The 60,948-nt window shown below is 39.2% G+C and overlaps 2 long non-coding RNA genes across 2 annotated transcripts; both read right to left on the bottom strand.

Moving 5' to 3' along the window:
- Nucleotides 1-2,730: 2,730 nt before the first annotated feature.
- LOC148393123 (uncharacterized) lies at nucleotides 2,731-4,586 on the bottom strand. Its single transcript, XR_015860336.1, has 2 exons — nucleotides 3,675-4,586; nucleotides 2,731-3,569 (listed from the first exon to the last, which is right to left on the bottom strand). It is a non-coding gene; the product is annotated as an uncharacterized LOC148393123 (long non-coding RNA).
- A 979-nt stretch (nucleotides 4,587-5,565) lies between these two features.
- Nucleotides 5,566-34,759, bottom strand: LOC148393122 (uncharacterized). Its single transcript, XR_015860425.1, has 7 exons — nucleotides 34,663-34,759; nucleotides 34,155-34,240; nucleotides 31,992-32,054; nucleotides 20,764-20,872; nucleotides 8,332-8,374; nucleotides 7,777-7,901; nucleotides 5,566-7,685 (listed from the first exon to the last, which is right to left on the bottom strand). It is a non-coding gene; the product is annotated as an uncharacterized LOC148393122 (long non-coding RNA).
- Between the last annotated feature and the right edge of the window lie 26,189 nt (nucleotides 34,760-60,948).

Raw genomic sequence — 60,948 nt, 5'->3', positions numbered from 1 at the left:
TTGAAATATCCTGTATTATCTGCCCACACGTCACTCACTAATTATCATAATTATAACATATATAATTATAATAATTCAAGTTTGAGAGGTGTTGGGGGTGGTGCGGGAAAAAAAATGTAGATTTAATAATGCATGGCAATTTAATTTCCATTAAAGATTATTGTTTATCGGTCTTATCAAAGCTATCGTTATAAAAAACCATCATGTCACCTGTCAGTGTTAATCTTAGATAAAGTTTCACACGCATTTAGGGGACCAGGATACTATTAACACCGCATTTCATCCCAAATGAGTTTTTATTAAAATGAACGGCTAATTAAATTCCACAATGAGGCTCTAGTGAACAATGCAAGACAGTGGCTACTTTGATCCCCCCCAACCCACACCCTCTTGTTTAAAGTAATTACGCTGGCCTGACATGAGTGAGCACACTGTCTGAGACCCATCTAATGAGTTAAGCAAGAAAAATCGCCACAGTTGCCTTTGGTGGCAGCAGCTAATTGCAAGGACACATCAAGCCATGACTAACGCTAAAATGTGGATTTCTTTGAACTCATTTTTATATCACACCACTTAATTTCATGTCAGATCACGCTGCCTAAGGTAAGAAGTGAAAGGCAAAATATTTTAACTTTAAAAAATACTATTAATCCATGGGTTCAATGCTCCCTAATAGTAGATCAAAATAAAAAGCAGCTGCTTACAATACTAATGGACATGAAAAGCTTCTCTTAATGGCTCATCAATTGGCCACTGAATACTTGGGCATTTAATTGAAGTAACCTCCAAAAAATAAAGTAATATAAAAAAAGACATGGGATGGTAAGTGAAAGAGAATGTTCATCTGTATTAAAATGTTGCAATTATGATTTATTAGGGGCTAATCAAAATATGCCATGATTCAGTAATGACATTTCATCTTAAAAAACAATCCATCTATGTCTTATTTGTCCCATTTTACAGACATGCATGGGCAAATACAAAGTCACGATACTGTTATCTCTATCTCGAATGCTAGCACTAACATTTGAAAATATTTCTGAACCTCCAAAGAAGAAAATCAGTGAGACAGGACATAATTATTCCTATGTTTCACTTAACCTTTAACATGCAGTCCCATACAGTGCCCCAGCCGGCGTCTGCATATTGCTCGGAGATTATTATGAGAGCAGATAGACATTTGTCCTTGTTTACGTGCCCTGTTGAAGCATCCTTGGCCATGCTTGCTTACACTCCACATGAATAGCATTCCCTGGACCCCGGAGGCTCCCAACTTCTCCTGAGACCTTTAAGTGTTTGTTGACAGAGTAACAGACTTTGGTTTGTTTAGCTTTCTCCACTGTCTAAAATTTAAAAGGTCACTCACAATTCCTCTGCCAGCGTACCCCCTTGAAAGAGAAAGGGGAAAAAAACACGACCTCAGGAAAATGCCCTCACGAGCAGACCCCGAGAGCTCTGAGTGAAAAAAATAGAATCCCTGCTGCCACAGTTACCAAGTTTACCAACATGTCGCTATGGCTTGAAACTACAAAATTGCTCGAAATATGTGACCCATAACAAACACATACACACTTAGGCAAACAAGGAAGGGGCCAAACTTGGTTTAGCTTTCTGGATAGATTAAAAGAAGGATAATTCCCATAAAATAACAAACCTAAAAATTCAGAAAGCATTCCCTATATGGTCAAATTAGGAAGCTGCTGTCAGTACCACAATGGAGGGTATGGTAATACGACGGACTTAACCTGCACAGGGTGCATAATTCCCCCTTGTTACTGCAATCACGCAGTGTGCACCCATTGATTTGTGGTCCCTATTGTTGCTGTGGTGCTGCTCATTATTATGGGGTGTCTGGTTCAGGCCATCAGAGAGGATCTTGCCACCGAGGTCTCTGTGGAAATCGGCAAGCCCATCTCACTGCTTAGCAACCAAGCCCTGGGGCCTACTTTGCAAAGCTTAATTCCAATGAGAGTGGCGTGCACAGGATTGGCCAGACTCTACAGAGCCTCCAAGCCCTCCCTAATTTCTTATTCTCTCAAACAAACATTCAGCATCTCACTGTCTTCTGCTGTTGTCTCAGGCCTACAATGCTATCTGTTCTCTTGATAGTTTTATCTGAAATGTCCCTTTGCTAAATGGTTATCACTTATGCCAGGGGTGTCAAACTAATTTTTTTCACGGGCCGCATTGTAGTCATAGCTTCTTTCGGGGGGCCATTATGTCAACCCAAATACATGTATGAGCACCTTATATTATATACAGTCAAAGCTACAAAACAAACTGACAAATAACTGGTTTTCAAATCAGACGAGTAAAAACTGGTCAAATACTAAAAATAAAAAAAATAAGATATTAAAAGTGAAGATAATTTGCAATTCTAGTAATGACACGAATTTGATGCACAATTTGTCTTCGCCGGCCACATAAAATGATGTGGCGGGCCGTATCTGGCCCCTGGGCCTTGAGTTTGAAACCCGTGACTTATGTCACAAGTGGTTCTGTAAAGTTTGCTTCATATTAACATTCTAAAATGGGGTTTCACAAACAAGGACACATTTTACTATTGGGTATTGAAACAGTATAGTATCAATGCACAAGCATAAAAATTGTTGCTGTTCAAATGAATGAATATCATGATTTTCAATAAGATTATTTTTACTGCATTGAACTTATTGCATGAGTTGACATGTGTTTTCCAGTTAGTGCACAATTTGTAATGAAAAAAAATGCACTAAGTGTGATGAACATTTTAAAGTCCCAGCTTGGAATAAACTAGCCGTGTTTGTTCTTGAACTGTTGACGCTCTGATGCTCACATATTTTGCATTAAAGTAATACGGTAGGATGGAAGTCTTTGTTGCACTCAACCACACTCTTCTCCACAAGTCCATCAGCAGCTTTTTTTTAAAATAAGCTTTCCATTTAGTAGACCAAGCAATTCAGTGTTCCGTAATGTTCTGGTGTACTGGAGTCACTTGATACGGTAGGATGGAAGTCTTTGTTGCACTCAACCACACTCTTCTTCACATGTCCATCAGCAGCTTTTTCAAAATAAGCTTTACATTTAATAGATCAAGCAAGGCAGTGTTCCATAATGTTCTGGTATATTGGAGTCACTTGTGCTTTTAATGCTATCAGTGTACCAGGTGTCCGCTGTTCCTGCTTGAGGCTTCTGACCATAGTTGAGAGCACAGCAGTGATCCACCTGCTACTCCAAGGCTGAAGGAGGAATACCTGGGATTCAGGGATAACAAACATTTCCCTCCTGTGTGGGATGAGTAGACAGATACAAGTTGTGGTTTTCTTGGTGAAGTCAACTTGTTTATTGTGACCATTAAATTATGAGTCAACTATTACAGAAGTTAGTGGCAAGGGGAAAGAAGCTTTTCTAAGCTCTGCTGGTTTTGATGTGTCTTGTTTGACAGCGCTGATCACAGGTAAGGAACTGGAAAAAGGTGAGCTCCATGGTGAAATGAGTCATGCCCTTTTCACAGTTCTTGCAACATGCAAGCCCCCAAGAGTCTTCAGGAAAGTATTTATGATCCTCTCTGAAGTTGTGACTGTCTGTTACTGTGAGTTTCAGTTTCAATTAAATTATTTCCAGGGTTAGATACGACCTGCATAGTTGTTGTCACACACTTATCTTAAAACACTGTGTACTGCTGTTGCTCATACCTTGTTGGAGATGGAAAAAGAATCTCCAACATAGAGGCAAGCATGGCAGAGGTAGAGAGGTGATGACAGGTAGGTAAGCAGGTGGCAAAAAGGTGCAGCCAATCCAAATTGTAAATTTGAAGCGTTAAGAAATTATATCACTCCTATCTTCTTGGCTAACTGAGACTGACTGAGATTTGCTAGTATGTGGGAGCAGCCATCTTTATCTGGTCAGGTGCTTGATCAGGTGCTTGATCAGGTGCTTGATCAGGTGCTTGAACAGGTGCTTGATCAGGTGCTTGATCAGGTGACTGATCATATGACTGATCAGGTGACCAAAGGCTGTGTCAAACTGATCAGGTGACCAAAGGCTGTGTCAAAATGAAGGTCCATGGCCCAAGGCCAGACAATCTTGATCAAAACTAAAGTTTAAGATGAATTCGCTTTAAACAGTTACATCTTGTTCTTCAGCACAAAAGTAGTAGACTGATGGACGCAGTGTGGTTTCAAGATTGTTGTGTCGAACCACATCAAAAGCTCCCGTGGCAGGCTATTCTTCTCTCGGACGTTGCAGGGAAAAACTTTCTCTGGTGGCCTTTTTGAGGAAGGAGGTGATGGTGACCCATTTCAAATCCTAAGAGAATATAGTTACAGAATAATTTGACGGTTTTGACAGTTGACAAAGGGCAGTGTGAGAGGCAGCCGTGGTAAAGGGTGTTTCCCTAAGCTCTATGTTGATTGCTTCATCCACCAACCTATTTGCTCAGTAAGCAGGTCAATCAGTGGAGATTTCAGGCAAAAGGTAGAGATCACCAGGACAGGGCAGGATCCTTCCACCTCTCAACGGTGGAAACTCCAGTGTAAGAGAGTCAAGACAAAAACATGGCGTGCATAAGTAGAAATTTTACAAGTCATGCCACAGTGAGAAAAACAGAGAAATGGAAACGGACTGGCAACATGGACTCCCACTTTAGGCATAGCATTTAACATCTTCACCCATGGCAGCTCAATTACCTGAATGTAATTGCAATGACTCCACAGCACTGCAGTCTTGCGTGACAGTTTCTAGACCAGGTTCAGTAATTGCAGGTTGATATATTCAACAGCAAAGGGTGCGGGCAGAACAGGTAGGCTATGACTTGCACAGCGGAACAGTGAATTGCTAACGCAATAAAAGGCCACGGTTATTAGTGGAGTTGTTGATGGCAAATTGGTGTAAATGCCAAATAGCCAGGGACAGTATTGCATAGTGGAAAGAGGGAGAAGAGAAGGGATTATTGAACATCGTAATAGCAGGATGTTGCGAGCTACCAAAATACAATTGGTAATCATCTCTAACTTAATACAGCAGTGAAAAATATTGTGTAATGCTGAACAAAAGTATTTATACACCATCATAGGCTTTCCTGCTTAGAATGCATAGCGCTAAGACATTTCATCCTTAGTTCTTAGTTCTAAATCCTCGGTGTGGAGTCCTTGTGGGTGTGTTCTCTGGGGGTGCTCAACAGTTGTGTGCTTCTGTTGTTTCCTAGTGTGGTTAGTTCAATGACTGTCCTGGGAATGAATGAGTTGTTCACTTGTCTTGTGGCAAACCAGCTCATTAGGGCCACTCTTCCGGGTGAACGAGGCGACCTTTGGTCAGGCTGGATATATATGTGGATTTTATAAGCAGACGATAGGTGATGCCTTAAATCTACAGTTTAGAAACAGATTTTATATATATATATATATATATATATATATATATACTCATCAATATCAACTCAGACTGTACATTTCATATCCTCTGTTTTTATTTGGTTTTCTATCCACCTTAAATCCAAACAAACAAAAAATATATTCCCTCTGTTCAGAGGCTTTGCTACCACCTGCTCAGCTCAATTTAAGCAAACTTTCAATGTGAGATGCGGAATTCAATTTGAGACTGATAGAAAGGAATCCGACAATTAGATAGGAAGGTCGTACCCGGCGAGGTCTTGGTTTTACAATGATTGCTGTACGTATGTAGAATTATTTTTAATGTTTTAGATTTATTATTCGGTCAGTGTCAATCCTGTCCAATTTACTTTGATGCTAGTTCAGTTTGTGAGGTGTTTTTTCCGCTGAATATTCAGACTAGACTTTTTAGCAGTTAGCAAACCGGCTTTCTGCAATATCTGAACTGCATTTTTCCTCAAATTCTGTCTTCTTAGCCGTGCCTAAACTTACATCCAGCCTGCCTCACATGCCCTCCCTAAATACAGATTATACAGATTTGTCTGTCAAGGATGCACTACTGTCACAAGACAAGCCAGCAACTTTTGCCTGATTTAACTTTCAAAAACTTCAAACCTTCTGCATCACATTATGGAAGAAGATTGTGAAGGTCAGGACATGATCACATACAGGAGAAGCAGATTCCCCAAACACACCACAGCATACAGATGCCCATGTATTTGATTGTGAAGACCAAGTTTCCTGCCGGACATTTTTTTTTGCTCTTAGAGTGCACACTCTGTCCATCAGTAGAGCTGGATGGGTGAAGGGGGTTGTCCCTTTTGAAATGATAAATAGAATCTTCCTACAAGGAGTGAGTGTCATTGAAGTCTTTGTTTGCCCCCTCGATGGCTCAGAGGTATGTCTGAACTTGAGGGCCGGCACAGAATAGAAATGACCATGTAACCTATTTCGAGGTCACTTAATATATAAATTTTATTACAGGCTCTTGGCCCACACGGTAGAAAACAAACATCACACATATTAAAATAAATTTAAAAAAGTACATTTCAAATGTTAGTTTGCGTGATATACTTTCCTTTCAAAACCAAGGTTGTGTTTTTGTTTGTCTTTACATGTTTTCCAACAACCCCTTTGGCATTTATTGAAGTTTATTTTGTATTGAGGAACTAAGCTTTGTTACTTCGCAGGTATTGTACACTGTCACAATCCTGTTTCGTTGCCGCTCTGCTCGATTTTGTTGATGTAATTATTTGTACTTTCTGTGTACAGTTTTTTGGCTTAGTGTTCAAGTTTTGCCAGTTGTCTTCCTTCCATTGTCCTTGGCCCACCTCATTTTGTTTAGTATCTCACCCTCGTTGGTGTTTCTCATCAGCCTTTTGTCACGTCACTATTTCGTAAATTGTATTTTCCTCAAACTTGTGTGCTCTTTCAGTTTAAGTCAATACAGCAAAAAGTTGTCTTTGTTTGTTTTAGGATTCACTATCAGCAATCTTAAGCATTTTCTAGGAATTTTCTTTACAGAAATGTTTAACTCTATGGATGCAAATAACCAGGCCAGTAGTAAATGCCCTTCCAACGTTTACTGGTGCATATAGCAAAAGCACCTGAGTGGCTTATATTCGAGACCTGGTTCCTCCCTCGGGTGGCATGGTTTGTCCAGACATGCTACAGCAAGTTACCACAGGCAATTTTTTCCTCCATCATCACCTGGATTAAACACTCTCACACACCACACCCTGTCCCCAATGACATGCCACCCCCAATGTCCTGCGACTATCTCCACCACCCCTATCACCCTCTCCCTAGCACAGAGCCATTTCCCCAGATTTGGAAAACTCATCCTGGCAGGACCCCCTGGTTGGTCTCACAGCAGGACTCCCCCCAGCCCGTCAAAGAAGTAATTCACACTCTGGCTCATTTGAGTTATTTACTCTATTACCACCCTGGCTGGCCCATTCCCCATTGCTACCCACTGAGACTGGGGGATCTGGATAGGTACCTCGGCTTTTTAGTAGGCCTGGCAATACCCTCCAACTCCCCTGCTCTTTACTGTCTTTCACCACATTATAATGGCTCTGATGGGCGTTGCCACCTCAATCTGCAGCTGACACAGATTTTGGATGGTCGGGGGCTGAATGAGTGCGGGGATCGGACAGTTTTCTTTGAGCGGAGAGGTGTGGATAGCACACCGATGTGTGTGTATGCATGAGGCTGAATGTGTGTCATTGGTTCTCTCCTGTAAGTCATTATCACACCCAAAGCCTGTGCTTCTCTCAGATGACTTGATAGATTTACATGAGACTGTCTGGGGATCTGTGAAAAAAAGCAGAGTCCAGTGAAGAGATGAGAGAGGAGACCGTGCTATCATCCACTCAAAATAAGGAACGGGATGACAAAGTCACACCTTGATAAAAGATGTCCTTTTTGGGGGAGGAGAGGAACGATGGCACTCCACATACACCACACAATAGGCGCAAGTCTCCATCTCCTCCATTGTAAAGTTGAAATAGTAATTTCATCAAAGATTCTCTTCAGTTCATATGCATGTGTAAAAAAGGAGGATATTCGTAATCACATTTCAGTCACAAATCATATTCCTTCCCATATTTCTGTTCACTGTTATTTGGCCTGTGGTGAGTTTATTTTCATTTGCTTCTCCAATACATTGTTTTCAGGGGCTTTTAGAATTACAGTTTTGAGTTTCAACATTAAATACTGTCATATAATAGAAAGACAACACAATATTGCTGTTCGAATATCAATGTTTATCGATTTGAAAACGTTAACTATTTTGAAAATGTTTAAATATATCACATAGCACTCATCTGACATAGCCTTAAAGTGATTTTTTTTCACCATTGTCGATCATCCTACGTTGTAAATCAAGCTTTGTTGCATGCAGAGGTCAAGAATCAAGAGGGAAACGTAGCTGAAGTAATGAGAGGACGGAGAAACTCACTCATCACCGGACAGCAAAGGTGTTTCGCAGGTGAACCTTTAACCTGGTGGACAAAAAGAAGAATCAGTCATTCAAAGTGTGTGTGTATGTGGGTGTGGGTGTGGTGAATCCCTGCACTTTGGAAGCCATTGGACGAAGGATTTTTACTTTGTGGACCTGAATTTCCCATCTCTCTTTGCTTCTGACAGTGTATGGGCCTGCAGAGAGTGCTTCGAAGGCACACAATTGTTGCACTATATCAACGTGTCAAATTTTTGACATGTGGTCTCAAATGTTTGTAAGCCCTGTATATTTTTGTTTATCGTAAAAAAAATAATAAAAAAAACAAAACTGGGGGCAGCATGCTCACAGTCGTTACATTTAGGGTTCACATTAAATAGTCCCTGCAGTCATGTGGATAAAGATGACAAATAATACATGATTCCTTCCATAACTAAATTACTTTGACACTTACAAATATCAACTGTATTGTTGTTGGGCCCAGTATGGCACTAGTATTCAGAGAGGGTGAAAAATGACAAACGGGAATTTCAACAAAACAAAAGCGATGTCATGTTTGAAACAACAATTGAAGAGCAGTGACCTCGAAAAAAATACAGGTCATATTTACAACCAAGATTATTGGAAGTGTGTGTGTGTGCGTGTGTTGGGGTGCCACAATTGGTGTTTGCCATTTTGACTCTCCATCTCTCCTTGGTCGAAATGCAGCAGCAGGTGTTGATGTTTCCTCTATTCAAAGTGTCGTTCGCACCATTTAAAATGTGAGGACACACTTGGCTATTTTGCATGTGTTGAGATTTCAGTTCTGTGTGCACTATTTGACATTTCATATCGCCTCCCAGCATTCTTTTTGTTAGTTTTTGCATTTTTCGGGATTAATAATGAAGTCAATGCTGTAGAAAGAATGAAAGTATATATATATATTCTTTCATTCTTTATATATTTCACAAACAAACAGCAAAGAAAATGAATAGATGTAGTATTAATGATGAAATGACCCAGCTGGATATATAATATTTAATCAATCAAAATAATATTTGTGAATAAATTCTCTGCAAAGCCAATATATCATTCAAATGTTTTTTTAAACATTTTTTTCATGTAATAGTGATTAACATAATTGATTTGGATCTGAGAAAGGTATTGTGTGTGTATGGCACCTCAAGTGCTTCAAACTGATGTGTCACACACACTTGCATTGCTGTACGTAAATAATAATCATATGCACAGACAAACAGCAGTAGCATGCATTACCATTATAGAATGGATATGACACAAATCACCACACAGACACACACGCACACAGCCATTCACTTAGTGATACTGTAAGCTATTGAGTCAGACAAGTCAAAGCGTTTCAAAGTTAGTATGTGTGTCTGTGACTGTGTGTGTAATAATCCATTGGTTCTGTTCTGTGCTGATTCCAGACGCTAAGCCCTGCCACAATTATTCAAATCCAGGCTTTTAGTTGCAGCACACCTCTCTCCATGGGCCTATGAGCCGGTAATCTTGCCTTTGGCCCTGCATATCAAATGGCCTTAACTCCCATAAGGAATGCATATGAAGAGGAGCCACTAGTGGCTTAATCCGCCCTGTTTAAGTTGCTGAAACGTACACCTGTCACGGCGTCTCGCACCGAAGCTTGTGGCTACTGATAGCTGGGATGTAATTCCAAAGGCATGTAGCTTTTTAGTCATTTCTAAAAGTATTATCACACTGTTTAGAGTGAGAAGTGTGGGGGGTGTTGAAGACCTCCCTCCTGTCCTGACTTCATGTCATCTTTTCTGCGTACTTTTTAATGGTTGCTTTCTGCCAGCCTGAGCTGCAGTCTCTCAACATTCCTCTCACATTCCCTGGCTCGTATTTTTTTATTATTTTATATTATGCATTTATATATTTTTATTTGTATTTATTTATATTATATATTTTTATTTTTTATATTATATTTTTAATTGTGTTGGAGCCTATACCGAAGAAAAAAAATAGTATCGTCTTCAATGGACCTAAAGTGCATGTTTTGGACATATGGGAGAAAAGCCATGCAATTTTGTTGTAGTCATCTGAAGATGAACAATATTCAAGGTTAAAATATGTTTTACCCTGGGAAATGAGGAGGACATATAATATACTCGCCCCCAAAAATGTTTGGATGAAACTATTATTTGTTGTACAATATGATGTATATATTTTTGTCTGTATTTGATAGTGTGTTTCAATCATTTGTATTTCATTTCATCAGTACATGGAGTTATTTCAGGTAATAAACATCTTGGAAATAATTCCAAAGTAGGACAAAAGGATGTGTTATCTCAAGGGGTACTAGACATGATTTAAGTGATGCATCATCTCTTCCAGAAGAAACTCACTATGTATTAGGAGTGAAAATGGACACAGACACACGTCTGCACACTCACAGACAAACATGCATGGTATCTCTGCAAGGGACAGTTATCAGCTTATAGGACAGCTGTACAGCAGCCTCAGGTAAGACAGATACTCCAAACCGCTTACTCAAGAGACTAGCATGCGCTCGACATCTGTCGACACATCCACTTTTTTTGAGCCAACAACAAGCTTTTGTTTTGAGCTGGGATTGTGATGCTTTGACTAGGGTTTCTCTACTCTCACAAGCACTGAATGAGCATGTGGTGCCCAAAGTAAGAAGAGACCTCACACAAGCCGAGTGCAATGACATGATCACATACACACTCCCGTTAAAGCTCCCAGAGCTCTTCCGTTGGCATCTGTGAGGCCCCAACAGCCACATGCTTGCCGCCAGGCTGTCTGAACCTGGACTTTCACCCAAAGAGGGACACTGCCAGCGGGCAAATGTTCTACCAATGGCCCAGGACTGAAATAAGGACTGTAGAGGTTTAGTCCCACTAGTGGGTCTGCTTGTGTGTGTACTGCAACTGACTCTATTGGCATAGATGTTTTTGCCATCTGGTTATTTGGTCAGTCTTTTACCACACATAACATTACAGTTAAGTCTGTCAAATGTATTTACAGGCCTGTAAATATACAGCAAGTTGATTGGTTTGTCTAGTGAATCTCTGTCTTTGCCTATAAGGCCGATTCACGTCATACACACACTTGGATGGGTGCACACACACACGCAGTAAAGGAGAAATATTTGAAGTATTTTTCCAACACTAAAAGTATCATGAAATGCAATCTTTTTAAATACAACTGTTGTTTCAGCTCCGGCTAGATTGCAGGTGCAAGTGTGATAGTGTAGAGAGGACGTAGACTGCATATAAAAACACAGATGCAAGCAGACGGAGTCTTTGACACTCCACATTACCACACATTCTGTTCATTATGTCCATGTTCTTACGTAAGTCATGAAACTGTAATGTACTAGTCGTGCTGCTATGAGATCTATGGCCACCCAATGTTCCTTGCCACCTGCTTGGGCAATGCTGGACAAACCAAGAGAAAAACAGCCTTATCTCATCAGGACTCCAAAAACAAACTGGAGAAGAATTTATTTCAGGTGATTGTAGCTTGTAGCAGGACTACCTTATTGCTATTTTTCTCATTCTGAACTTTTTTTTTACACATCCTTATAACAGTATGCACTGTGGGTGGAGCAACCCTACAATGTGGATGGTCTCTCAAATCTGGCCCTGCGTGCAAAATATGCACATTACCCTACCATTTCTTCATTTTCTATATTTCAGAGGCTGTTCTGTCCGGTCCAGCAGCCAGTGAATTTGGGACATCATATTGCATGTTTTGATTCAGACCAGGACTCATGCTGACAGTGCAAGGCACTCTCACCTACCGACATCTGACTTGCTGAGAACTATACTTTCCTATCTGGCCTGAAGTGAACCGTAAATAAAAACAAGACAATTAATTCCTTATTGATTACAAACCTCTTACAGTGTAAGCTTTCGTGACACTAGAATGGCAACATTGGTTGTTTTTTGTAGCAGTGGTTAGTGACAGACTGCACGGTGCAATGTATGGTTGCACTTTTGCATAATGACTGAACGTCCAAGTGTCTGGATAGTCTCTCTTTCCAAGTATAAATGTCTTTATGATTAGGGTGGGAATGCACGCTGATCGGAGGATAATAAGCTAACCAACGGATCTCGCATACTGTATAAAATGAAACGTCTCCCGTTCCGTTCGAAGAAAAGCCAAGGCCATATTGATTTTTAGCTATATCATATCCCTAAATCTTCTCATTTTCCTTGCTCCAAAGCCATGAATTATTTTCCAGGTCCAGAAACACTGGAGTCTGGAATCGTGTCTGTCTGTCATGTATATCTGTCTGTCTTTCGCTCTCAACCAATCTATCTATCTATCTATCTATCTATCTATCTATCTATCTATCTATCTATCTATCTATCTATCTATCTATCTATCTATCTATCTATCTATCTATCTATCTATCTATCTATCTATCTATCTATCTATCTATCTACCTACCTACCTACCTACCTACCTACCTACCTACCTACCTACCTACCCACCCACCCATAAACCCACCCACCCACCCGTCCCATCCATCCATCCATCCATCCATCCATCCACCCATCCATCCATCCATCCATCCATCCATCCATCCATCCATCCATCCATCCATCCATCCATCCATCCATCCACCCATGCATCTATCCGTCTATGAATATGCTTGTTCTCACACCAACGAGCGAGCCAGTCGGATTTGTGTTTTATTAAACCTCCCCCACAGCCGTCACAACACACAGTTGCGCGCACACACACATGCCACACTTCTCTGTCCATACTATTATCCATTTTTCACGTACAATTGCTCTGTTATGGTAATTGGTGAAGACTCGCCATGGGCTGATTACTCACAGCTGACTTCAGAAGCTTCTCCCTCCGCTCTCCTGCAGTTCCCCTGCTGGCTCTTAATGCACTATTAACCCATTCCTGCTTATTAATTCCTTCCCATTCATTGCAAGTCGTCCACTCCATGATATCTGTCATCATTCCATGCCTATTAGCGCCATGGACAACAGATATTCCGAGTATACTGCCATCCACCCACCTCCTTCTTTTAACAATCCTGCTTTATGAAGTGCAACTGTAATGTTTGGGTTGTGGTGAAAAGAATTGTTGTAAACTGCACAACCTGTTGGTTCAATTTTCTGGACAACAGATTCATTTTTACAAATATATAAAACCACTATTTTTAACATTTGATAGATCAACTGCATGCGAATTTCGTGCCCTTATAGTTGTCTCTGAGCACTTTCCTGTGCTTGAAATCTTAGAGGAGTATGCTTGGATTGAAAACAGAAATATTGCTCACCTCGAATCTTGGCAGTCAGCTTTGGAACTGACGCTTATGTCAAGGCCTGCGGTTTTGGACCGTCCCAAGACATATGGAGGAACAGCGAATTACACAAAGCCCCTCAGCTCTCTGGGCTCAGCCACACATCGGCTTGGGTTTCCTTAAAACCACATAAAAGTACAGCGGTAGCTCTAAGTGTGGTCTTTTTGATGGAACTTTTACTGATATTTCTTCAGGCTGCTTATACAAGAGTCCACAGGTGTCAATCAATCAAGAGCAGTGTTTATTCTATATTTTTCATTTAAATGCTATGTGTCCAAAGCACACTTGACCATGAATGGCCTAGGAGTTCCAAAGAAAGGAAAATCAATGTTTTAAAGACAGCTGTTTCAGCAAATGATGTCAGTAAAAGAAAAAAATAATAGCTGTGGTCCAATGTCTAATTGTGTGTTAAACCAAGAAAAGATTTTGAGCTATGTCTCAAATAATACTGCTGTTTGACCTCATGAAATTGAACTATAGCTTGTTTTTTGAAACCTTATCATGTAGCTTTTAATTCAAGTAAGGGAAGTTACTGAAAAATATAAAAATGCAGTTTGTTTAATCAACTCTAGGAAAAGTCTTTTTTTTTTTCACTAAATTGAGTTACTTTTCCTGTACAATGCAATTTTTGTTTTTACGAACTAACTGTACAGAAGTCGTGAGATTTCCCTTCACTGCTGTACAGAGGGGCCGTTTTCTATTACAAAATGTCACTTTTTTCACTTGTCTTATGTCAAGGCAAAAAGAAATGGAAAAAGTAACAAGTTCTTCCACATGACAGGGCCGCCGTGAAAAAAAGGACATTCGCCAAGGACACGGTACAATCAGTCCCATTTTTTTGTTCGTAGAGCAAAAGGTCACTCGTGGACTGTATTTACCGACCCGCACTCTCCCAAAATGGCTGCCTCTCTAATGAATTTGCAGTTGTTTGCTCGCCATTGTATCTGTGTGAAATGTCGACTTGTGACTGGCGCTTTCTGTGCACACTGGCGCCAAATATCCTCTGCTTAATGGTGATTGAAATAGGGATGCTGCCTGTCTTGGAAACCACTTAATGTCAACATGTCAGAGGTATCAGGGGGGAACTAAGTCCAAAACTACTGGACTGTCAAATCATAAACGCCGTGGGGAACAGATTTCTCAGGGATCTGCAGGCGATGAAAAGAATCAGCAGAGGTTTTGACAGGGATTTCATTTGGCATGGCTCATGTCTCCAAATTAATCCCGTGACAAAATTATGGTTTTCCTTTATCCCCCATAGTCCCATTTCGTGGGCGTCAATGTTGCAGATCTCAGGGAGGGACCGGTGATCAAAATTAACGAGCAAGGGAAAAGGGTAGGGATGAATTCGCTTTTATTTGATTTAATGTTGAAACAAGTTTGCCACATTGGTTGTATTGTTTTTATGCAGAAGACAACATTTAACATATTCTCACAAACGACTATTTATTGTTTTGTGACTATGCTGCAAATAAAACAAAGAACCTATTTTCCGCTTCGTAGAGTTCCTCAAAATTCATTATTTACTATCTGAACACAAAAACTGAAAAAAATCACAACTCGAGTTTCCTTCCAGTGCACACTTTTTCCAAAGTGGCAACTTTGCCTCAGTTTTGATAAACTTGTATAGTTAATTATTTGATGCATTTGTGATTTGAATTAAAATATTATGAAAAAAGACATTTATAATTTCAAGCATAAATCTTTTGGTGCACTAAAGTTCTGTTTGTTGCTATTCACTCTCAGACAGTCGCTTCCCAAGAATAAAGTCGACAACTCTCACGGGGGAAGGCAAGGGGGGGAAAAACATGATGGTGAAAGAGTGACAAATAGAACAGAGAATAAGACACGGGCTGTGATGCATACTAACGACATCATTATACGCCCCTCCCAAACATGTTTACTTCGCAGAGAGTTTCCCCTCGTCACCCAAACAGCACCCCATCCAACCTCTGCCATCCCTCCATGTGCACAGATCTTTTTCTTTCCACTGCGCCTTCTTCAGTTGAAATGCAAAATGTGGCTAATTTTAGTGTATTTACACAAAATCCCGAGCTTGGCAGGCAGAATTTCATGCTGTTCCGACTGCATTGTTGTGCGTGTGTGAGTGTGCGAGCATCATTTTGCATGTGTGTGTGTGTTTGTGTACGCATGTTTTGCTTGGGTGTTTGTCTGGTGCTCCCCTCAGAGTAGAAGCTCTTTTTCCCTGGCATTGAACTTGACCCTGTGCAACCCTTCTATAATGAGTGGATTGAAAACATCTCACTTTGGAATGCTGTGTGGGGAACAGGGAGACCATAGTTGCCCTCACTCCCTGAGCATGGACAGTATGTGTGTGCGTGTGTGTGTGTGTATGCGCGCATCTTGTTGGGGGATGAGGGAGGGAGGGGGGGACAATGTATTTGGAAAGGATAAAGAATTTGTCTGCTATACTCTGCCTCAAAATGCAGAGCACATGCTAATATCAATGCATGCTGATGCACGCAAAAAGATGAGATCAACATTGTTTGATCTGACATAATAATCTCAAACAAAACAAAGAAAATGTAGTGATACTTGAATATTGATCTGCAAAAAAAAAAAAAAATTCTTGCAAAATATTTAAAGTCGCCAGTGGTTGAAATGATAAACCTCGGGACGGAACTGGTTATTTAGTTGATATATAGATAGAGAGATTATTCCAGCATTCTTGCATTACAGATTGAATAAAAAAAAATGCCAGTCAGAAAAAAAAAAAAAACTCTAAACCATTGTATGTCATTTATTCAAGGTCAGTTTGCAAGGGCTGCAGATTAAAAGCAAAGAAGCCCTGGCTTGTCTCTCCGAATCCTCTTGGTCCAGGGGATCCCAAGACCATCGCAAAACAAAGCAACCGAAAGGATCCTGGATCGTTTTTGTTTCTTTTGCTAATACCCATTGTTAACATCACACCAAAAATGTTCATATAAAATAGCATATTTATTTTTCTGTTACCCCAGCTACCCAGTGCCTTTAGTTTGCCTTTTGTGTGGAAGTTTTTTTCTTCCTTGCTTGGTTCCTCTTGCTTGGGTTTACCTGCTTTTCTTGCCGGCACTCCACCACGACAAACACCCATCACAACAGAATGATCAAAGCAAATAGTGTGGGCCTTTGCTTGCCTTCACCATCAAGCCTGCCAAGCAAGCCACTCATCAGATCTCTTGTTATTTCCTCTCTCATGTACTTGTCCTCCTTGTGCTAGTTTTTCTGTCCACCCAGCCACTCGACACTTGACTTTATTTGATCTTCTTTTTCATTTATTTATTTGACTTTATTCCGATCTTCTAGATTAATTATGCTTCTTAGACACCTCTCGTTCCTCTTTTTTTGCTGCAATTTTCCTTTCACTTATGTCTTTCCGTTCTTTTACTTTACTGACCATTTATATGGGATCATCACGTTGTGACCAACAGAGATGTCCAAGTGAATGTCATTGTCATTTTCTTGCCTTTTTTGTTTCTGATGACCGTGAATTATGATGTCAAGCTGATCACACTTACTATGCAGCCCCAGTTCCAACTCTGTGGCATCCCAAGGTCTCAGTTCTGGCTTTGCGGAGGCTAAAGTTCCCATTTTTAGCTCCGTAGTAGCTCTAGACATCTGTTCTGGCTCTGCAGCTCAATCGCCATTTTTTGTATGTGGCTTCTCACTGACCTAATACCAGCTCACTAAATGCTCAAGGTCAAGATCCACAGCTGGGCATGGGTTCATTTCAGAAAGGGTATTTGGATCTACCACACCAGTCACATACTCTCATTTTGACAAGGTGGCCAAAACTGTTGCATCAGTCATCTCTCCAACTTCCAGTGGCACAATGAGCAACTTTTGACCGGTCAGCCTTCAGAACTAACTGGACTTTATTTCCATGAGTCTACATATCGCCCTTTGTTTGATCACTTTGTTTGTTTTGGACGTGTTGTGAGTACAATACCTTGGCCTCTCCAAAATATGATCCAAATAGGTAAATAGGTTTGAAATTCCTGATGAAAATCCTGAATCGTTTGAGCTCAGTCAGCAATAAATATGACACTTTGGATCATAAATTTGTGAAGCACTTTATAGGTATATTAGATCATGTCTATTAGATTATACGATATCATTTTTATATTGGTGTTAAATCTAAACATTGGGATAATGACTTATTTTGACTCCTTATCCTTTTCTTATTTGAATTGTATGATAAAACATTAAAACAACAATAATTGGGTGTGTGAGTGTGTGTGGGGGCAAACATGTCCGGTGGACCTAGCAGAGTATGACGTTGAGCAGTGTTTGATCTTAATCCTGATCGAGCTGTCACCATTCATCACACAAACGCACACACACACACACAAACTCATTTCAGAGGGAGGGGCTAGTGACAGCACTCTGAGGGGAGGGCTCATGAATAATAAAGAGAAATACACACTGGTCCAGGTAGGTGAGGTACACACAGACACACACACACACACACACTTGCCATATAAGTTCGCCCCAGCGCTTCCCCTCACCCTCCTCTTCCTGCAGCCTCCATGTTTATGCATGGCGCCCTGTTTCATATGTATCGAGCGCATCATTCCCTCTGTTGTCACAGGAACTGATGACACAGACTGCATTAAGAATGATGGCCTTCTTTCAGTTTACTGTGCTGTTGGTGCACATATACACACAAAAACATTGCTGCTTATGGAAACAACACAGAGATAGTCTCTTTCACTCGCACACATACGGACGAGGTGTGTAATGTTAGACACGTTTCCCTTTGGGACCTAAATAAGATGCCTGACACAGAAGATGTGAGAAAAAAAATAAAACAGATACAGTGACCAACCGACTCAATGGGACTTGAGCATGCACGAATTGTGAATGTACACAGGCAGGCAAAATTGTTGATATCCTTTATTTAAAAAAAACAGGCAATGCATATGAAAATTATTCATAAATTTAATCTTAAATCTGGTCCTGTGGTGTCCTTGACCGATACCCTATATAACAATAAATAAATAAATAACAGTTGTCTTTTTTTTTTTATACCCATGTGATGTGGAAGTATGTTTGTTTCTTGTTTATGAGTTACAAAAAGTGGAGTGTACAAAGACTCAACCTTTCAAATTAGTTTTGTTTCTGTATTCAAAACCTGAAGCAATTTCGCATAAATGCACCAATCATTCATGAATGTGTAGCCAGTATAATCTAGACTGTAGAATGTTTTGTTTGATTTCATTATTTTCATATTTTGCATACACAGATGACTTCAATAATGGTACACTCGACACAGAATCTTGTTTGTCGGAAATATGCCCCTAAAATAATCTGATTGCAGCAGATATAAATTAAACAAAAGAAAATGTAGTCATAAGACTACAACACATGGCATTTTAAATCATCAACTTAATGCTTGCACAGATTTTGATGTGATTTAAGCCTGGGCCTCATCTTTTTTTTTTTTTATATTTTCTTGTAAAAGTAAACATTGATGAAAGGTGCCCATGACTTCATTTGCATATAAATAAATGCAATGTCTCACATCATGTTGGGGTGGGCATAGCACACGAGGTAAATTGTTCAGATCTCGCTCTGTCCATTGTGTCTTTTGGCAGTTGAAAAAAGTAACGAGTCTTTTTTGATGAAGTAGAAAGTACATGTACCTGTTTTCAAATAGTACTAGGAAGTAAAATTATTACAAAAAATAAGTGGCACTTGAAAGCTGTACATAGAGTACAGTAACAATAGTGTTTTTATATTCCTTTAAGTGCCACCACTAGCTAAAATAATACGTACAGTGTATAAAAAATATATAGCATCCCATAAAAGATGAACTAATTGAGTGGACAGTTAAAAAAAATCATCATTCAATATTTGGGACTGTCACAGAACCTTCACAACTTGGATGAGTGACATTAATTGATTGCAAGGAAGTTTTATTTCATTTCTTCCAAGAATCATAAGCAAAGGTCTGAAGTTTGATCTCACTTTTATTTTTTTTATTCGTCTTATAAGCACATTTTACACGCATCTTTCCTTAGATGGGCATTTGAATCCATAACTTGTGCTGAAAATTAATGTGCCGACATTATTTGATAGCAATACTTGAAGGGTAAGCCACCATAATTAGAACACATTTTTATACTTTGTAGTCTTGTTGAAAGAAAGCGATTAACTTGTGTTCTATGTAAGCACATTTTTCTTTTGTCTCTTCTGTCTTTTTTCTGTCTCTATGTAAGTGATTTTTTTTTCGACCAAATCTTTTACCACGTCAGCCACTCCCCTTCTTTTCTCTGCAAGCCCACAACACAGCACTAATTCTGTGTTTATCAACTCTTTATTATGGCCCCTCGCATCATCATTTACAATGCAAGCATCTGCTCATTGCCGAGCCCAAGCATGGGGCAAATTGCTTTTATAGGAAAAAAAAACAGCTAGTGAGAGAACACACATGGACACCCTCAGAAGCAACTGTGCACAAATCAAGACACCAAGCTCTGTACGATTTACGGTGGTCGTTAACTCTCCTGGCACAAAAACACAGAAGCGTACAAACACTTCACTAGTTCAAATAGAATCAAATGATTATCTGGCCACCATCAACATACTCACAGTGTGTTCCAAACCCAAGAGGGAGATTTTCTAATGTGATCTATTTTAGTTTTGCGGCAACTGGATGCCGCCACGTACTAAAGAAACTGTTTCTTTGCTTGGCTCAAGCCAACTTAGCGACCATTGAAATGTGACATCAGTGGGAAAATTGGCAAGACATCCAGTCGATATATATATATACACACGCATACACACAGCGGTCGCGTCATGTCAGGAGGCAAATTAGTAATGTCACCTTGTATTATACGTGCACAGACACAACACAGTAAAGGCTGTACAGTAAGTTATCTCTCTTTCAGTGACATTTCAGACACCATCCTGTGTTTCATCATGTAACATAGAAGCAGACTCCAGTTTAATGTTCGGAATATAGTGCCCGAATAAACCTGTGTCAGATTTACTGTGCATCAATAAAGTATTTTCACCTCTCGTGATATATACCACTGGCTTTACTTAGGACTATCCTGCATCATATTCATAAAAAGCAATCTTTGAATGGTGTGTATTTTCATATTGGGGCTCACCTTTACACCAGGAGGCTCTGTTTTGTGGATATTACTTTTGGGACTCTGTAGTCTGTAGTCTGTAGTAAGAACCAGATCTTCCTGGCTCCAGCTCATTTTCTGTGTGTCTCTAAAAATGTCAGGAAAGGAAATGGCAAAGGAATGTAAATACATAATTAAATGGTCTTTGAAATTTTAGCAATACAGGTAGTCATTAAATTACAAACACTATGGTGTTCTGAGAGGTTGTTGGCAAGTGTAATTCTAAGTGGAGACATATTAAATTTTGTTTTGAAATTCTTTTTTTATTGAATAATAAATAAATTAAATAGGAAATTAAATTACATACACTAACCTGTGTCCACATATATGTCTTATCATATATATTTACCTATATATAATTGCTTAGCATTTCTTGGCTCATACTGACTGATTGATTTTATGGATTTAATGAACTTAAAGTGAATGTTTGCGTTTGTGGCCCTTGGTGGTAAAATGTTCTACTCCTCTGATCTTGATAGTTTTCCACGCACTGGTAGGGCAGACTTTATTACTGTACTCCCTTGGGCCGTGCGTGCATAGATGTACTTTGTAGAAGTCATTTGTATGGCAAAATAGAATTTTATAAAGACTTGTGGGATTATGACAGTTTGCACATTGCACACTAAATGACACTGTTAAACAACTTAAATCATCATATTTGATGTAATATATTCATTGCTGTCCTATTTCATTATACACATTTCTGTTTCCGCTGGTTGACTTCCATATTTGTTGTGGGCTGTCCATGTACTTACTTTAGAGAGACTAGACGTACATCACGTCAACAGCTACGCACCTATCATACATTGAATTATATTTAGATAACTTATATATGTACTTTGAAAACAAACCATCACAATCCTGTCATTCCTTTGAAGCAGTTTTTGACCTAGATGCAATGGAATTTTGTCACAGGAGGTAATCAGAAATTTGGCTCTCTTGCATGCCAGTGGAAAAGGGAATATATTCATCCAGGCATTAGCATTAGAAAGGAAGAAATGGTAGAAGTGAGAGGAGAGATTGTTTGGCTGCCATCTTAACTCAGTGTGCCTAGCCAAGCCCGGCCTGGAGAAAATATAAACCCTTGAGAATAAGGCTCATTTTGACTGGTGGCCAGTTAGGGGATAAGCTATGGAGGTGTGCATGTATGCATGAATATTTATACACGTGTGACTGAGCATGCATGCTATTTTACCGGCCAATCGTTTGATGCCTTGCCAGTCTGAGACAGTGTATCTATATATCTTTGTATAAATGTACACGTATTTGTATCCAAATCTGCATCCAAAGCCTCCCCTCTCTCCTACTTTTCCATTTGTATAACTGTCATTAGCCAAACAGCTCGCGGCAAGACACTACTTTTACTCAGCACACATGTGAGGGGTGACTTTGTCCTCGTAAGTGAGAGAGGGTCTGATACATGGACCAGACAGAAATCCTCTTAGCAAAAAGAGAAGAAAAAAGTGGAATTTGAATGGCTGCTTATATCAGCCATTGTGATTCTGCTTCACAAGCCTTTTGTCTGAATACTAATATAAATAAATGAGCCACGGTAAGAAAAGAGCAAGAAAGGGAAGGCCGTCGGTGGTTCAGCATGATCATGGCTGCATCTTGGATTTCAATGAGGAAAGACATAAGAAAAATAACTCAATACATTGTAAAATGTATTATTTTTCCTTCTGCGACGTCAGTGTAAGAGATGTGAGATTGTTAGAGATTTGAAATATTTATTTAAACATACAAGTAGCCATGACGTACAGTATGTGGCCAGAAGCTGAAGGAGTGATCGTAATTTTAAGATGATGCCGTTTCCATAAGATGTGGATTCCATAGAGATCCAGTCTGAAAATATGTCCCCCTATGATTGAGAAATTGAATTGCATAGTGAATCCGTAAATCAGTCGGCAGTGACGCGTCCACGGCATCCCTGAACATATGTTTGAAATTAAAGCGTCTACTGCAATTCTTAAATAAATAATCATACTCGTATTTCTATTAGTTGATGTGTTCCCAATCTTTTGGCACCTGATAACATACAATTACAGATTTTGTTTTTCTTTGTCTTAGTCTTGCAAAAACACTGGCTCCATTCATACTGAAGATAAAACACCAGATGCTGAAGAATAAGGGTGGGCATACCAAGAGTGCAGTTATTTCCCACTGTTATGGAAATGGAAGCCAACTTGCTATCATGTTAATCCAATGTAGAAAAAAAAAATTACACAAAGTAAACAATTCATCAAAACAATGATTGTAATTTGAAAATACCTCAAAAAGGGATAATTCAAGAATATTGAACACACACATGACAAAGCGCAAACAATAGCTGTGAGCTCTTAAGTGATGCTACTTAATACTGTCCACTGCATTGACCGAAAAACATCATACAATATTTCTTCAGGAGAAATCTCTGCTTATCCTTAAGTGCAATTGCCACATAAACAGCCCAATCACAAGCACAGCCAACATAAGTGTAGCTGGAGGGGCTGCGTCGGCGAACACACAGACAGAGATCATAAAGTCGTGTAATCATACCATATTCATATTACAGGCACATACACTGATCCACCATGATCAGCCACATGCCGCAGACAGGGCGGGAGGATCAATGAGCTTAATAGGGAGTGACAGAAAACAATACCAGATGGCCAATCAGCATTCAAAGAGGTTGAAATGTTACCGTGGGAACCCTGCAGGACACTGCTGTCTTCATTTGTGCTGTATTGTATATTAGCTCATACTAGCTGGCCCATTAAAAAACCATTGCACAACACCTAAAACATATGCCTTCAAGTGAACAACAGATCATTTGAATAATGTTATCTAGCTTTGCCATTTCTCTCCAAAATAGGCCAATTTGTGGTCAGGAGCCCCTGAGCTGCAGTGTTGTTTGTGTTGGCAATATTGGGGCTCTCTTAGTGGCACATAAATGATGCAGTCAGTATCAGTGAAACAATTAGCAATGTATGCAAGAGAAATGCAATAATGAAAAAAAAATCCAGATCCAAAATTATAGCCTTCAAGATAATAATAATAATAATCATAATAATAATAATTAATAATAATAAATAACTGTATGAAGTGTATGTATTTTATTTAAATTGCAATGTTAGTTTACCCTGTAAAATTACATCTTGTACAATAAATGTGATGTGGCTCTATTAATTTTAAACAGTTTTCAAGGGTTTTTTTTGCTTTTATAGATTTATAATATATGCTTTGAAAGCCTCATTCGGTCTAATTTGGATTTAGATTTCATATTTACATATGTTTCTTTATATACTGTCTGCAAGAGATTTGTAAAGTATTTCTAAGGAAGTCCTTCAAGTGTCAGAATTATTGGCCTATCGTATTCAAAAATTCAGATTGCCTGAACTTTTGCCTTTTGTAAATGCAAACAGCCCCTTGACGCTGAGCTACACGGTGATGTTCTTCTCATTCTGCGTGGCAAAGCCCCTTCACTGTTCTTAACTCCGTGTAATGCATCCTCTCACAGCTTATAGCTAAAGTAGGCGAAGTAAATGTGCCAAGCGATATGGCTGTGAGGCAGGTAGGACTTTATTTGCCATATAAATGCCACCGGATGAGCCAAATATTTCTCAAATTTTTCCACATTCATAAAATAACCCCCCTCAACCTCAAGACCATTTCTTAGCTATCACTTTGGCTTCCTACAGTTTGTCTTTGGTGCGCAGATGCTATTATGCACTGGCACTGAAGATGACTAGACAGATTCAGATCTGACAAAGAAATCATTTACATTATAGGTAAGGATGCTTTTGGCCTATAACGACTTCATAGGCACTATAAAATGAGAGACATTCTTTTCCAAGCCGGGTACGTTTGCGGTCTTGCAATAGCTCTCGCTTTTTCTTTCCAGCCTCCTCATGTCAGCAAGGTTCACATCATCCTCGTTAAGCGTTTGTCTGCAGTCTAACTCACAGATGATTATTCATTTAGCTGCTTTAGACAGCTCCTGTCAGCCACAAGGACTCACACTCATCTACCAAGGGACAAATCAACTCAAGTTTATTTTTTCCATCCACCTTCTCCACCTCCTCAGTTCTTTCACCACTTCTTGTCTCTCCTGGGCTATTACACTGAGTGTTATGTTTACTATAACCTGCATGCTTGTTAATTATAAATCACTGTGTGCTCTAACATTCTATTAATTGGTACGTTCTCCCTCGGTCTATGCTGAAGTGTGGGCGAATAAATTCAGGTATGGCTTCATTAAGTGGCACTCTCGCAATAGATCTTGACACATGCTACAAAGGTAATAAAGTGAGAAAGGTGGAGAGTAGATTGGAGAAAATAAGGGCCTAAATCTTGTACTGCAATAGCCTGTGGTGGAATCTGACTGCCATACCAAGCATGGCACAGGTTGTTTACAAAATAAAGGATTTCTGCGTGATATGATTTGAGGCCATGTGATGAGTATAAAATAAAAAAAAAATCAGGTGGGAGGGTAGAGTGCTATTTACTTAGGGTGCATGATCAAGCATATAGCTTGCTGAATGATGGCTGCCGACAGCCAACCAGCAGGGGATACATACTTGCGGTATGGGGCCGCACGATCAGCTGATTTGGCATCGTTCTCTAGCAGCGGTCTCCAATCATTTTTGCGCCACGGCCCGCTTTCACATGAAGACATTGTTGTAGGCAATGTTCCCTCTAATTTCCTATGTCTGGGAGCGTTCACACAAATTCCCTAAAGATTTGATTTCTTGGACCACGGTGAGCAACATCACACACGCAGTAAACATTATCACACCTGTCCAAAACCTGAGATCAGAAGTTACAGAAAAAAAATATATAAAATATGTCACAGTACGTTGCCAATCGACCAAAATTAACTTGTCCAGACTTCCGTCAAAGTAAAGTTAAAATAATCAAATCTGTGAAATAAATTTGGGGTTCAAGAAAAGATTATTATTAAAAATGATTATTCGTGATTTGTGCATCGATATCGCAAGGCAGCTTGGAGCTCTGAGAAGTCAAGTGAACTACTTGACACAATGGCTGATTGTCTCATATTACATTATGGCTCATTGATTATGAATGAATAGCATGTATTAGCATTATTATTATTGGCTAAATGTGCTAATTATATTTATCCTTGAAGAGCATCATGAGAAATGTAACATGCAGGATGCATCGTGTTATTTATATCCGGTATTCCAAAATCATCCATAGATTTTAGAGGTGTGTTTTGGCCGAAATACACTGAGTACATTACTGTTTGCCGTATGTACAGGACATCAAGTTATTAAGCGCTGTGGTCGACACACACGAGTTGTTCCCAACATTCCTGTAAATCAATAAGGGAAATTGTTCTCAATATCTGTTTGGAGCTGAAATGATGGTGTAGTGTATCACATCAGAAAGCTCCATTAGTGATAATTGGATGGATCTCCTATTAATATATGCTCTGTCATTTAAGCATTGCACACAGGCTTAACCTCAGCATGGAACATCATCCCCTGCTAGGTCTTGCAATCATACACTTCAGAGTGATGATAATGATTGTAATACCATTTTCGACAGAATGCAGGATGGAATGAAATGATATACAATAGAAAGAAATGAAAATATGGGTGGTGGAAAATACTATATTCCTATGGTAAAATATTTCCAATATACACTTGAATAGACGTAAAAGGGAGTATGGTGTATGCATTTTTTTTAAATGTCCTACTTTTTTTTTTATCTGGCCTTATACTATTTTTCTATGTTGACAAAATATTTAGGATGCCTTGTGATTGACTATACACTTCTCAGAGACTTTATGGAGAAATTTCAGTGTTGGTAAGACGGCCATCGATATTTTTGAATCATTCCGATGGCTTGTATTTCTGTCTGTCTCTAATTGCAGTCATCATATCTGCTGCAATTGATTGGATACAAACAACAACAAACAACACTCTAAAAAAATATAAAAAAACATTGCCAGCCACTTTTGTTGGTGCATTGTGACAAAATAGAAAAAGTCAATAGCATTTGCAGTTAAAATGTGAGTAAAGCATAGAAAGATCACAAAACTTTACTTGTACTTGTTATTGATGAATTTGCCTGAAATGTCAAAAAACAACAACTTTTGTGTACTGCAAAGCAAGAATGAGAGATGTCACAGCTGGAGCTCACAGCGTGCGCTTGCCGCCACTGTTTACTGCACCATTATCTTCCAGAGTGGATGGACGATGACATCATTTTTGTTATTTTTCTTGGATTGACGGCTTATACTAATTACTTCTTTACTAGTTTTTGTTGCAAATTTCACATGCAGTTCATGTCGGCAAACCCCGGCCAGGTTTGTGTCCACAGTATATTGATAATACAGTCGCGCTCTTCTTAAATTGGCAGAGGCTACATAGGTCACAACAGAAATAGGAAACCAATTTCAAAGAGAAGCATCACCTCTTCACTTTTTTTCTTTTCCCTCTCCATCAACTTCCTTCTGTTTTGCTCATCAGAGGGAAATTTCTTTCAACTAGCTGAGGAGGGTTAGGACAACTGTGGAGTTGGGTATAATTATCAGTGGTTCGTCTTTAATCTCACACTCCCCCCTCCGACTCACCAGTGAACATTATCTGACATCAAACATAGACACTTCGCTGACTGAGACGGGCCAATTTAGCCTGCAAACGCCAGTCAGAAAAGTAGCTGTCACATGCAACGAAAGATGGACACATGAAGGCAGCGGAATGACAGAGCAAAGAATACAATATGCAATACATTTCTGATTAAGATTTTAATTCGTTTTTATTCCTTCTCACATATTTAATACATCTGAGAAAGCGCCGGTGTAATTTGATTAAACAAAGCCTCGGATGATGATATGTCAAGATGTTGCCAGAGACAAAAAAAGTGAGGATAGATTTAGAAGACATTTTTATGGTAACAGAGGTTCAATTAACCTGAATTACCTTGGCGGGATATCTTTTAAATGACTGCTGAATTAATACTCACCCTTTTTTTAATCTCTTGAAATATGTGAAATGTTAAGATACATCAAATGGAATCAAATTCAAGGAGCTGACAGGAACAGTCAAAGGAGGTTTTTTTTACCTGTCAAAGAATTTCAGCTATTGTTTTGAATCAGGTTGCTCAAGCTAGGGTGTAGTTGCAGTCATTAATTCACTTTGGAAATGTTTTTATTTATCACAAAAAGTGGAGTTTCTATAAATAAATAATTTGCTAGATTTTACATTAAAAGAGAGAAAGAGAAGGGTAAAAACTTCTCAATTTCAGAGCAGTAACATGTAGATTGAAATATGTTCTCGTGTGAGAATTATTATTTTTGTTGTTGTTATATGTTGTTAATAAATAAAATGCAACAAATCAGACGTTTAAAATAGATTGTTGTGCTTTACTCTTCTGTTTGTGATGTTGACTATAAACTTCCATTCAGTCTGACGCAGGAAGTTATTGTTGCAGGAACAAAATTAAGGAGAAATGAGAAAAAAAAAAGCTTTCAACAAAAACAAAGGAAAAAGTAAGAACTGAAAAGGGGGCAGAGTTTGTTTTCAACCTCGGTGGCAGTGGTGAGAACTCTGCCAGCGAGTACCACATCAGTTTGAGGAGGTCAAGTCAGTGCCTGGCAGCCTGTGTCTGGCCTTATTTCACAGCAAGAAAAGTGTCAGTGCCTGGCCGAGCCTGGCCGAGCCTCGAGGCCCGCAGCTCGCATTCGGCAGTGTGACCCGGACTTGCCTGCACTTCAACTGCCTTCTCGCTGGGGGCAAGTCAGGCAGCCGCTGGGGCGTGGGGCCTCCAGCTCCGGAGCTGCACCCTTCAAATCCCTGGGAAGTGTAGGAGGTGACCCTGACTGGCTCCAACTGTCAAGTAGCTAGCCAGAGGAGAGGAAGGAGGGCTGGCAGAGGCCAGGAGAAGAGTCGAGGAGAAAAGAACACAGGAAGATGACAAGGAGGTCAGGTGTGAACTATCTGGGGAGATGCTTGTCCAGCGATTTATTGTGGGCAGCTTACTGAATGTGACCATTATCTTACTTAGACCTTTTAGACAATTATGTGCTTTCAACTTTGTAGAAAAACTTTTGTTTGAATATGACTGAGCTACATTATGTAAAAATGGTCCTTAAGGTCAGCTTGGATGGATTTTTGTGTTGAAGAAATTCCACAGAACCGCTACATGATCAAGCAATAACATGGTGAGCCAGGAAGCCCTCGCTCAGGTCAAACATCATTGACCTTTGACCTTAAACACAAATGCTATTCCAGATGAAAAGGCAAACACACTTTTGTCTTTTTTGTGTTGTGTTTTTTATGTAAAGGGACACTACAAATGTTGCTATTGTTAAGAATATTCATTCCCTGAGCTTATGGATGAATCTGTATCAGTTGTTGCAAAGATTTAAACAGTATTGAGCGCAAGACAGTCTTTCAAGTCCAGCATTGGTGACATCTTAAATGCATTTCAAAACATCATGGACGCGCTGCACATTTCTAATATTACGTTTTCCCAGATGGAACTTGATATAACATCTATGAATCCTTATTTTCGCCCAATTTCAATGATTGTATTTGAAATTGCCTTGTTTGTTTACATTTTCTTCTGTATGGAGTAAAATCCAAATTCTCACACACCTAGTCCGTCAATCACCGCTAGTGTGGAATAGAAACTATAAATGACATTATGATACTATGAAAATTATATATTTTTGTAGGAAGTTCGCCACCATCACCAACATTTTTTTTCCATCATCTCTACTTTGTGTGAGAAATTTGTATGCAGAAAGATGTGATTGCACACTGTATGTAGTACATCCTGATGGAAGGGAAGTGTCATGCATACTTGTACATCTCTATTAGCGAGATGGTGTCTGTGAGTTCCTGCCCAGTGATGGCAGCCCATTATTGAGCCTTCGAGAGGCAAAGCGGCTGATAAATTCCAATTCTTTGTGTAATTGTCTAGTGCAACTGAATACAAATCCCCGCTGCTTACGATTCATCATGTTTATTTATTTTTATTTCCTTTCCGCAACATCTTTTATTAGTTTTGCACTCAGTGGCGAGATTTAATTTCTGCAGGAGGGGACAGTGTCAGCTTGATGATCATTATTGAGAATGTGATATTACATGAGATGAAATAAAATCCATAGTGCATTAAAGAGATAGATTAGAAGGGGCGGAAGGTTCATTTACAAGTGTAAAGACATTAGCCGCTAATGCCCTGCAACTCCAAATAACAATACGATAAAATTTTGCCCGGGCTTTGCAGGAGGGGGCTTGAGAAGAACGCCATGAGGGGCTTAAGGGAAAGTGCATGGGGCCAATGGGACATTGGTGTTAAATATACAGCCTATGGGCCAAAATCTTGGCTTTAATCCAGCCTGCATGGTGAATATCAAAAAGAAAAAAAATAATGGAGGGACTCAGCAGTTATGAGTTGTCGAAAGAGTTCTATCATTTCTGACTTTTTGTGAAGCCTTGAATGTGTATAGGCTGAGTCCTGACAGAACACTGCAGTTTGGTTCGAAACAGAACAAAGAAATCAGAGCCTGTTACTTCAAATTAAGTTTTTAAACTGGCTTCTAGTAATTGAATAGTTCTACGTTTAGGCAGTAGGTGGGGTCCATCCTACTGGTTGTCTTCTTAATAATCTTAGTAAAGGTTTGAAACTGGAACTTTTTTACATTACATTATTAGTTTTTTTTTAATGACAACTAATAGGATATCAAGCCGCTTCCTGGAGCTGATTGTTCTGTAATTAATCAACAATCATGAAATATCTTACATTCATGCTAATTATGTTGTTGCAAATTATCCATTTTCGATGTATCACATATTGCCTTTGATGAATTTTGTCACCAACTATATTGTATATATCCCTATTGCATGCACAAAAGCAGAAACGATTAGCTTTATAAATCGTACTATGAATAAATGAAGCCATTCACTTTGGTCGCCTGAAGCCCCCAATGTTAGCGCTTGAAAGTAATTTTGATTTATGATAATAGACAGTCAAGAAAATGAACATCCCCACAAAATGAGTGACTAACAGTGGAGACAAAAGGGCGCGAGATGAAAATTACCTCTAATGATAATAATGGCTTGTCTATTTGGAGTTGACATGTTGAGTCACTATGTGACCTGTCAAGTTGCATCCATTTTCATCAGGGCAAGAAACTTGATCTACACTTCATTTCCTTTTCATTTCACATGCCCCCAGATATTTACAGTACATCTCTTGTCTGATTCTGACAAGAAGTCGCTCTTATCTTAATGACTTCCAGGGTTGTTCTATCGACATTCAAATCAGTAAACTAAAGTGAAATCAAGGCAAAATGTAGATAAGGGCAGTATGTACATGTCATTTTTTTAATTTTTGGATTAGATAAACTACTACACAAATTTTTGGGGTTCCTTCATGGCCGCAAACATTTACAGTCACGAATGTTCTTGTCTCGTCGCAGCAAGATTTTGAGCACAAGAAAAGCTCTTTGTGGTACTGAAATTTCAGTTGGAGGTAAGTACGTTAATTTTGGCATACTGGGCCAGAAATGCCGGTGTACTTTCTTTGTTCCAATTGTCACCGGAAATACGGTACTCCATGGCAGAACCTTGAGTGCAAATAGTCTGATTTGGTATTTAGCAAAGCTTCGAGTGCATTTTCAGGTGTCAGCTCTCACATCTAATCATTCTAAATCAGACAAATGTGGATAAGAGGTGAAGGGAGAGATAGATGGCGTGGGAAGAGAACGAATCATCTGAAAGGTTCCAGAAGATGAGCTGACTGACAATTGTGTGGCATGACTTGTATGGAAAAGTTGTAGGAACTGAAAAAAACACGGCTGCAAAACAGACACACTTATTATATACAGTTAGTCCTTTGCCATCACCTTCTTGTATAACTTACTAGGGAAATCTATTTCACAACTGCAGCCAGTCTCTCATCTCAATTACTTTAAATAATAGAAAATAGAGCCAACATAATCAAAAATCAGTATGTGAGCCCCCTGTTGTCCCTGTAGACACAAGCTCTCAGATCTACTTTGTCAGTTGTAGGTTTGAGAAGCTACTGGGCCTGTGGAGGTCACAGAGCTCAGGCCTCATCAGCAGGGCTAATTTGATTGTGGCAGAACAATGTAGCTGAGCCCTATCCTGGCTTGCTGGCGAGTTGCATACTAATGCTTCTGGAGACACGCACAGCTTGAACCATAAAGGAAGGGAAAAAAGGGTTGTTCTAACCTTTGCTTCAGGCAGAAGATCGATCTTTGGTTTCTTTGCGACACCATCTGTGTTCAGAAGGTTCTGCAAAAGATTAAGTCAGTTGTGACTGTAAAGACTTTGCTAAGAGACGGACTAAATAATATGGAAAACAGCATTAGTGTGGCGTTTAATTCTTGAGTTAAGAATGGTTGAGATGACGCACACAGATGCAGAAGGGATAAAATATCAAAGTTAGTCCATAACAACTTTGAGTGTATTCTAGGCCCCCCGATTGGGGTTGACTAATAATGAACACAACACATCGTTGGCTGAGAAGATGCATACTAATGTCTAGTGTATTTTAGCGTAACCCCCACAGTCCCACAGTGAGGCATACTAATGTTGGAGAGGCCAAATCCAGCCCTGCTGCACCAAAGAGCATACTAATTGCCAGGGCTGCCCTTTTTCTGTGACCTTGACAGGTCACTTAGCAGTGTGATCAGTCCCTGACTCTTAATAAAGACAATTTAACAGGATGAGACATGAGGGCGCAGAGCTTTTCCCTGCTACTCACTCACTTGTAGTAAGAGAATGGTATCATGCTTGAAAGGTAAAACTAGACAGATATATAAACTACTCACTTAAAATTGATATACTGTGTGTGGATGGATGGATGGATGGATGGATGGATGGATGGATGGATGGATGGATGGATGGATGGATGGATGGATGGATGGATGGATGGATGGATGGATGGATGGATGGATGGATGGATGGATGGATGGATGGATGGATGGATGGATGGATGGACGGATGGACGTACACATACACACACTTCTACTCTCCAATTTAATCCATCTCTTCCCTCCAGTGCTGGACACACAGGTAGGTGTGCCTGGTATAGCAGGCGGTAAAATGTCTGATAATTACCTTGCATTTGGAGCTCCCAAGAGTCTTTGCTTTACAGGGGGTCTTAAGGAGAACAGGAGGACCTATAATTTAACTTAAATACACTTTTCATGATGGCCTGTCCTCAATGATTTTTTTTTACCCTCCATCACTTACATGTAGATTATTCTAGCAAATAAAATGTAGCTTTAATAATAGCAGCTCTTTGTGTGCATTCATGTTTTAAGCATGCATATCAATTAAGTAAGATGGAAGAAGAAAAAATATAGATTTTTTTGGTCCATATTCATTTAAATACTGTGTGGAACAAAATTCATCAACAAAGCAAACAAAAAAACATTAGACCACCCAGCTCTTGACCTATAATAGTGGATTAGAGAAGAAGGTCTGACCTGAGCCAGGAGAAACATCAGGTTGCCTATCCATCCAGGCTCTTATTACCATGGAAGAGCATCCGTGGTGGATTAGACAGCAACCTCAGTCAATCCCCATGCGGAACAACAAGGACCTGCATCATCACCACCTCCTTACACCCCCATCCCTCTTTACATCCGGTTCTCTGTGCCAGAGCCAGAGCCAGGCTTTTCTGACTGGGCTGCAAGCTTGGCCACAGCCCTCAAGTCTCAGGAGCCTCCACCACACTCCGCTTTAGCCTCAGCTGTTGGAGATGTTGTCCCTAATTAACAAGGGATTAAGACATCATCTCGGCTTGTAATACAGCCTGGATGGGAATTCCAATATGGGATACTGAGGGCAAAAAAAAAAAGGAGGGGGAGGAGAGGGTGGCTGGATTGAACTGGGTAGGGAGAGTGGGAGGGAGGGAGAAAACTAGTGCCGTTTAGCAGCTCAGTAAATTACTCTTGACCCAAAGGGCTGAGGGGAGTCTATCGGCATGGCAAACCTTCTGCCAATTACAGCTCGGGCCTGCCAAAAGTATTATTGGATGGAGGGCAGGGGCAAGTTGGAGGCTGAAGTCGTTTGTGTGTATGTGTGTTTGTGAGTGTGTGACTGTGAATGCAAGCATGTATGTAAGCAAACGTGGAAATGCGGCAATTTTTTTATGGCCTTGCACCATATTATTTTTAAAAACATTAGCATCTGATGGGAAGAGGGACTAGCATGTATTCCAGATATGTAGCCTGCATTTATGTTTTGTTGACAGACATTATTTTCAATTATCATTACTGCCCAGTCGCCACTACTTTACTTCCTTTAGTTTTACAGTAAAGTTAAGATTTTTTTCTAGGGATGGTACTGCATGTATTCTGTTAGTTCTATTTGTGCTCCACCCACCCTCATGCTGGGACTTGGGAGTTTGCAAATCTTGGTGGCCGATTTGCCACTTTCTCTGTCGCTGATGTAAACTGATGCAATCTTTACTGGAGTCAAAGCAACAGACAGAAAAAGAAAAACAAGGATGAGTGTCCACTATGAATAGCAACATACACAGTGGCAGGTTGCACTGTGATTTCATAAAACAGACCAAATAATTGATGACAATGCATGTTTGGAAGTGTCTTTGAAAGACAAGAGACCAAAGAAAAAGTCAGATAGTTACAGTATATGAGAAAGAACGTTTGTGCAAGCTATGAGTGAAAGAAAGTGGGAAAGACCGTTTTTTTGTGTGTGTGTACATGATTGTGTTTGTGTATCCATGAATGTGTATGTCAAATATGTGTCAGCTGAACTGTCAAAAAAAATGGATTGGAATAAGAAATCACTGTCAAAAGTGGTGATTCTCACATATAAGATAGTAACTCAAAGCAGCTAGATTTGCAATATTATAGTTATGTAATCTTACAAATCCATATTGGCAAGCTCCGAGCAAAGAGGCGGTCTAGACCCAACAATTTCTTCTGCAGTTATGACTGGGAAGGTTGCAGTTGAACTGCTTCTCCTCTTATTTATAATTGTTGCGTAAAGGCGTGTCTTTAAAACTTTTGTCCAGTATCTAAGGCCCTTCTTTGCTATCCTGTGATTTTGTTGCTCAAACAAGGTGTTTTGTTGTACCAGATTTCAAGTTTGAGCTTTAAAATTACATTAAAAATGATTCAATGGAATGACAACAATTTAAAGTATATGAGCACGTGTCTTTTAATATTTCAAAGATTTTGCTTTAAAAAAAAAAACACAATGTATTTTTTTTTTTTATCAATATTACAATCAGTGCAGCAAATGAAAGCTTTGTTCTTTACAAGTGAATAAGTAGCTTTTTACGTTTTTTTGTGCTGGGCTTTGTGTTTCAACTGCATGTCAGACAAGGCCGTCTTTTTTGAAGTTCACAGACACAGTATACACAAAACCTACTGAAAAATATTTTGCAAAAAATATGTCAGATAGACACATGATCTCGTATATAGTAGCTATAATGGTAAACAGAGCAGTACACAGGCCACCTGCTCGTGGCAGATTTAGTGCACATTCAAAGCAGTGTCTCATCATGCCATCCTTCCTGTTTGATACAGCCTCTTGCTGCCTACCTCTTCTATTTTTTGCATGTCTTCCCTCTTTTGATTTTTCTCTCTCCCTCTCACTTGCTCTTTCTGTTTTTGCATTCTCTTCCCTTTTGATTGTCCCCTCTTTACCATCTCCCAGCGCACAAATAAAGACACAAGCTGCTTTTTTTTTCTGCTTGTACTAGGCCCGCAAACATTTTCATTTGCATGACAATCTCCACTTGTTTTTCTGCTTAGATGGAATTCACAGTATGGTGCCAGCATGACTGAGACAGGGGTCATTGCTATGTATATCAGAGAGTCCAAGGGAGGGAGCGAGTGAGTGAGATAGAGAGAGAGAGCATTTATGGTTCAGAGAAGAGGAGGAGGGACAAAAATACACATTTTGATGTACAAATGCTCTTATGAAGGTAGTTGGCACACACACATGCGCCGCACACTCTAAAAACAGAGTTTGCATGTTTTCCATTTGGTTGTATGTTTTTTTTTTCCCGGTGTTGGCTTCTTCCCACACTCCAAAAACATTGAAGATTCTAAATTGTGTTGTGTCTATATGTACGAGTATGAATGCATAGTTGTCTATATTTGCCCAGTTTTTGACTAGTGGCTATAGTCAAGGGTGCACCACGACTCACAAAAACAACCAACAGAAATCAGGAGAAAAAAAGCAAACATATGATTTTGATATATATTCAACTCATTCAGTGCCATTGGCGGTTATAGACATCAAAGTTATTAACAATGCTGCGGCTCCTTGTTTGAAACAGGCAAACTTCACTGATGCAGAGTAAGAACTGATGGGACGAGGGTCTGAGGCAAATTAAGTCCTGTTTATAGTGACAGCAAGGCTTGGAAAGTCGTGATATTTTTAGACCAAAGAGAATAGAATGAGGAAAACACACATCAGAGTGGCGAGATGAATGGAAGTAGACAAAAAAAAAAGCCTGAAGAATCTGTAGCGTCGTGCTGGTGATCGTTCATGACATCTTTGGTTCGTTATTTCGTCAAGTTAATAAAATTTCAAATTGTGACAAGAAATGCTGTTTTCTTTGGCACGTAGCTGCAGTTTTTATTTAATTTAATTATTATTTTTTATTATCCTTTGTGAGTGTCTTGGAATTTACATGATCAACCTCAATTCCAATTCAAGTCAGCTCCAAGTTGACGAACAGGAGACAACTTTTTTCTTTCACTTTTCCAATATCGGTTACACATTCCCTCCATCACCTCACAACTTGCTGGCCTAATCTCTGCCAGTTCAATGTTGTTCAATTAGATTCCAGTTGACATGCATTGAATGTAGGCACTCCTCCTCGTAATTCAGCCCTCTTTATAGCCAATCTATTTTTTAATAAAGGTTCAGAGGAAAACATTAAAGTATTGATCTTTATTTATCGACCTCAGCCCAAAGCATAGTTAAAGCTGACACAAATCAATCAAAATAAATTTGAAATGATCATAGTGCAGAGGAGGAGACTGACCGCCTGTTTCGGGAGTAATTAGGGGGGTAGGCATAGGCAACCCAAGGCAATAAGAGCAGCAGATTCTCCCTCTCACTCTCACACACACACGCACACACACACGTACAGCGCACACTCCTCGCACACTAATATGTTGAATTGCAAAGAGGCCTGTAGAATTATTTAGCAGACTGCAGATTAGAAATGTGTTTTGTATTAAATGAGACAAGTGAGAGGCAAGGTTAATGAAAGGGCATAGAACATTGGGACCATTGTAATCCACTGAAACCTGTTCTTTGCTGACTCGCACACAAACACACACAAGCCTGAGGTTCTGTAGCTTCTGGGACATCCCCGGCTTAGCTAAAATACTCGGCAATCATTTTTAAAGTGCGTATGTGTGTGCGTGTGTTTTTTTTGGTGGCCAACCCAGATTAAACTGTTTCATTGTAAATTGATGAATGATGTGTTCAAGCAGTGTACTTGGGGTTTAATGATGGCTTCTATCTCATTGACTGCTTACTCATTTGCTTAGTGTCAGATTAAACAGCTTTAGCCAGTTAACTTAAAAAAAACTAACCTTGTAGAATCTTTGTATTGCCAATGGAGTCCTCTTCATTCCATTCCAGGTCTGTTAAAAGTTGATTTGATTTTATTCATGATAAAATTGAGAATGAGAACGCTATCGTGAGGTGTTTTCGTGTCACACGAACCGACTCTCTTCAAATTTGGCCCATTGACAAATTGAAAACAGAACATACTTTCTTGCTGTTCAATGCCTTTTAAATTCCTTTATCTTTGTTTTCTGTAGGGAATTCCGAAACCCGCCATCCATTTTAGACCTTCAAAAACTTTTTTTTTTTCGCTCATTCTTCACAAAATTCTGTCCATGTTAATTGCTGGGGGGAAAAAAACACCAGCCATTCAACTTGGCCAGGATATTTATGAGTTTACAAGGACCTTCCTGGTCTAATTATGTCGAGCAACTGTGTCCCTTACTGGGCCATGGGTCCCCAGGGAAAACACAGAATTACCAGGCAAGCAAAACTCACCTACTTTTGACAAAACACTCAACATATGAGGATACAAATAACAGAGGACATAGATCATTGAGACTATGGTGGCATTGCTAGTGGGGATTAATTTTGCCACCCTGTAACAACTGTGACTGGAAAAACACAATAATTTCCCTTGAAGGGGGTTCTCCAGGCAAAGGGACTTATACTTACTTTCCAGGTGATATCTTGTGAGAGACAAAAATAAAACAAAGGTGGGAAATAAATGAAAAAGTGACAAGCGCAAGCCAAATATCAGTCGCAATGAGCAATTGCAATAATCTCATCAATAATGAAATCAGATGACAGGTTAGGAGGCTCCACCCTCCAATGCTCCCCAAGACTGTAAAAAAAAAAACTGAGAAACTGGAACATGACACAAAACAGTCTCTATTGACCCTGCTAGTTTTTGTGTGCCTTCCAGATGATATGATAAAGATACAGTAGAGTACAATACAGTAAGGATTCAGCATTAGTTTTGCTTTTTTTTAAAGCCCAATTTTGCGTACTTGCCTGCTTAAATCTGGATATCTCATCTCAATGATTACAGAATTATTTTATTTTGACAAGAATTAATATTTACAGTCCATTTTAGTGCTTCTTGTCAGCAAAGCCTGCTTGGAGACGATGTCTCATGTGAAGAACTTTTGATCTCTTATCAGGCTTTGGGAATGTGCCTCGGTCAGGCTTTTTGGCCCTATAACACCCCTCATCCTTTGTCAGTTTCATAAGCTCCATCCTCTTCCATAAGATATTGAGAATAGATACCATAAAACAGTTGCGGTCTGAGTTTAGATTCAACAGCTTGATTAGTGTGCTCATGAGGAAATGCATGAGCAAAGCTTATGTAAATATCCGGATGTATCCATTTCACAGTATGTAAGATAAGTGTCCAGAGAAGAACGTTGCCTACTCATGCTCACCGCAAACCTCTTGTGCAGTATTTTAACTCGCATGCACACGGACGGTGACTTGTATCTCAAGCACAGATTAACACACACACATGCACACACACTTATCTCTCCCCCTCTAATACAGAAATAAAACACTTGACACTGCAGTGTATGTAGTGATACCGTGCACGGTTAAGGTGATGGAGTATAATGGCCTTTTCAAATTTATATTCCCAATGAAAGGCAGAGAGAGGGAAAAACAGGAGTTAGTATTAAAGTAAATGTGACTTTATCTGCACTTACAGGCTATATTTACAACCAGGGCAAAGCCACCAAAACTATCACAATGCTTTGAACTGAGGCCAGCACTTAGCCCTTCACAAGTAAAATGTCTGTCTTTTTAATGTCATTTGCATTTTTATTGCCCTATCAAATGGTGCCAGTAAAACATTGTCAGCCTGTATGTTATGGAGTACTGACAGTTTAAAAGGAGAACTGAAAGTGTTCTAAAAGAACCAAAAACCCATTTGTTGGTGGCTAACAAATAGGATATTTTGGAATTTTAATTCTAGAACTTATTCCAATAGATTTACATAGAAAGATATAAAAAAAACATTGAATTAAAACAATTTGGAATTTATGGATCAATAATCCAGCAACAAAAAAGTTACCACTCCATGAGAGTGGCACAAAGGCCCGAAATGAGGTTTGCACTCATAACCTGGCACTGTCCTGCCAGAACAGGCAGATTTGCCAGTGGCGTCCTGTTCTCGTCACAGTTGAGAAGAGGTTCCCACTGAGCACATTTGACAGAAATGAAAGAGCCTAATGACACTGTGGAGAATGAAATGCTGCTTGCAACATCCTCCGGCATGGCCGGCCGGTATGGTGGCAGGTCATTCCATTCTTGGAGGGCCACATGCCTTCGATTCACAAATCTGGAACCTCTCTCCACACTTTCGGCTAGATTGTCCGTGTGCATAGGTCAGTAAACTGCACGGTTGCGCACATTCTCGACTCAACTCTCCCTTGTCTGGTCGAAGGAACACAGAATGTGGGTGTTTTCTATCAAATATGGCCTAATCGCACATTTATGTGAACATGCTACCGTATAGTAACACTCCCGAGGCTTTAGCTCCTTGAGAAGATGAAACATCATATTGAAGTTTGAAGTTGAGATTACCGTGACGTTCACAAGGAAAAGGCCATTCTCCATGATTTTCAGGCAACCTCAGATTTCAATGCCAGAAGCCTTGATGGGAGAATGTGCAAACCTTTAAGGTGTGCAAGTAAGACATTATTTTTGTGTTAAGGATGAGATCCTTAGTTTCAATACCAGACCATGTGCCAGCTTGATAGCGTGAGTTCTTATTTACTTGTTAGCCATAGAATTGATACTATTGAAATTAAATTCAGCCTTTATCGTGTTAAAAAAAAAAAATAGATAACTATGTCTTTCAGTTCAGTTTAAAGGACATACAAAAAGCTTCACGTCCAAAAAACACTTTCCACTTCCACGGCTTGAGACATAAAAAGTGCCAAATGAAGGAACGGTCAGTGCTGGCTACTCTTTCTTTCTCACACCTCAATAATAAATGTTTTAAAGTTTAAGTGCTGCTAGAGGGCTGCGAGCCCCGCTGTTCATTAAGTGCGCCACAACTATAGAGCTGCATTTACATCGACAGCAGCCTGAATTTCTGCTCTGAGCAATTACATCCACTGTAAAGTGCACTTTGTAGCAGTCAGGAGGTGGAGGAAAAAAAAGAGGCGAAAGCCTGGCTAAGGAAAAAGAAGAGTTAAGAGAAGAAAAAGAGAGAAATAAGCAACACACAGGCACACACAGAGTGCTACGGGCAACATTTAAGCGGTGTGAGATACCAGCAGCACCACATGGAAAAAAAACAACAGCCGCCACATTCGTCACCGTGCACTCACAAGCGAAACACAATCGCTCGCTTATGATGCTGCAACAGGAGAGGAAGGGAGGATAGCCTTTGGCGACATATGTGCTCTATTATGCTTGTCACAACAACGTGTTTCATCTGCTAAATATGCTTCACCCGGCAACAAATCTGCCAGGATGGTAAGAGCAGCGCAAATTTGTTTACAGACGAAATGACACAAAGATGTCCAGAGGTAGACGGCAAGCGACACCCACAGATAATAACATAAGAGTTAGGAAGACTTGTGATGCATTTGACAAATATTTACACATTACAGTAAGCGTGCAAGGGATTCGGAATTTCAACAGAGAATGTGGCAGAGTAAATGAACAAAGACATTTCTTTGGCTTTTGGGGTTGAGCATTCGGTACATACAAGGAATCACTTGATAACAACTTCAATTTATTTTACAATAATTTATAATCTGCATTCCCATATAAATAGTATTGATCGTATCACTCGTGAAGCTACTGTAAAAAAAATTACAAAAGCAAAGTAAAGATCAGGTGAAATTAGCAGATATTGTCGCATCTTAATTTTAAAGTGAAACTTTATCCAGTATATTGACTCACTCAGGTAACCAAACTCATTTATGTTTACTTTCATTTGATTGATATATCATCGTTTCCAAGTAATGGCACTCAAATCTTTAATGGGAATCATAATAAAAATAAAATATATGCACTCCTGATTTGTATTGAGTTCACACTGTTGGGACATGGCTGGCAACCAGCGGTAAATTCAAAATCGACTATGAAAACCGAAACTGGTTTGCACTCCCCTGGCTGCAGTCTCTTCAGTGCACAAGTTATTCGTATATGCTGTATAAAACAGTGAAATTTAAATTTAGGCACAAGGGATGACTTGTTTCGAAGTGTGTTACACTTACTGCTGGAAACAAAATGAATTTGCCTCCCTACAAAACTCATTTGTCCATATAGCTTCAAGTTGGCCCTGTGCCTGAACACATTTGAAAAGCCAATTTGGAGTTGTTTTCCACAATAAAACTGTACATTGCTTTTAAAGATTCCTATTTAGTGAGGGGGTTTGTCGTTCTCAAACCTGGCGTCATGCTAAAACCCTATTTTCACTCGGAGCGGCCACCCTATCACAAACCCAGCAGGGGAGCCACATTAGAGGTAATGTCATCCACCGTTTAGCGCTCTACTCTTTATTCTTCCATCTCTCCCCTAATGAACTCCCACAGAATTACCACTTCGCCAGCTCCCAGCCTTTTTATGATTCTATTTGTTTATCTATCTATCTATAAGATTTCCAGTCTTCTTCTGCCCCTGGCTACGCATCGGTTCGTTCATTTGGTTCTCCACCGAGTTAAGGCGTTTGGCTGGAAACGTTGTGAGATTTTGGATGGCTCCCCTCCACCCTGTTTGGGAAGATTAGAAGATTTGGGCACTCATCGGGCCAGGAGGACCCCCGCCGTGACGGCCGTATAAAGCAAATGTCTCAAGCAGGCATTGTGCTTTAATTGAATGTGTAATAGTTTACCCTCATAAAGTCATCATTTATATTACGACTCGTATTAAGTGGCTCCATTTGCCTTCATCTTTTATCATGTTAATCTAATACAAAGAGTTGTGTGAATGGTTTAATATATTGAAAAACTAAAAATGTCGTTTCTAGGTTCGACATTTGCAGTACATTCTGGGAAAAGAGACCTTTTTTTTTATTTCTGCTGAAGTTTGCCACCTAATTTTAAATCACACAATCATTTTAAATCACAATGGAAACTTGCAGTAATACATATCGCATTGTATTCCGGGTAAAGCTGAACTTTAGCTGGCACTTGGAACTTTGTCTGGCACTTGGACACGGCTTCCGTCTGGTAGTATTCATCAATGGAACACTGTCGTCCCCCTTTATTATCTTCACTATTGTTTTAGTCTGATCTTTGGCCAACGTGGCTATTGTGTGACGTTATCGACAGCCTCCATATTTGAACTGTGAGCAAGGCAACGCCAGTTTAAAATCACTTCCTGACACCTGTACTTGATCTTATAAAAGTTGCCATGGTTTTGCTTCCGTGCAGTGTGTGTTGAGTAAAACTGAAAGGTCTACACACAGACACCTTTTATTCTTTGGCTTCGGCAGCCTTCAGTCATTCAGGGATAAGTGCTTGACGTTTTGGCTGAACAGTAGACATATTAACTCTTTCAGTGTTGCTGGTGGGGGGGGGGGGGGGGGGGGGAGAGAAAGTTGAATGATTTCATTCCATGACACGAATAGCAGAGGATATGAAGGCCAGTATTCATGCAATATTGCGTCTAGCAACATTCAGGAAAGTTCGTCATTGTTTGATGATAGTTCAAGGCAAGAAAAAAGCAAAGTATATGACGTTCCGGTGTGTGTGTGTGTTTTTTTAAGTTTATTTCAATGATAAAACATGACAGGCATTAGCAATTAGATACATTTAAACACTTGAATTGAACTTCCGGTCTGAGCAGCAGCCTCCGCTTCTCAGCAGTCTTCTGACTGCAGGTGAAAACTAACAATTTTCGAGATTTCGGCCGAGTGGAAAACAAAATAAGATGTGGGAGCAGCCCTAAGCTGGGCCATCTGGTCAAAATCTTCAACTTTGGAGGCTGTTAAAAAGAGAAACTAAAAATCATGTTGATTTTCTTAGGGTATAAACATATCTGCTAATATACTTTTTATTATGCACCGTGTTTAGTGTAAGATGTAAAAAGGGCATCTGCTACATCTGCGTATATAGACAGATTCTTATTTGATAGAATGTCTGCTGCCCCCAAGTGGCCCTAAAATTGAGAAAACAGTGCCATGGGGTTATGTTGGGGGAAAAAAAAATGGACTCCTAAAGCGTACATGTACACGGGACCCTCTTGTGAATTATTTTCAAGACCAGATTGTAAATAAATGCAGAAAGATTCAAATGTGTTGGAAGTTGGCAACTATTACATACCTACAATAAAACATTTGCCTCAGAGCAGTGTTTAGAATATACATTTTCAAATGTATTAAATAAAATAAGATGCATTGAAAACGCACAAAGAAGTAATTTAAAAATACATACGGTCGGATTTTGAGAACTGTTGTTATGTACAGCATAATGTGCAATACGCAATCATAGTGCAAATTACTGAGAGTCAAAAATATCTCTATTTTTGAACCCGGCATAAAATGGTCCACAGAGTTTGAAATGATTATTCAATGCAAATGCAACCAACATTATCTCCCAATTCAATTACTGGATCTGACCTGTAAGCCAAATCCAGCTCAAAATTAAGCCGCCCACTTTCATCAGACTCAGTCCAGTACTTTCTACAATTTTCGACTGTAGAAAATAAAGTTGTCGAAAAACATTGTTTCCATGAAATAGAGTGGCAAGCAATCCTCCTACCTCACAGCTGCCAGTCAGCTGCCAGCAGCTCTAGTTTTCCCGTGACCTTGAACAGAACAAGTGCTAGAAATGTTGTTTTTTTTGCGGTATAGTTCAATAAAACTTTGGTGATCACATCTCAGTACGACAAATGATGTAAGCCATTCTCAAAATGTCTTTTGTTGTGTCATCAAATTATTTTGGCTCAAGTTCATATATGACCCTAATGCGGACCGTCGCTGTTATAAAAAAAAAAATTGATGGATGGATGATTTTAATAAAACTGAATAGCCTTCAAAACACAGGAATCAATACTTGGGTATTGCTTTCTTAGAAGTTGGTTACATCGGCGTACATCTGTACTATAAATGGGTGGCTGTGGTGTGTGTGTACGTGTGTGTGTCACACGTGTGTGTGTCCGTGCTCAGGGAAGCACTGCGCCCCGCGGACGACACTCGCAATGCTTTATAACCATTAATGAAAAAGTTAATGGGGCATTTTCTTACATATCAATTTACACTTGGACTATCTGGGCAAGCAAATGATGTCTGGGCTGCCATGTCGATGCCACTCTGCACTGAAACAGATCTGTCTAATGTCTTTTTTGTGGACATGCAATGTTGCAAATTTGCATTTGCATCCACTGAATGCAAATCAGCTGATCAACAGTGCTTTGCAAAAGAACCTTCTCATGCCCATACAATTGAGAACTGAGTGAACAAAGGGAGCTGCTGTTACATTAATAACCCTTTGAGATACATGATGATGGGCAAGCTACTTGGAAAATAAAATGGGACAAGCTACAAGTTATGCAACATTAAGCTATCAGATAAAAAAAACTAAATCATGGGTCTGTGTGGGACATTCAGGTTCTTCCACACCCAAACTGTTTATGGGATTTGTTTTGTATAGCGTACAGCCATGCAGAAAACTAAAAAGATCCTCCCAACTCTGTGCCCAAAAAGTTGAAAGCATAGAATTGCTGTGAAAAATTTTATTACGTTTGTGACTCGGTAATTTATTTATTTATTGATATGTAAAGTTTTTCAATCCATTTATCACTGCAAAGTTTTTCAATACATTTATCACAAACGATACCTGAATAAACTGAATTTTTACTCTTGATAAGCGCTAGTCTTTTGTTCAACTTTCCATCTGTGATATAAAATATAAGGAAAAAGCAAACAACTGAAATATTTTTATTGGTGTTTTCAATTTTAAGAGGTGTGCAACTTGACTTAATTGTCTAGCTTTGAAGAATGCCACTATTTCACATCTCAGTTCTCATTTTCATTAGCTGGTATTGCCACTTATTCCTCCAATTGCAAATGAAAAGCCACCCTGCCGTTTCCTTTTTTTTTAGTATTGCTTCTGTCCCACGCTTTCCTCCCAGGCTCACCTATCACTCATTATCTCATTCCTTCACTGGCTGACCCCCCACCCCCCTTTGCCGGCGAGTGGGCGAGAGCAATGGGCAATAAACCAGCATGCCGCTTTTCGACTTAGCGCTACCTGCTATGCTAATATCATTAATCAATAGAGCCCAGATTGTCTTTGCTGAGATTTAGAGGATGTAAGGGTCCCAGTGGTGCACAGGTATCTTTTTCTATTTTCTCCCCGCGTCTCGACATTCGCTCTTCCTTCACCAAAAAAAAAAAAAGCTAATTTGCGAAGGGACCACAAGATGGTCGACTTAATGATGGCCACAGAAGTTTTCCCAACAAATTTCATGGGGCATGATCCAAAGATAATAGCTTTTCAGCCCCAATGACAATCCAATTACCGTGCCAATCAAAGCCCACGGCATGCTGTCTAATTATGATCAAATCTGTCTGTCAGCTCAAATAGTAAAACAGCAGCTTAAAGTCCAACAAATCACAGTTTAGAGACGCAGCCATGTTTGCTAAAAAATTGGAAAAATTAGAGTTTAACTTTCAATTGGACATTTAAGAAAATGGGAACAAGATTGTCTTTTTTCGGGGGGGGGGCGCAATTGATGTGATTGACACTGCGCACTCAATAATGATGCTAAATGCTGTGTGATTTAAATAGACTTCATTATTCATGCAATGCACAGCATGAGAAGAAAAACACAAAAAGAAATGAAAAGGCCTCACGGTTGAGAATTCTATAAGCCCAGACACACACACACACACCATATATACATACATGCACACGCAATCACAGATGGATGCATAACATGCTAAAATAGACACACAAGACCTTAACAGTCACTCAGACTTTCTAACAAACAAAAAGGCAGCATCAATAACACAAATGATTAAACATTCATGGCCTTTTCAGTAGAACATCTGCTGTGTATGGGGCTCTAGCCTCGGGGACTGGGCGAATCAAGAGGATTTCTCCCCAAGAAGCTCAAGAAAGCAATAAGACAGGGGAGAGGCAGCGGGAGATTTACACACAAATTTACACACACTGCACGGACACACAATGGATGCATGTTTGTACAGACACGATGGCGCATACACACACAGTAAATACAAGACAGCAGCAGCTCAAACAAGCAGCTTTTAAGGCGCTTGCAGGAAAAGACACTGATCTGAACACACAGAAATGTCCACATGCTTACCGTTATGAGACTATTTTTTTTAAATATCTACGTGACGTTGTTCTTTTAACAGCACTGATGAAGTTGTTGTTTTAACAAACATCATGACTACATTTTTTAATGTTGGAAGATAAGCAATTGGGGGTGGGCGATTAGCAAATGCCAAGAGTTCATTATTTGATGAAAATCGTTCAGCACAAATAAAATAATATTAGTGAACCACAAGTTGCTTTTAGAAAACAATGTGTTTGTTTTGAATTGTTATTTGAACTGATTTTGATACGCAAACAAATTGAAATTCTGTAGGGTTTTTTTTATATTGTTAAAAAACCCGTAGACTAATTGAGCAGATTTTATGGGTGGTTATTTTTTGTGCTCACCTTCAAACACCAACATTTAATAATTAAGACTATATTCGCATCTCAATTGGTACTGAAGCACAAACAAGTTGTCATGCTGTAGACGAGTCCAATTCAAAATAAGATGACAAATCTTATTTCCGCTAATCAGTGGAATTTTGCTTATCTGGTAAGCTGTGGACAAACTGCAATTTTGGAACCACCATGCCAATTTTAGTTTTAATCAACATAAAAATCTATCTCAACAGATTTATTCTTTTGTTCCACACTGTTATCCAGTTTGTGTTATTGGGTATAATAACAGGTTTAAATGCAAAGTATTGTGGTGTGTGTGCCACAGTGTTCAATAACTTTCCCTAGTGTGTCTGGGTTATGGTGACCCAACTCAGTGGGGGATATTCAATCCACTGGAGGCTTTAAATGGATAAAACATAATAAGAATGTATATGCATATGTTAGACGCACAAACATGTTTGAGTGACAGTTGAAAGTGCACGCTTTCAGCACGTTCAAAGGACATGCCGAGAACAGCTCAGATCTGAGAGAGCTTCTTGGTTTTACACCGTTTTGAAGCCTGATTTCTTATACTGTATTGTTTTTATTCATTCCAATTTAGCTAGGCTTGTTACAATAAGAACACTGTGGCGAGTCAAATTTACAAGCCATCTTTGTTTTCACTTTACAAATGCTGCTATACAGCATCCTTGAATGCAAAAAGTAACTGAACTGAACCACTATACTTAAAGTGACTGACCCAGAGACCGTAATGAACGATTCATTTTACCATTGCAGTGCCACCGCTGTCCCTAACGGACATGCTGAATTTGTTATTTAGAGATCATGTCAGGTCTGCAATAAACATAAAGTGTATAGTAAAACTGCAGCTAATGAAATCTGGACATGAGTGATTTTAGGAATTTAAAACAATTCAAAAAACTGTTTGAATCCCTTGTACGTTCGAAAAGCCAAACAGTGCATGTATGTGTGTGGGTGTGTGCGCATGTGTGTGTGTGCTCGTGACTGAAGACTGAATCTATCCTTACAAAGTCCGCTAAAAATGAAATAAAATCTGAGATATTAATGAGTCAATTTAGTTATGTATAAATATCCACAAACTCTCCTTATGGCAGCAATTTAACAGATATGATTTGTACTACATATGATGAAATAATCAATAGCCCTTTAATGTTTAATATTAGCCAACATATCTCACAGGATATTTATACAGTCTTCAGTCGGATAAAAGAACTGAAAGATAAACAAGTAAATCCACCATTCAAATGCATCTGGCTTCTACTGCATGGTAATTTTATGCTCTGCTTATAATAAATGATATTTATCATTACATTCTGATACCATAAAGCAGCAAAATGTCATGCACTGGGATTGACACATAAATCACTCTTCTATATTTTGACACATGATGGGTATAATGTGTAGATTATGAGCTTTCCATTTTAGCTTCCGCTTTGACACTGCCTTCAGAACAAACACCTTCATAAAGTCACAATGAAAACAGGGAGCAAGCCAAATTCACTCCCCCGCGCGCGCAAACACAAGTGCAGAAACACGTACACAAAAACACACACGGAATATTAATAAAAACAGAGTCGCACGTGCACATTTACATGCACCCGAGCTATTGCCGTAGAAGCCGCATATAGAGTAATCATTTGACACACACGCAGAAACCTCTAAACATTTCACACCAAGCACACAGAAACAAAAGCCTAGCACTGAAGTGATTAATGCCCCAAAGCGGAAAGAAAGATTCACCTCTCTGCCTCCTGCCAAAGCACTGCACTAAAAATGACTTTAATCACCAGAGTTTAAGTAAAGGATTTACACACCCTGAAAGAAAAAAATATCTCTCAGCCATAGCAGCTACCAATTTGCAGAAGGCACAGTCATTAATGGGATTTAATAACTATTTTTACCCCAATCATCAGGTTATTTTAGGCGAAAAATATCTTTTTTTTTTTTTTTGCACCCCTGAAACCTGCCGTTGCATGCACTCAAGTGCACTTTACATGATTTCTTCTTTTTATTCATTTTGATACTGAGTAAATGAAAATCTCATTCAAAGTAAATGTTTCGAATAGAATATAGTTGGAACATTTTTAGTCATTTGAAAAATGTTTGGGATTTAAGGCAGCAACAAATAAGAGCATCCAACAGCTTAGCTTTTTTATTATTAGATACAAAACAAATTTTCCTTTCCCTAAAAACAATCCTAATAGGCATCACCTTCTCTAACTTTCAAATTAATTAGAGTAGAATACAAATAAATAAATGTTATTTTTATATTAGTGTGTCTTCCTTAATTTCCCCCACTGGACTAATAAATTATACCTTCCCTATCAGACCAACCAAGCATCATGTCCTTTTATGTTAAATTGCTTCATACATATCGTGACAATTCAAAACTGGGTCGCTTGGCATCACAAATTTCCAGGATGGAAACGACAGAACCACAAAACCTCACTCGTGTGATTTCATTCTCAAGAACAACAACATAAAAACGCACAAACAATTAATTGTGCTCTACTGTGATTACCCTGTCAGCTGGATCCACAAGGGGATGCAGGGCTCTTCTGTCATAGACTTTTCAATATTTTACACTAATGTCCATATGTCTGTATACCACAACCCAGCTTTGATCAAAGAAAGAGAAAGGCAGAGTAATTAAATATGCATTAAGCCATTGTTCAATTTGTCTCAGATTAAAAGGAGCCACCAGGTTTCACACATTTTCTGTCTGATATCGTGTCATTAATTCTTCATTTTGAGTTCCCGAAAATATAATAATAATAAAATGAATGAATTAATGAGCGAATGAAAGAAAGTTCCCTGTTAAAAGTGGTTGAGAGGATCATTTTATTTGTTAATTTTGCCATCAAAAAGTAATAGCTATTACAGTTAGGATTCACACTACCCACCAGTATATACTTATTATGCATGGGAAGAAAACTTGAGCATGTTCCATAAAATCCCCCAGATGCTGAGAGGATATAAGTAGACCTTGAAATGTAAATACCTTGACAGGAGGCTGACCGAACAGTAAATCATTTAGAGTATAGTAAATACAGTACATTATCTGCGGCACTCTGCTACACGTTAAATCAAAGTGTAAATTGCTAAGATATTATTATTATTATTATATTATTATTATTATTCATCCAAACTATTTTAATTGAATACATTTATTTCATATACTAAATACGTAACTTGTATTCGATTACTCCCCAAGATTTTTCATGCATATAGGAGGTGAAACTTCAATGAATCTTAAAGTAGACATATTAGATTTTTTTCCTCCCCACTCAAAAACACCTCTTAAGTGTCAGAAGAACCGGAGATCTTTTATTAGGATCTTCGGTTCTTCTGACAAAATGCACAAAAGAGAAGAAATTACAGGACTCTTAACAGTTGCTTGTTAGACTGGTTCAAATCACTTTTGGGGAGAGTTATTTCTCATGCAAATAACAAGTAAGGCTTTTGTTACCATAACAACCGGGGCAGAGCTAGGACATGCAACACAGACTACATTAACGTGCAGTCAATAATCTTTTTAAAACCTCAATACACCATTATTCAGATTTTTAAAATTCTGAATAAGAGCTGGGTTAGGGATACTATAACCTGAATATTGGGTCTTGTAAACACGATGGAGTTACCGCCTCCAAATGGAGCTTGTATTCTACGCATGCTTGTTCTGTCCTTGGTCTTTGTAGTTCAGGAAGTACTTTCACTTGTAGTTTCTTCACCATAGCGAGCCTAACTTGAATACCTTCATTTCTCTGCGGTGTTTTCACGTTATTTTCTGTCCCTACAGCAAAAATGACTAAATGTTGAAGTATAGACAATATATATGTGTATTTATAAATCCGTAGGTTTGGCACGCAACTCACACAACCAGATGTAAACATTCATGGCGCCAAAGAAAAGCACATTTTTGGAGCAAGGGCAAATGGACAGTTTTATTTCTGCGGCGGGTGACATGAATGTGTTTTTTATTGAAATGACATCTATTTGCAGCATGATGTCTATGTCTCAATCGAGATATTTAAATATGTGAGAGTCTGTCCATTCAGGCATGGTAACGACATATTCCAAGTGTTTCAGAAAACGTAATTTTGACCTTAATCCAAATTGTGACGGTATGTAGTCAAAGCGAGCGGCTACCAAGTGTTGCCAACTTACAAAAGAAAAAAGCAATGAGTAACAAATCTAGCAACTTTAAGTGGTATTATTGCAGATTGCGGAGACTGTGAGAATCCCTCTAGAGCAGGACTAGTTCACCACTCCATGTCCAAACTGCAAATGAATGGCAATTGCAAGTCCACCATTGCCAGAAATGGTTGTTTGCTTGAGCAGGCACTATAGAGACCCAACTATTAACAGCTAAAAAGTACATTTCCCTCGTTTCCAACATATTAACTATTTCATTTCAGAGTTAAACTGTCATCAGAATTTTTTTTTTAATTACACAAGCAATTTTAAAATAATATTTTACCAAAGTATAACTTGTAACTCACTTTGATAATTACAATTGAAAGAGGACCAGAAGTGTTTTATACTTTCACTGGTTTACATGTATCAAATATTTAAATTGCGAATGCAGACATGTGCTTGCATTTGAGGGATTACAAACTGTGACATTTGAAGGTGAGTTTATGAGATTCACATTCTCTTCTATGTTGCTTTGTAGCTGATAGAAGACAAGTCATTTGCTTGGCAGTGTATTCTCAATTATGAATTTATCCTGGTTTCCTTCACTTTCTTTTATAAGATGGAAGGGGGATTTATCGCTCATCAAATGATTTCTGAGCCGAGAAGATTGCTGTGATTTAGCGTGTCTATCTAGCAAAATTCACCTCATTTAAACAAGCTATGAACTGTATTCCTTTGTCTCTTTTAGGACTTCTTTTTTTAATTGGGTAGAGGCGTTTAAGAGAGAAAGCATCAATTAGCTTTAACAGACATTTCTTTTTGTCAAACACATGGGAGCTCCAACTCAAATTGACTCAGGATGTAAATGGTCGAAATGTGGTTGGGGTGCGGGTGACGGGGGTGGTCATAATTAGGTTTATTACTCAAATTAACAATTCCTCTCAACCATTAAAATCATTGATGGTATTCTCTGTTAAAAGCGAGCAGATTCTTTTTCTTCTTTTCTTTCAGTCTTAGTCGTTGGACACGTCTCCCTTTGGACTCTCGCGGAGTGATTTTGGAGGCATTATATTCATGAGGGGTTCCAGTAATTGGATTAAATTGGTTCCAGAATGTCGCAATTTATATTATAATATCCCATTACTTCTAATACAGTTCTTAATTAATTGGCCTGTTTTTCGTTCATATTACTGATAAGTCAAGTTGGCTCAGGAGGTGATCTGTCCCAGCGTGATGGCTCGTGCCACGGAAACACTCACACACACCTGGACACAAAATGCTCGATGAAGAGTTCTGCTTTCATCGCTGCATCTTCAGTAAAAGTGGACCACCACACGCGACATGGGATAAGGAAACTATGGCTATATGACGTTTAAAAAGACGCATGCAGATTTTAAAAAAACGTATTGTTCATTTTGCAGCATTTATTTGGATGTCTTTAATTTAGAGAGAGTCTCCTTTAAATTAAACAAATTAATGACATTTTCAAAAAAATTCTGTATGCAAATGTAGTTTAATCAATTAAATGAAACTCAAATGCGATGCCTTAGGGCTAAACATGAGCGTGCGTTTGTGTGTGTGTTTTTATTTTTGGTCTTTACTATTCATATTCTGCAAAGTTTCATTAGTGGACGCTTACGACATAAACAAGCATCGAAATCACCTGCTTTGATTTTTGCAGTGGCCACTAGTTTTGATGAAGCTTGATGAGAGCAGGTTTATCCTGTTCAGTCTTTTTCCAAAAAGATGTCATTTACTTCTAACATAATTCTTATTTGATAAAAGAGTCAACAAGACACCTGCAGGGTTATGCTTGCTTCTGTCCTTGACTTCCTTTTACTATGACGTGAATGCAATAAAAAGAATCATCTTTGGCTTCTATAATAAAGACCTACTATGACCTTGAACTCTGCTTGTTTGTTTATTTTCTGCTTGGCAAATTGGCAGGTTGCTGAATACCTGTAAATCTAAAAAACGCATTTTACTCAAGTGTGATTTTACACCGGAGAGTTACAAGTGTCAGTGACACCTTTCATGCATGACAGGGTGCTTTACAGCATCTTTTGATATGGTAGTTGCTGTGTTGTTAAGCTTCTCCTCCCCATATCTGTAATCATGTAATTGTCTTGGTAATCATACATCATAACATGCAATAAATTATATGGAGATGTTCATGGGGCTTTTGCTTTGGCTGGGATACAGTTTGTGACAGAAACCACAATCAATATTTCAGTATATGCACTTGGTGTGTATCATCCAGCGGGTGGCTACATATTACAATAGAAACATTTTTTTTCCATCAGAAGTGCTAAAGTTGATATGGACTCAAGTTAGGTGGGAAACCAGTTCCCTCACAGCTTTTATCTTGTGTGCAATGGAAATGTTGCATAATCCATCAAACTATCACTTATGTGTACCCATCTGCCCACGCATTGAGAGTTTGACCCCTGAGGTTACACTTCTCATAAAATGATAGTCGGCTTTCGGGTCAAATTTTCAAAGTACACTACAACCTTTATAGGTGAACTTTGTAATGTGACCTCCTCTAAAGTTTCAAATGCAAATGTCCAACTGTTCCAGAACCTATGATAAGTCAGTATGTTAACTTTTTGTTGTCTTACAAAGAGGCTGTGTGGCAAAATTCACGGGTGCTTGAGCCATGAATTAACCAAAACACACTTGCATGCATCTTCTAATGTTGTCGGGTCGCAGGAACAGGGAAGCACATTAAATTGCAGCCAAGCACATTGAATCACATTAAAACGTTCATTAAGGTTATAAAAAGTGATCAATAGAAATATATATTTAAAAACTATTTGACTGACATTCTTAGTATATTTCCTAAGAATAACAATCAGGAAGGAAAGCAGCAGAAAGACTCCCGTTGGTGTTGCCTTGGTGAAGCTTATCTATTGTCACGGCAAAGAGGAGCAGGAAAGTAATTCGACATTACATGAGGTCAGACACTGGCGGCTTTCTAGTGTGACACATGCATGACATGCTTCAAATTAACATGCAATGGTGTCAATTAAAAGCATGAAATACACTTAGGGGATGTTCTCCCTGCACCCAAACACACTGAGACATAGTGACTGAGGATTGTATCACACCATTTGCATGTGTGGAAGTGACAATTAGCACTGCATGCTTATTCTTGACAATTATCAAGTTGGGCTGTGGCTCACACTTTGCAAAAAGTAAGGTGATAGCAGCAGGGAAAAAAAACAAAAACAAAAGTATGTCCCTACCTACCTAACCAAATATCAGCTACACCTTTGGTGTGATTGCAGCCACCCACTAGGTTCCTGCACATGATGGCTACATGGAAGCCTTTGAAATGAGAGGCGAGAGGGTGCGCATTCGGTCAGTCTGTACACCCACCACAATATTTCATCTGCATCGTGTGCACACGGATCTTTGCTCTGTTTCATCATTACAAAATTTTTCTGAGAGTATTTTTATAGTGATCTTTCGTTTTAAATAACATGCAATTGTTTTCCTATCGAAACATATCAGTTTTCATCCCAATGATCAAGTTTCTTGGATTGACATAGGAAAATGCTCGTTGGGGAAATGCATCAAGCTAAAGTGGGTGGCTTTGAGTTTGCGCGTGTTTATGTCCTTATGCTACCGTCTCAACTTGTGTGGCTCGTCGGCAGTAGCGTAATAACAATATCACTCATCTTATATCCCCGGCTTACTTTGCTTCCAACGCCACCGCCCCCTCGCTAGACATTTATCATATTCATTTGATATTCAGAAATAAATGTAGCAGAAACAGAATAATGCACCTCCTGTACACGGCGGCGTTCATTACAGATACATTTACATGGGGTCTGCCTTCACGGCTTCAAATGGAGCGCTGTTCATTGGTGTTCCTCACATTTGTTGAAGGGGAGGGGGATAGATAGTCTTCTCACATTAGCACTATCACTGAGCGAAGATAAATGGGTCGCTCTATCCATCTCCGCTGTCACATTCATAAAAGAAATTTGGCCTTCGTCAGGGGAATCAAGTGGCGAGTTGTAATATCCGCAACACGTATCCATCAAGTCTAACTTGAGATGTATTGAAATGCTAGAATGAGTATACCTGAGTGAATAATATTTCACTCGCGATAATGTAGCAAATACCCTCTGAAAATCTGCATTTTTCCGTCTCAGCTGCAGAGCATGGCGGAGGAGGTGAGCTACTGATCATATTCAATCTGGAGGCGATCATGTAAATAGCCCTCCATCTTGGGAAGGCGATATGCAAAGCAGCCCATCTCCCCTGTGTCAGGATCAGATTAATGGAAACCTAAAAGTGGGAATTACGGCCCTTATCCGGCGCGGCATTCTGGGGAGGGGCCGGGATAAGGGCCCTAGGGGAATCTGCGTGGTTCAAAGCCCATTCCTCTGGTTAAGGAACTCGCTAAGATCCATGCACTGAGGTGAAGGGTAATTTCCTTTGATATGCAGCAATGTATTACTTTATGTAGTGCGGAACCTGCATGCCCCACTGGCTCTGAGTGTATGTGTGAAAGTATGCATGTGTGCAAAATGCAAATGTATAAATGTACATTCGAACAGCTCAACATAGATATGCACGGCTGTAAACATGAAAATTTGTCGCAAGGTGGCGCAATGCTGGGACTGTCCGAAAATAACGTCAAATCATAAAACCTAACTATAGAATGGCATGATACAGTATCACTTATGTTGGGAATGGGGTCGAGTTAACCTGTTAGCCTTGACCCATTTAAAAGTGCAAAAAAACAAAACAATACCACTGTATGAATGAGCACAATTATGTGTAAATGCTGAAAAAGAAACCCAGCTGTAAACTCTCTTCTACAAATCTCGATAGATCAATGGAAGAAGGGAACAATAATCATGTATGTATGTACCTACTACATACCATCAAATGCAATATAATAACATACAAGTAGGCTGCTTGGTATTGCTGATGTCAAAGGTCAACTTTTCATATGTGTTCATCCTTTAGGTGGGAGGCTTTGTGATCCATGTTGTGTAGATATAACAAAACAAAGTCTACTATTACCTGACACTCAGTGTGTCGATCATATTAGAGAAGCAAACTCTGTGAAACACTGCATGATACACAAACAAAAATAGTAATAACGTGGAAATCAATTCTCAAGCACACCACTGTCACAGTCGGAAAACTCATCAATTGCACCAAAAAATAATGACGAGTACGTGAGCACATTATAAAGAGCATGTGGAAGCATACAATAATAATTTAGCGTAACTTTTTCTGTGTCGTCTCGGGGGTAGTTTTAGCTAAATAGGTTCTCCAGGTACCAATGCGGAACTGGCTAGGGCTGATCCCTGCCAACTAATCGTGAGTACTGTTGTTTAGCAGTATCATCACTGACACAAACACAGCATATTCACCTATACATATTGTATGAGCACAATTTGACTGGCGAACTAATGGATGACTCTTGTGCATACCCAGCCAATGCACAGCTGCTCACAATCTATACTGTCAACAGTTTATCAACCAGAAGTGAGGGGGGGGGGGGGCTGTCGACCGTCTATGTGTTTCATATGTGCTGCTGTGCATATTTTGAATACATTTATTCAGTGTGAGCTTTTTTTTTCTCTCTGTCTCTCTCTTCATATAAGGCTTGAACTGTGTGCACGTGTGTGTGTGTGGTGCAGTCAGAGCATCTGGCTTCTCTCTGCTCCCCAACATTAGCAGACAAGAGAATCAGTGGACTATTGAATGCAATTACAGTGTGCAGGCCAGACAATAAAGATTGATAGTTCATTCGTCTTTTATCACGCAGCAAACATACCAGAGGTTAAAGCCTGCAAGCCTTGAGCTGCCGGCATTCTAATAATGATTGAAAATATGCCACGAGAGTGACAAGGTGTGTGCTTATGAAAAAAATAAAGGAATGCATAAAACAAAAGGGGGGTTAGGTTAGATGTCAGGCTTTTTGCATTTCACAGGAAGTCTATGAATGAAGAGTGTGATAGGATGAACAGAAAAGAGATGAAAAAAGATATGAATATAAAAAAAAAAACGGGTTTTGTTTTCTCAGGATTAGAATGTGATTTTTGATTGATGCAGTTAAGACCCGCACTTCTTCCATTGTTATAACTCTCGCTTACTAATTCCTCATTTAAATAACCACCCTTCTATTGTACCCCCCCCAAAAAAAATTCCACAACCAGTTCTGGTATGCTCTATGCCAAGGATGTGTAACTCAGTCATGTTCTAAGTGATCCAAATATGCCTTCTCCAAACTTCACATCCAGTAGTAAGCATGCAAGGTCTGCAAATATTTAAATAACTATTGATGTACAATTTAAAAAGTCCCCCACTCGTTCGTATTGTCACAATACTTTTCTCAAGGAGTGTATTTGCTCTCAAAAACCTTTGAGTATTATATAAACTTTTTCAATAAAAATCATGTTTTCTCTCTTAGAAAACGGAGTGGGTTACTATTTACATGCTTGAGAAGTTGTATTTGCTTTCATAGACTAGCGACATTTTTTCATATCCATAGAAAAGATCTCGCAAAGTTCTAAAAGTTGATCAGTTTCTTCAGGCGTTGTTTGATCAAGTCTGTCATGTAAAAAGCAGATCTTTTCAACTGGTTTTCATAGGACAAAGTACGCTTGGAGGTGTGGAAGACACATTGAAATAGTTGGTTGCCAAACGCACACAATGCTTTGTGACGAAGGAATAATGGGAGATGACCAAGGACACATCTGAGAGAGGAAGAGTGGAAACAAAGAGCAAAACAGAAGCAAAGAGACCAAGATGACAAGGAAAGAAAAGGACATAACTGGATAAAGGCGTGTTTTCTTCTTTTTAATTCTTAAATGGAGTAACAGCTACATGAATAGCTGAGGATGAGTGACAGATTGATTTTTCTATTATGTGACTGACTGGCCATAGCCCTCCAACATAGTGTGAACATGAACTTGCAGGTCTTTTGGCACCTCTCTTGTTATTAGTGACACATTCTTTTATTAGAATATAGAGGGTGTGTAGACTATTTTTGTTCTGTATTTTTTTTTTTCTGTAAATCATAACGCCTCCAAGTGTTGCGCTAATCCGGGCATGCCGCCGCACAAAGCGGCCTTGCTCCCAATAATTTGGTGGCACTAATAAATAAATAAATAAATACATAAATAAATAGATAAATAAGTAAGCTTGATGTAAAAGCATTGTCGTTTTTTTCATGAGCGGTTTCATTTGGCGTGGGTTTGTACGCCTCGCTGGATGTTTCTGCCTCTGCCCCGCCTCGCAGCGCATCTTATTTGGCTACAAAAAGTAGACTCGATTTTTGACTCTCAAAAAGCAGGTCTGGTCTTTCTGGAAGAGAGAGCCTTCTATCTGTGATTACTTCCCAAGGTCCCCCACAACACCACAATCCCCAATTGTTTTCTTGGACTTTCCTTGGGTTAGACTCTCCCGGGGTTGAAGGGCCGCATGACTGATAAATTGGGGCACTGAGAAATGAATGAATGAATATTAGATACATCAAATATTACAATACCAAATCAAATGCTAGAGAGGTTTAACTGGGGCTACACTAAACCCACCCCAAATCACCCCACCATCCCTGGTCGAAGGGCATCAACACAAAACATGCTGAAAATGATGAAGATACATATGTAAAAAAGAAGATTGCTTGTTTTTTGTTGTTATTTATGAGCTGTAGCCAGATTTATTGACCTCTGTTATATATTCAATATATCCAGTGCATGAGGCCTTTGTCCTTGCTTGCTTGAGATAAAAATTCAATCCATAATGTGAAGATAATTAGTTTGTGTTGACTTAGCTGTCTCAACGTGACACAAATAGCCAATGAAGGAGATAATCTGTCAAACTAATACTGGGCAGATGTACCGAGCGGTCAGTGTTCTGTTTACATTGCCAAACAGATTTGCATATGAAAGAGTGACCTCAGATAACACTCCAGGAAATGTTAGAGCAATAGAGAAGCAGATCGAATTAATGTACAGTGTTACAGTGTGTTCTAATGCAGTGCACAACCCGTGTATGCATATCCCAAATGTACACAGTCGCTATATCTCATCAGAGATAGCTGTATAAGAAGGTAGGATGAGGGTTCGCAATTTACCTGATAATATTCAAATCCAGACGATTACAAATACGTTTGAACCAATATGTAGGATTTCGTGACTATTTGACAACTCGTCCATATGTTGAGTTGGACATCATCTAGATGTATATATCTGAAATGTCAAAAGGAATTTGTACTGATAGTAGCAGTGGGAATGAAAAGGGTCTACGGTTTCCCTGATAAAGATGCAAATACTCTCTTTCCGCAATTACTGAACTTGAAAAAAATCCTCACCAAATATGAATATGCCTTATCCCCCACAGCCCAACCAGATCGTCCCACCTTTACACCAGTAAAGACTTATTGTCCCAGTGAACCGAACGTCAGTCTCCCAACCTCTGCCACGACAAAATGTCATGCTAATGTCAGAGAGATGTTGCGATTTAGATTCTGCTGATTGCCCCGTGTCATCTGCACATCTGTCAGCCATGAACAAGTTGATTAGAGCTGGGACATCAATAGAGGCTTTGGTTGGAAATGTAAGGGATGAGTAGATTTAACACATTTCCTGCCGGGAATTGAAGAGTCGGAGCAGTTAGTTTCTCACTCACCTTTACAATCTTTAAAGTGTTGGCAGTTACTTAGGATTTATTTATTCATTTATTTATTTTCAATAAATGCCGCATTAATCTGAATATGCTTCTGAATATACTACAGTAAGTAAACTAGCCGGGTGTGTAATAATACATTATGGTATAATATACATATATATATATATATATATATATATATTGAATTTATCTGAAATATTTAATATTCTTAAAAACCCGCGATGTACTGAGGCCGCAAAATTCGTACACGGAATATGTCTCTACGTATAGATGTATGTGTGTACATATACTTACATGGACTATATAAATATGCGTATGTATGTATATGTACATATATACAAATATGTATATGTATATTTGATATATCCTCACAAACGTATACCTGTTTTGTTTTGAAAGTGTGTATTTCCTCACCCATCTCTTTTCCCATTCCCTCCTTGTCCTCAGTATCTGAATTTAACACTGAAGCCCTGAGAGGTCAAATAGACACCCTGGCGCCAGCTGTCCATCCTAAAGAGGGTAGTGAAGTTGAGAAGAGGGTGAGTGGGGTTGGTGAGGGTAATTAATTATACATTGCCTATATTTTGCACAAGTCTCCTGCTCTGCCCCTTCACACCAATGTCAGGCTTTTAACAGTCTCCGAAGCAAGGGCTGCATCCGCTTCATGATAACATCTCCAATAACAATTAAGGATGGAACCTGCAATTTGCCAAGGAGGGGGGCGGGGGGAACTGCCAATAGGTTCTTATGGCTTTGCATACTAAACAAATTGAAGCTCATGTTTTTGTGGATTGCTGTGATTTTATGTCACATCATTAAAACTTGTAAATGAAAAGGAACCTTTTCATCCACACTAAAACTACACTGTTATGTATGGCAGTTGGGCAAAGATGAGAAATTTCTGTACTTTTTTTCATTGCAGGTCCATCCGATGGGTCACTCACTCACTCACTCACCCACTCACTCACTCACTCACTCACTCACTCACTCACTCACTCACTCACTCACTCACTCACTCACTCACTCACTCACTCACTCACTCACTCACTCACTCACTCACTCAATCACTGAAAGGTGCAGACACCATAATGTATGTATTTATTTACAATTTATGCATGTTACGGTTCACCTTGATCAACCTACGTGCACGGAGAGAGCGT

Source organism: Syngnathus floridae, chromosome 9 (genome assembly GCF_059516105.1).
Source record: "Syngnathus floridae isolate MCC-2025c chromosome 9, RoL_Sflo_1.0, whole genome shotgun sequence".
Taxonomy (NCBI): domain Eukaryota; kingdom Metazoa; phylum Chordata; class Actinopteri; order Syngnathiformes; family Syngnathidae; genus Syngnathus; species Syngnathus floridae.
Note: the sequence above shows the minus strand (reverse complement) of the source record. Positions and strands in the feature narration are given on the sequence as shown.